This window comes from Cygnus atratus, chromosome 5 (genome assembly GCF_013377495.2).
Source record: "Cygnus atratus isolate AKBS03 ecotype Queensland, Australia chromosome 5, CAtr_DNAZoo_HiC_assembly, whole genome shotgun sequence".
Classification (NCBI taxonomy): Eukaryota; Metazoa; Chordata; class Aves; order Anseriformes; family Anatidae; genus Cygnus; species Cygnus atratus.
In genome coordinates this window covers 49,749,218-49,821,306 of record NC_066366.1, presented here as the reverse complement: position 1 = coordinate 49,821,306, position 72,089 = coordinate 49,749,218, and the positions used below count along the sequence as shown (strand labels likewise).

At 43.5% G+C, this 72,089-nt stretch overlaps 1 protein-coding gene across 1 annotated transcript; it reads left to right on the top strand.

Moving 5' to 3' along the window:
- The first annotated feature begins 19,689 nt into the window (after positions 1 to 19,689).
- On the top strand, positions 19,690 to 68,201 carry PRIMA1 (proline rich membrane anchor 1). Its single transcript, XM_035539717.1, has 4 exons — positions 19,690 to 19,782; positions 25,798 to 25,948; positions 47,595 to 47,724; positions 68,102 to 68,201. The coding sequence occupies exons 1-4, from the start codon at positions 19,690 to 19,692 to the stop codon at positions 68,199 to 68,201; spliced, it is 474 nt and encodes a 157-aa protein (XP_035395610.1).
- The last annotated feature ends 3,888 nt before the right edge of the window (positions 68,202 to 72,089 follow it).

Sequence of the window (72,089 nt, the reverse complement as noted above, 5' to 3'; positions counted from 1 at the left end):
TTGTCCTCAGTATGTCCTAAGGCCCTCAGTTCATTTCACCGTTATTGCTCTGTGCACACATTCTTCAAAATTATAACCAAGTCCTTCCAAATGACCTCTGTGCTTTGCTAGGTGTCTAAACTGCGACCTTCTGTTTCATCTACACTACAAAATCTGTCACAGTGCACTGGAAAATAAGCAGAATACAATAAAAATAGGAATGAAGATGATTGGCTGGATGCTTACTGCTGTGGTAGAATATACATCAAAAGAAGGACTATGTCATGCTGAATATAGGATAGCTCTGATTTAATATTCTTTCAAGTCACACCTTAAATAACCTGTGTTTCAAGGCACACTATTTTTTTTTTTGGAATCTTGCTTTAATGCAGTCCCTTGTATCCATTATTTTTATGAACCCTCTGTCCCCAAAGAAATACCAAACAGCACAAAGTACCTTCCAGGCTTAGTAAAAGCTTTTATGGAACTATAAAGAAAGCACCCAGAAAAAAAAATAAATAGTTTGATATCTGAAATAATGTCTGCACATGCTTGATATGTGACTTTATGAGTGCAATGATGCCACAAGATGGAAACAAATGTTTGTCAAGATTTGCTCATCAAAAAGAAGCAGAGAGAAGCAAGAGCTTCTTTCATTTTGTTCTGTTTTTCTTTTGTTTCTGTAATTCACCTTTCAGTAAAACATACGGGTGAAAGTCATATTTATTTTGATCTTTAAGTCTTAGCTACTTGTTGGGCAACACGGAGGACTTTTGAGGACTGAAAGCCCCTCTCTTTGGTCTTCTAGAGCATATATTCAATAGTGGAGCATAAAACCGCTATCCTTGACACTAAAACATCTCATTCATCTTGTCAAAAACTTTACCCCTATTGAATTCTGGCAGTGCACTGAGCAGGGAGCGAGCTTTTAACTTTGAAACTATGAAGCATGCCTGGTTAGTTTTACTGCCAGCGTGAGGAAGTCCCCTGGAGACCCAGTATTGCGGTAGGAGAATTCAATCACTAAGGTGTTTCCAGGCTGGATTAGGCTGAAATACATTCACAAAATGTGCTGACAGGTTTTCTCCGAGCAGGAACCAATTATAAAAAAAAAAGCCATTTGTTTCTGTAAGTGCAAATCTAATTTCTGGTTATTCTCCTGTATATGCAATATAGAAATAATTCTACTTTAATAGATAGGGATAGCTCCTAAATTGAGCCTGAGCCTCATAGTACTAAGCAATTATTTCTCCCTTTTTCTCACTCAAAAGCCTTAGGCCAGTATATTAAAAATAACAATACTGTTCTAAAAGATTTGACTGTCACTCTCCTGAACAGTGGTTTCTAGTTAATAGGACACACAGTTTGCTTTCAAGCTTAAGAGGCCTGTGGTAGAAACTATTAAGCTCACTGATTAGGAATGAGATGGAGCAGTCCCCAAGGGACCTTTGCTCTCTGATGTTCTCATTGCCACTGGAAGAATAAATAAATAAAAACTGTCATCCTAGCTAATAACTCCCAGAGATAAAGGTTACAATTACGCAATGGGAGTTAGCCCATGTTTCAACAATGTTTTGGTATTAAATTTGCCTCCCTAAAAGGCTTTTTATGACTGTGAGAGAAAAAGAGGTGGCAGACACGAAGCATATGACCCATTAGTCTGGGTTTCATGAGGGCCAGCACTGACCAGGCACAGAAGAATTTGTTATTTAGCCTGTACTGGTACCTTTCCTGTAGAGGGGAATATAAATCAGAATTGTCCAGTCTACGTGGGTACAGATGTCCTGGACCAAGCAATGTCTTGGACTACACAGGACTCTCCAGGGAGTGATCAGGTCCCAGTAACTACAGCAAGGAGAAACCAGGGCCAGGACAAGGATTCAGCAGTACTGTGCCTGTGGTGACAAAACTCACATGGGGCATTTGAACCCCTCCTCCTTCCACCCGGATGTTCTTTGTATCACAGTTGTGTTCTACCACAATTTTGGTCACTGCTTTATGAACACTCAGATAAATGCAAACATAAACCAGCGCTCCAGAGATTTCTTTGAAGTGGAACTAAATTTATCTGGGATTGTAGTGATAGGGCAAGGGGTAATGGCTTTAAACTAAAAAAGGCTAGATTTAGTTTAGATATAAGGAAGAAATTCTTTACTATGGGGGTGGTGAGGCACTGGAACAGGTTTCCTAGAGAAGCTGTGGATGCCCCATCCCTGGAAGTGTTTAAGGCCAGGTTGGATGTGGCTTTGCGCAACCTGGTCTGGTGGGAGGTGTCCCTGCCCATGGCAGAGGGGTTGGAATTAGATGGTCTCTAAGGTCCCTTCCAATCCATTCTATGATTCTATGAAATTTTATACACATTATCAGAAAATAACATGTGGAACAATTTGGCTTCAGAGAGACAGAATGTTTAAGGTGGAAGCTTTGCTGATGGTAGAGGCAGGAAAGGAAATTACAGCTGGAATCTGCAAGGCTGGGAAGGGTGACGTATTAAAAATGTTTAATGCTTTTGAGGGTTGTATATATGTGCATGAATCAAAGTCAACAAAGAAGGCAACCTGAGTTAAAATCCTTAGTGTCAATTACTAGTTCAAGGAGTTAAGAAACAGCAATGGAAATGAATGATTTGGGGCTTTTCATAACACAACCAGAACAAGTGAGCCACAATGCTAGTTAGAGCAACCAGTATGATGGATACGCTGGGAGGCTAGTTTTATAGGAGTGGAGAAACTCTGGTTTTCTTACAAAGATTTTAATTCTTTACCTCCACCATATGTCTTCTATTAACTTTCAAGTGAAAAAGGAGCTGGATATTTCTGTATGGACCTAACTGCAAAAGAAATAAATAGGATGGCAGTTTTACAGGGTGCAGGGGTCCCCACAAGCTGCCCTGCAAGGGCAGATTTACAATCTCTTTACAACACAGAAGCAACCTAAAAAGGCCAAATCTGACCCCTGCTTCAAATAGCAATAATCATAATAATAATTAGAAATGATAGAAGTGAAGAAACACTTCTCTGGCACCTTTTCCATTTGCAAACCTCAAAGCACTTTGCAAATGTTAACTTAGTTCAGTCCCCAGGAGAGCTACATTACTTTTCCCCTTCTCTCTACTTTACAGGTGAACAAACAGCAAGGAGGTGAAATGTCATTCTCAAAGTCACATATGGCTTTCCTTGGAACCAGCAACTTCTACTCTCCTGTTCATACCACAAGACCACAATGCCTAGTTAACGTGATAGTTCCCAGTGTGAAATGGTCTCTTGAGAATTAAATGTGTAACCTGTAAAATATACAGCCTGCTTACGTTTGCTTACTTTTTAAAGTACATCCTTTAATAATATGTTTTCAATGAGCAATTTAAATAATTCATAATTTATAACATTAAATTGTGGCAAGGTGGTTTTTTTTTGAAGTCAGACCTAATGAAATGACTTAACTTCAAACAAGAAGTTGAGCCAGTGATTCATTGAAGGGTTTATCTGTCAGATTTGTGGTTATACATATTAAAAATTGATCCACTTATATATGTATGTGTATATAAGTGTATATATATATTGCTGTAGTTGAAGTTATCAGGGTTATAAATTCTGAGTAGTTCCCAAGCTTGTGGTGAGTATTACCGATTTTAGGAAGATAATATTTAGAATAACCTTTCTTTTTGCACTGAAATGCATTTTCCCCTGAAACCTGCCTCTTTAACCTCTGATATCTTTCCCCCCCCACAAAACACAAAGACTTCTGTTTCACTTGTGTGGTTTAGCGAACACTCAGAAGTAGTATCCTTTCTTTTCTTCATAATGAATAGTTCAACTGTTGATTGCCTTTAAAATCACTTTAAGTGCAAGGCATGTAATACTTCTTTGTTAGTTTACATATCTTTTCCAGAAGCTGTGGAAATGCCAGACCAACACATTCAAAATGGACTGAGTTTAGGGTTGTTTCCTTACTTAGGTGTCTGATTAGGTGTGTCTGAACAGAGCCTGATTCAAAAGACATTTTTCCAGCTTTATACATGCTCCAAAAGATAATGTATTTTTACATATGCAGTATGTGTGCCTATGTATTGAGTGCTCTGAGAGGGTGAAGCTGGTTTCTGCTGAGAATGTCCCCCAGCCCTGCTGAACGGAGTCAGAATCCCAGATTCTAAATCCTGAATTTTGGTGAGACATGAGCTCAGGCGTCCCACGTCTTCTGGCCATCACAGTGTCTGTCTCACACCACTGGGTCACCTCCCAGTCCACAGCTTCTCCCATTCAGAAGAATCAGCATCTACTCGAGCATCCTCTGTGGGAACTGAGATTTTTCTCTCACTGCAAATTCCTCCCAGTCTTCTATCTCCTAACTGCTCATCACAAACCTTCAGATTCTTCTCGCTTTTGAATCTATTTTTAAAGCCTTTTTTTTTTTCCCCTATGATATATAATCAGCACTCACCTGCCAGGAGAGCATACTCAAGACTTATGAAAAAGCTGCTTTAAAACCACATGATAATAAATTCCCCCTAATCCCAAATATATATGAAATACAGAGCAGGGCCCACGACAAGTTTTATAGAAAGCATTAATGTCATCGGTTTAAAGAGAATTAAAAGGAAAAATAACATTCCATCCCTGAGGAAAAATCCAAGTGGTGCATAAGACTAAAACGAGCATTTCCACAGGGAATTGCTCATGAAAGAGATTTTTAGTTCAAAATAAGGAAATCACTAGGCACTGCAGAAGGATTACATTGATCAAAAATAGTCTTCTGAAATATCAGGATCCAAAGAACAGCTCAAGTAAAGCTACAAATGAAATGAAAGTGAGCAAGCTCACATGCAGGAGAAACTCCATATTTCATTTGCAGCAAGGATTGTTTGTGATCAGACTTCCGAATAAGACAGATGCTACATGCGGTTGGGAACATTTGAAAACTGACTTATAGCTGTGATCCATAACAATGCTAGATTTATTGACCACCTGCTGTGGAAACACAGGGTTTTTTTCATATTTTTTTTCCCCAGCAAAACGTCAGCTTGCCATTTGTGAAGTATCTCCCGCGTCCTTTTCACAATTTCCTAGAAGATGTGATTAACCAAGATGCCAGTGCTGCTCCATTCCTGCACGCTCACCAATCAGTGCAGTGTTAATAAGATGCCAGGTGAGACCGCTGAACCTCCTGTTGAGCTATTCAAACGAAACTGAGCATGCTAAAAATATTTAGAGAGATTTATTTGATTTCTCCACATGATGTCCTCTATAATTTATCACTTCAGCTCCCACTTATTCTGTTTTCTGCTCTGTTTTATTTTAGAAGGGGACCTTTCTTTCCTAGCTTTTATGGTAAGCACATCAGGGATTTGGATCTATGATGTTTACCAGTGCACTTCAATCCCTGTGTTTAGGTATTTGTTCTATTTGGTAAACTAGCAGACTTCTCCAGTTATTTTGCTGAGCACTGGGAGGCTGAAATGATATACATCTCAAATGTGTATGTACTGAGCAACAAGGTTACAGCATTCTCGTCTTCACAAGTATGTATGGTGTCCATAAATACCCAGATATAACAATGGGCATGGTGCTGGGGTAAGCAGGGGATTGATTCCTATTCTGAGCTGCAGAAGAAGCCTGCTCTGCTTCACTAAGTCACAGTGAAACAACCCCCTCATCTAATGGTTTTTAATTTAATACAACAGGTCCCCTTGGAGCAGACGGGTTTTCTGTGAGAAGCTGAAAGCAAAATCAAACATGACATTTTGGGGTATTCATCAAAGGCAGTGGAATGAATGGATGTCTGAAAATAAACACCAGTTTTTCTCCAATATTTCAATACCCAGGATTGGAGACATGAAAAATTTTAGAAATAAAAAGACCATTGTGTTTCCATTGTAAGCTGCTGACAAATTAAAGTCATATGTTAGGTTTACTTGAAAACTTGTGTTTCCTTGGCACTGTAATAGAAAGTCTTATAAGCACAGAAACAGCCCCATGGAGTTGATGCATACCTTGCATACAAGAAAAGCAGCTCCTTTTTTGCATGAAGATATGTCACAATCAGTACAGGCTGCAAAGTGCAAAAGCAAAAGGCATGCATGAGCACACAGGTAGGGGATGAAGCTGCCGTTCTGGATGGGTCTCTCAGTGTGTTTACTAAACAAGGTAACACAGCAAAATTGTTTCTGGCATTTCTAAATGGACACCAAAATTGACTACAGCACAAGCACTAGGATAGATTGGTTGACAATACAGAAAAAATATGTATATAATTAAATTTAAAAAAAAAATTATTTGTCCCTACCAAGCCCCAAAAAACAGCTTAAGAGCCTGTGGAAAGAAGTAACAGGTGAGCACCCCTGGAAGAGGGAGGCAGCATGAAATCACTTCTTGTACTGTTGCCTGTCCTGTGTATTGCTTTCTGTGCTTTTTCTGCTCAGTCTTAGTTTCACAGGAATTAACCCCAGGCAGAGATTATATGGGAACTTTTTATGACTTTAGACAAACTTAGTGAGTCCATAGCGAGCAACAGGACATTGTCTTTCAAATGCGTTTTTTCTCCTCTACGTGGCTGGAGCAATAAATACCCTGCAAATGAACTTCTTCTTTGCTAATAAAATAAAATCCACATTAGTCTCTACTATCAGAGACAACTGTAAATCGAATGAAAGTAAAACAGGGTAAAGAGGGTTTGGGAACAACAGCTCTGTCACAGGCAACACAGACATCATGGCAAAGCTGGCTGAGTTCAGCAGTCGAGAGGCCCCAAAGAGCTGACTTTTGGGCCACCTTCAACAGGTTGACATGAAACTTCAGGTCTCCAGGAGCCACATGCAGGTCCTGGAGGCTGCTGCGGGGAATAATGATCTCTGCTCTGCTCCAACAGGGACACCGGTAGGAAAGCTGAACTTTTCGTCACCAGGAGGGCACAAAAGAAAGTCATTGGAGAGAGGGAAGAGGGACATGGTGAATGTACCAGAGGCTTTAAATTTTAAAACGAGGCATTATCGATCCTCACAGGTCAACAGAATGGAGCAAGCTCACCTTGACTAGTGGAGGCGTACGAGTCACAGGTGTCTATGTGGTATGTGTGAGTCGTCCAAGCTCTGTCTTTCTGTAGCCAGCCTTCAAGAAGAATTGCATAATTTAAGCTTTCTATAAAGAACTGATTCTAAACGTCCTCTCTGGGGTTAGAGGTCAGTGCTGCTCTTCTCAAGGTGACTCTCCAGCTGGGTCTGATGAACCACCCACGTAACCAAACACGCAGGGCTCCTTACAACCAGCGCCTCCTGCTGGTGCCAATAGGATGGCCTGGAGGGACCAAGGGTTGTTTCGGAACTGAGGGGCTGAACGTCAAACAAGAAGGAGGGCAGAAGACATTGCTATTTCAGACTTCTGGGGTGAGTTTTTTTTTTTTTTTTTTTTTTTTACTGTATTATAAAATGTGGTGAAATACCCGTAGCTTTCTTAGCCTGCATAAATGTATTCTTTAGGGTTTATTTTCATCAAAGAATACTGTCTGCATTTATCCGTAGGTGCATGACCCCCTAAGCCCTATAGATGATACACACATTCAATGTTATATATATATCCTTAAATGAGCACCATTTGCTATCAGATTTGCAGCACTCAGATATTCTGTGTTCCAAATGAGTCCTGGGTGAATTCCATTCCTACAGCTCACCCATTTTTCTATTACAGCTAATCCAATTACCTCAGTCTCTTATCTTCCTAGCAGTGAGCACATATGTCATCTTCCTCATGCAAGTCATCCTGTAGAAAACTTAATGAGCATATTGATGTGAGAGAAGTTATGGACCAAAGTGTTTCTGGGCACAGGAGTTTATTACTTTTGTGATCAGCAATGCAACATGTTGGTGAACAAAGCAGACGAGTGTAATTTAAACAAATGAAAAGGAAGCATGAATAAGCATCTGAAAAAGGCTAAACCTCACTCTCAGATCAGAAATAAAATAGCACAAATAGAAACGTTCTTGAAAGCAAAAAGTCAACACACTGGCAAAAGCTTTCAGGCAAATGATCAAGCCAAAGCTATAACTTGTCTAAACACTGGTTCTACCTAGAACTGGTTGTGAGGAGAGGAGACACTATCTTTTTTTTGCACTCAAGCTAGCTACAGAAGTGAGTTTGAACTGTGACAGACGGAGGATGTTAGCAGAGGTGAGAGTGCCTGCAAGCGTCCGCACGCTGGTGGCAGACTGCAGGCAGGTCACCCCTAACATGTGAAAATGCACCCAGGGAGTTTGCCAGCTTTCAGCAAGGGAAAATCATTCAGTTACAATTATTCTCTTTCTGCAGCTGTGTGGCGGCTTATTTGCTAGTCTGGCCGTGCGAGTTCAGTTTCCAGATTCAAACAGTGAAATGGGATCCAACAACTGCTTGTACAAGATACTTGGGAAGGAGCCCGATGACTGTTACACATGGAAAGATGAGAAGGGTGAGACCTGTATTAACTGAGAGCTAACCCTGCTCCAGCACCATAAAATAGGAGAGAAAAGGACCAATGTGCACCCTGATCAGTGCTGCCAAAGCACACCAGAAATGGCTCAGGGGGCAGGAGCAAATGCCCAGGGACTCTGGAGTCAAACCTCAGAGTGCCTTGGCATCACCAACACCAGTAATGCAGGGCACAGGGGAAGTCAGCACTGGGTTAACTTATAGGATGAAGAAGGAAGAAAGAAGTGGAAAAGAACCAGCCTGTTTGCTCTGGGACCCAAAACAGCTTTTAGCAGCTCTAAATAGCTCTGTGTGGGTTTGTCGGTGTAGCTGATGCTGGATTATTCCAGCAAAAATGAGCATTATGAGAATATATTAAAGTGCAGGATAGGGATGGGGCAAACCAGCATCTGACAAAACAGCTTTGTTGTGAGGCAGTTCTCTTACTCAGGTAGAAACATTTGTTCCTTCAAGCAAGAAATCATCCAAACTAAAATTCCCCGTGGAAGATGGGGAGGAAGGAGCCATATGATGGAAGGAGCCATAGGATATACCATCTTCAGGATCCTATTTCCTTCCCACTGGGAGGACAAGTTGCAAAGACTTTCAAAGGGGCAGAGGGGCTGTGTTATGAAAGGCAGCACAGAGGGCCTGAGGCTTTGCCTGGCCAGGAAAGTCCAAAATCTGGTAAAGTCCTTTTCTGAAGGCAAAAAAGACAGCAAGCTCCTGCCTGTAGTATCCAGTATACAATGGCAGAACTGCGTTCCTGTACTTCTGGGACAAGTGTGTAGAGCTGTACCCCGGACAGTGCTCTACAGACAGGGGTATACGTGAGCATTTCAGTAAAAAAAAAAACACTAAGGAGCTGGCTAGATAAACAGCATAGTATTCCAAGAAAAAAATAAGCTGTCCTTTGCAAAAGAAGATACTTCAAAGACAGAGAATTGCTTATCACTTTCCATTAATGCTTGCATTTGATACCTTCTTGCTGGATGCCTGTTCTGCTCCTTAAGCCCGTAAGAGCAGTGGGGCAGCACGGCCTGTTCCTCAGCATTTGCACAGGGTCTTATTAAGTGAAACCCCAATCTGAGCTCATCCCTTGGTGCTGCAGTAATACGTACAAGGAAATGATATTCACACTAGACAAATAGCTACTATAGTTTTGGATACAAGGAGAGCAAAACGCATGCACTTGTTCGTAAACAGAGAAATGATTCCTCTGATTATGGGCTTCTTCCCTGCTCATTACAAACACTTGTCAACTGCCCACAGGTATATCAAGATTACTCATCACCAACTTAACAGCAGGGTGATCCACAGTAGATTCTATAATTTAGGTTTAAAGTTATTACAGCAGCATAAGTCAGAAGGATTAAATGAGAAGGAGTGTATGCTGAATCCAGGAAAATATTATATGCAAATTGTGATTATTCATGACTGAGTCACAAAAAGGATGTATTCAAAATCCATCATGATTTAAAGATTTAACAATACAATGCTTTGCATTTATGTAATGACTTTCATTGGAGGATCCTGAAATGCTGAAGAGGCACTGAGTTGAATGCAAAATAATGTTGGTCTTAGAGGGGCTTTGGATGCATTTCTTCCCAAATCAGCAGCTAGTAGGGGGTGATGCACCTGGAATTGCATTGAGGGGTAAGCTAGAGGACATAGGAAGAGTCACCAGAAGCCTAACAGTCAGTAAAACAAATCTGGACCTTCAAGCATGGGGACAGATAAGAGTACGAGGGGAAGTCAGAGGCATAAGTTTTACATGTTAGCATGTTACCTCCCTGGGAGCGAGCATCCCCAGCCAGCACTTCAGAGGCTGTGTGTGTCTGCATGCTTAGAAGGAGCAGTGCCAGGGAAAGCTGTCATGTGTCATCATTAGCACACATCAGCTACTGCTGACTCAATTATCTCTCCACAACACCTTGCACATCAGTTATCTCGCTTCACAGCAATGGACAAATGGATGGGAAGGTTCCCTAAAACAGTGGCTCCTGAGGGTTTCCAAGACATAAGAATAAAAAAAAAATAAAATAAAATAAAAAAAGGAAATTGCAAACAAAATAATCACACAAACATGCAAAATAAATGGAGAAAAAAGTAAGAATATCAACATTCAAAACCTAGTTTATTTTGAAATTGAAAGCTGTTGTGAAAAGATGGCACAAGACGATACTTGATGGTCTGGGGAACAGAGATAGATATGATGCATCCTCTTTTCCCCAAGGAATTTCAGCCTCCATTGATCCTGACAGATGCATTTCTAATATCTTTTAAAACATCCAGTGACAGGGTCCTTAAAATTAGATCCAAACTCTTTCTTCTGTCAATTATCTCACAGTGACATCTGTGATATAAAAGAACTTACAGATTTATATATATATTTAGATTATATATATATTTAGATATTTATTCTATTATTTTAATATAAGTAAATTTATATTTATTTATATCTTTTTCTTAGAATTTTAATTTTCTAAACATATTCTTTTGTGTCTAGCTGAGAAAATTCATTGAAATGTTTACACCACTAGGCCAACCACTGTGGTGAACCTTTCTTCCAGGAAAAAAAAAAAAAAAAAAAAAAAGCATTCTGATCCTAGAAAACAGCCAAAGTGGACAATAGAAACCCACTGGACACTGCTGGATAGGACTGCTTTAGGAACACAAACGTGGCTGATGCTGGGAAAAGTATAATGCTTTGCACTCTCTCAATTCCTAAAATATTTTATAATGTAGACTGTTGAAATTCCACATCAGTATGGTCTTCAAAGGCCAAGCAAGGACTAATATAGTAGCCAGTCCTGAAAGACCTATATGTTTGACTCTCTTCTGCACAAGGAAGGTGACAAGTTCTTTCAGGCAATATGTGCATGTGGCTTTTTGTTAGTCGGTCCAGGTCCCAAGGAGCCATGCTCCCAGATTCTCTGGGCCAGCCTAATCTAAGACATTGTTATAACAATGTCTTACCAGACATGCAGATAACCTATCACCTATGGACAACAGACAGCTCTCAGTATATCCTCTGCCTTCCAGAGTGCATAGGCACCAGTTTAGATGTCTTTTGGCTCTTGCCTCAGATGCAGACCACACAGGATCTAAGAAATGATGGCAGTGGCCAGCCAACTGGATTGGCATGCAGTCCTCATGGTGACTTCAGACACATGATGCAAAAGACTTACAGAGATTTAACACCCTGTAAAAGCCTAGAAACCACTGACAAACTGATGGATCTTCCTCCCTAGCTGCAGAAAGAACCACAGTAAATTTTCAGAGCGAACAGACATACTGGACAGTTTTGAATTAATACCTGATACAAAGGCTTGTATTACATACCAAATAGAGACTGCGAGGGAGAAGTGGGAGCTGCTACCAGTATTGTCACCGGGACGTGTCAGTGCTTGTCCCAGGGCAGAGTTTGATTCTCAGCAATCAGATGTTGGAGAGAAATTCTCCCTGTTAACCCCAGTGCTATGCAAATACAGCACATCCCAATGGTGAGCTCTGATGCCAGTGGTGTCTTTGTGATAGTTCCCTATTAGCTATGACTAATAACCTGATCAATAGCCACTGTTGTGAGACAGATGGGCCCATTACAATCAGAGATGTTCAGCGTCTGGCTCTTAACTCTTAACCTCACCCAATATAAAATATTCACCAAAATTCTGTGTTAGACATTGGCACAACCCTTTTTCTTTCCCTGCCATTAACAAATGTCAGGCTGCAGTGTTGTATACCACATCCATCTCACCACAATGGATGCCACATTTGTTGGATGTATTGTTAAAGAAACAGTATAATGGATCTCTTTACAAAAATCCACTGTGGAGCTTATGGGTAAGTAAAAAAAATAATAACTTGGGATGTGTTTCTACCTTATTTTGCTGCAACAGTTAATATCTTTTTGTGAGTTCCTCTTCAAACCAATGTCAGGCACAACTCGCACTGATGAAGTTTGGCAGAATTCAGCCTTGTATTGCTAAATGACAAAGAGAACCCTAAGACTTGCCTGCCCAAAGAAGTAAAGGTTTGTGGTTTGCTGCGGCCTGGTGTGGAGGAGGCCGCAAGCCTGACCCCCAGGGCCAAAGGTGGCACTGTAGTGATGGGAAGGGGAGGACGTTCACAGGGCAGGGGGCCTTCTCAGGATGCATAGTTTACATGCATCTTCAAACCATGGTTCTACATGTACTGGAGCGAGTCAAACCTGAAAATCCTCTTATTTCAGCAGTCCACATAAGGACACGCTGCTGCTCTTCCCTGGGTACAGGCTACACCTCACTGTGGGATCCAAGCATCTCCAAACCTTCCTGATGGAGCTTTCAGCATGGGTGGGATGGGGAACAGTGAATGCAAACATGGCATACACATCTCAAACAGAACTCATCACTATGAAGTTACTTTCTTCTCTCCTTTCAGATAGGTGCACACACAACCTGGTAACTCCTTCCCGTCTGCACATGGATATTCTTCTCACATCCCCTTGAACTATGGGGTAATTTTTAATGCCAGGGAATGGTCCAGTGCAATTTGCACAGAATTTTCACAACGTCCTCTCCAACAGGACACAGGTCTGGCATACAGTAGCAGAAGAAGAGCTGCAGGAGGAGAACCACCAAGAACAATTTTCCATCCATTCCTTCCTAAGTCTGGGCTCGCACAGCAGTGAATACAGCAGCACCTGGTTGCTCACCTCCTCACTGAATGCAGTCCATCTTACTCCTTCCATCTCCCCATATTAACTGCTTGCTGGCTAAGTTGTCTGCTTGGCCTCCTGTGGTACATTTCCGTTTTTTCCACTCACCTCTCACAGAAATAGCAATTGCCTGGCAATAAGTGAATCCCTCATGCCTACGTCCCCATACACAAATACAGGCAGAGGGCTGCTAAATCCAAATGGAGGTACTGCTGCCATCGGGTTTCAGATGTATCCCACTGACCAGAACAACAAGGAAAAAGAAAATAATGGTAAGAAACTATGCACAAATGTAGTTTTCAGTTATGTTTCTGATTACTTTTATTAATAATTGAATATTTTAATACATAATTCAAGCTTTGCCTGCAGTTTATACTATCATCAAAAACCCTTATGGACTGGAATCAGGCAGCACGTTGTGCTCGTGCCTTCTGTGTAAGCATTGTGCTTGCACACAGCTAGAGAGGGGATTGCTGGGCACCAGGACTTTGCCCTGCTGGCTGCTGTTTCTCCTGATACTTTGTGTCTGGAGCAATCCTGCCTGGGAAGTTCTCCTTGGATTATTTCCAGTCGCTTTCCAGATCTCATTCAGCAGCAGCATGGTCTGTGTTAAAACATAGAAGGTGTAGGTGTGAACCAGCTCTGCTCTGCTGTCTTTCATTGCACCTCCTCCAGGGATTTTGTGCCATGTTCCCCAGCCTCTCACCTGAGTGCTGAGGTCGAGGCATCCCCATGGTTTGGAATCCAGATCTGAGTCCAGATGGTCTGTGCAGCCACAACCACAAGGACAGGCTGGATGACCCACACCTCACAGCTTTTCAAAATCAGGTTCCCAGTTCTTCAGACTGGGAATCATGTTGGTTATAGATAGAGATAAGAGGTGAGAGAGACAGGATAGAAAGAAGAGCAGTGCTCTGTGAAACGGAATGTCTTTCAAGCATTTTATTTTTTTTTGATGAAATGTCCAATATACATATGTACAGACAACGATTTTAATCACCAGAGCAATTCAACTGTACTTATGCTGGGGATAGAAGCTCTTAGACTTGTAGTTTTGGGGAAGATTATTGGTTCACTCAAGAGACTGACAAAATAAGACTTCAGCTTTCTTCTAATTAGATCAGATAAAGAAAACAGTTAGATGAAAACATGTGCAGGCTTCTACTTGCAGGGGGAGTTAAAAAAAAATCTGAGACAATTGATAGGGCTTTTTTTCTTAGAAATTGTGATTCTCTCCTTCTCTTCTTGCCCTTCAGCTGGAGCTACTTACACTCTTGTACATATACACAGCCTCATCCTTGTCATCTATCCATTTCCATAACAGTCTGGGCAATCACAGTTCTGTTCTTATTTCATTCTTTGGCTATAACAACCTCAAGGATAGTAGAGAAACACATTCTTAATACTAGTATGGAGTAAACAAAGATGTACATTTTTAGGGCTTACTAAGGTTTGATGACTTTTTATCATCTGGCCAGACATTTTCCAGTGGAGCAGCTACAGACCACAATGTATTAGTCAATTGTACTGGATTTCTGCAGTAAAGTGGATAAGGAATTCCTCCTAGAAATGTGTAACCAACCCTGCCATCCACAAGGGAGCCAAATGGAGTCCAAGAGTAAATCTGAAGGCAATGTTTTCATGCTATCTTTTACACATTTGAATAATGAGTATTTAATCTTCTGTAAAAACAGATGAAACCTAAGCAGTAATGAATATTGAGTGTAAATCTGATACAGCACTTAAATGATTTCTGCAACCTGCAGTCCACTCAGGATGTAGAGATTTCATTATAATAGCCACAATGGACTTGGAATGTAATATCTGTAATGAGAAGTAATGTGATTGATATAGCTGAAAAACAGATGTGTTTGGAGCATACACACTCTTCCTCACATCTGGGATTTTTCTGGACACTTTCAGTAGCTAATACTACACATTTTACCTTTACATTTGTAAACAAAGAACTGTGATGCAGCTGAGCAAATCCATTTGCTGAGGAGAAAAAAAAAATGTGACCAGCTACCGAAAGTGAGTAAGCAGGAGGCCTTTATCACTTTAATGTATCACTGGATGAAGCATTTCAGAGCTAGAAAACTGAAAAAGCAAGAACAGGCTTCCATGACATATAGTCATAACAGAGAGCATTTCTGGTCATGAATACAGATCTGTGGTATCCTATAATTTAAGGTGCTGGAGCGCAAGCTAAAGATTACATGATGCAGCTTTCCGTGTTGGTGTTATTCACCCCTCACTTAGACTAACATGGATCCATTGATTTTGTTGAAGGTATTCCTGTTCTGTACCAACCTATATTTATTCAGGAGAAAACTTGAGCTGAAGGTCTGACACTTTTAATACTTTTACAGTATTTGATAAACTTTAATATAATGAAAATAAAAGAATCAGCTGGCTTTATATTTATTCTAGACATGCTCAATATTGGGAATCTATTCCAACAAACTGGAATTATCAAATAACTGAATGATCAAGTCTTCTGAAAAACAAATCTGTTATTTGTAAGTGCAAATACAATTAAGGGTCCTAAAGTTTTTTTCTGTATTATTTAAAATAATTGGGATTGTCAGGAACAATCCCCTCCACTCCCTGAGAAATGGTGGTATTTGGAGACCTGTAAATTCTGTTTTCACTGTTGTGAACTTTATTAATTTGTGAACCCCTAAAAATTTCTCAGTAAGGTGTAGGGTCCTGTGTAGAGTCTTCAAATACACGAACAATAAATTTACTTCCTACTGTTGAAAGCACTGCCTTAGATATATGAAGCGATTAAAATATCTTTAAAAGAAGCAACAAAAATGTTTTTATTATGATCCAACATTCAAAGCATATTGATGTTGTGCATTTACCAGCCTCTTGATGGTATTCTAGACTCAAAACTAAGAATTAGTCTGAGAGAGACAGTGCTTTCAGGCAGCAGGAGGCTTTGAGATCTCAGTGCTGAAACATTTTCTGTTTATGTTTTGGCTAGTGTTTCTCTGGGTCTAAAACTTTTCTCAAGTTCATTGACTTGCATCCAGAAATGTCATTAGCAAAAAATGCTTAAAAGGATTCTTCCTAGGCCTGGCTGACCACAAAGCCCTGCCTTGAGAAGTGGTCACCTTGACTTCCTCTGCTTCTGGCTCCAGCTAAAAACCCATCTCAAGGTATCTGAAGATGTGAGAACAAATCCTACCTAAAGTCATATTGGTGAGTATCTGTTGATTTTGATGAGGTTTTCACAAGGCAGCCTGGAAGAGGACCTTCTCTCATGCCCTATGAATACTTGAACACATGTTGTAAAATCAATCTATACAGACAAAATAAATAGCCTCTTAGAATCCATTATCACCATTATGGCTTCTTAGACTAAAGGAGTATGATAATGTGTTTGTACAGCTAATCAGTGTAGCATTCCTTACTAATGTTTCCTGAGTAGTTACTGTATTGGAGTGTTAATCATGATTGTTCTGATTATCAGGAATTGTTCTTAAAAAAAAAAAAAAAAGCAGGATAAATACTTTCTTCTGATAATCAGACAGACCAAACATGAAAGGAAAAAAATTTAATGCTTTTTTTAATGCTTTTTATACTACCAAGTGTTCGTATTTGCTTAAAATTTTTGAAAGACTGCTTTTCTGAAAAAAAAATAATATTTTCAAATAGCTTGACTTTGTATTTTGAGCAGTGACATTTGCTCATATGGCACTTTTCATCTCCAGAGCACCGAGCCAGAACATGGACCTGTGTTGATCCCACCAGTGAAGGATCCGGACTTGCTCCTGATTTTTGTGCTGTGATAGATACACCTAGGAAGATAGGATCCCATTCCTGCCACAGCCACCAAACACACTGCTGCCATTGGGTAGCTGGATTTGGACATGCTGTTTTGGCAGGCGGGGAACCTGGTGCAGGTCCAAGGCAACAGAGAAGTCATAGTTAGCAGTAGGATCACAACTCAAGAAATCTTGATTATGGTTCAGGGGTTGTACCCCAGTTAATATCCATCGCAACCTTTAAGTAGTGTGGCTGCTGCAGACAAATCATCATATTCTTCCTTGCACCAGTCCCGGTGCTACAAAACACTTACTCTGTTATTACGGAAAACATATTTAAAGCCTGTCGTTGATTCAGGGCCTGCAGTCTTACAGGCACTATGTCATTTATCTTCCTTGTAAGTGGGAAAAATTCCTAGACTCTATTTTTTCTCCGTAGAAACTACAGAATAGAAGTCAATGAAATTAATGAAAAGCACTGGTATCATGTGGACAAGAAGAGGGCATATATTCAGCCCTTTCTTCAGCCATTCAGTCTAATGGGAAATAAGCCTGCATGTGAACTGCGTGACTGGGGCCAAAGCTGGAGATCGGATTTAATGCATCCACAGCCCAATCATTTCACTCAGGGAGCTGTCAATCACCAGAACGAAATAGAAAAGGTGCTGATTACCTGGGCCAGACTTTGCTCTTATTTGTGTCCAGCAATCTCACTGGTTGCACCTGCTTCTCTGCAACTGCAGGCAGAGCTTGGCCCTGTGTCCTCAGTTCCCTGGGTTGTCTTTGAACCAAAGGAACAACACTTAGAGATGGGCATTTGGAGAATTGCTAATGGCAGGAAATTCCACAGTTCTCCTGACATTAAGGCATTGTAAACACTGAAAGAAAAGAAATCTGTGTTGTGTGGTTTGTGGTTTTTTTTTTTTTTTTGGCGTGCAATGCCTAAAGCCTTATCTCTCATTCTGTCAGGAACCAAGGACTATGTATACAGATGGTGCAATTTATTATGTTCTGTACTGTGACCAAGTGCTGAAATACCTTCAGGAAATCACCAGAAAGCCTGAAAAGCTTTGCTGTCTCTTGTGACTCCAGTTCAGTAAAACTATAATTGAATGAGCACAATATATTAAGCACTATATGTTACACAGTAGACCTACAGAAAAGGACGCCATCTTTTTCAGCATCATTACAGAAGATATATTTGCTCTACAATTACTGCCTGTACCCAATGTCATGTTGTCTCTCTTTCTCTATACTCGAGCCTTAAAAACCCACAAGGTAGGGATTTACAAATAAATGTCTAGCCACAATGGGACTAGTTCAAGTCAGGTGTAACTCCATTAAATTCCACTATATTGTCCTCATTTGTAAGATGTTGCTGAGCCCGATAGCCCTGACATTTAAACCAGCATCTGTTGGGATTGAAATGAATGGAGATACAGTGGCGTGAAAAGAGAATTTTAGCCCTGTATTGGCTGAGGGGTTAATGCATCTTCATTCTTGTTCCGCTGAGCAGGTTTTTATGAAACAGATTATGAAACTTTGCTCAGTGGGTGCCAGAAATAGGGGGAAAAAAACTAAAATGCATGTCCTGAAACCCAGACATTTCTGGGTATGAAATATAAAACTTGAGCCCAACATCTTATTTGAACCCATTTGTTTACTTCATTCACTGAAGTGAATTCATTTACTCATTCAAACACTGAAAATAGGACCACTGTGCCGCTGACCCAACAACAGACACTTACAGTCATTCTGGTGCACACCAAGCCCAACTTGCAGCAATGGCCACCATTCACAGAGCAGAGGTTTTGCTCATAATCGCTTCACTGCAAGCAAAACCATTTCCATCTTTGATTTTCCAGCCTGTTACCTCCCTGCACGGCCATGATATTGGGGGATTCTTTATCTACATCCCCACAAGTGCTATTATTTCAGCGTGTTGTGCTATTAATTTAATTTATTATTTAATTAATATTTATTGAAACACCAACGCCACGAAGCATCTTCCTTATGACATCCCAGACCCCGGGCTGGGACACGGAGCTGACACCTGGGGCCTGTCACAGGAGAAGCTTTTGCATCACTTTGGGGCAAAAATAAACAAATACGTAAATAATTAAAACTAAAACACGATTATTATTTTTTTTAATAAATAACAAAAAAGCACGCCGGGCTGCAGTTTGGGACTCAGAACCCCGCAGGACAGGCATGCGGGCTCCCCGAGCCGCCCCCGGCCCGGTGCAGCCTCCGGCGGGCGGAGGCCGGGAGGGAGGGAGGAGAGCCGCGGGGAGCCGGGCGCGCAAGGGACTGCCTCGATGGGCTTGAAAAATCACTGCAGCAGCGGCGGCGGGCAGGGGGGCGATGCAATCCCCGGGCTGCGCGCTGCCACGCCGCTCTGCCCGCCTCTCCCGGCCGCCTCCGGCAGCTCCCGGGCCCTCTGCCCTCCAAAACTTTCCCCTCGCCCCTCCCCGGGGTGCGAGCGAGCTCCGGACTGAGCGGTGAGCGCCGGCCCCGGGAACCCCCGGCGCGGTTGGGCGGGCGGCCGGCGAAGCATCCCGGCAGGGGGCGGGCGGGGAGGGGCGGAGGCACGGCTCCCCGCCGGGCGCTGGGTTTTCCCGACCACCCTTTCCCCTCCCCACCCGCCCACCTCCCTCGTTCCCTCCCTCCCTGCCCTCCAGAATTAAAGTTGGGACGGTGGCGCTCCGGGGATGGGTGCGAGCCAACGCCTCTGCCGCCGGCTCGCTCTGCTCCGTCCCCAGGTCGCCCGGAGCCCGCTCCCCCGCCCGTCCGCCCAGGAGGGATGCTGCTCCGGGAGCTGCTGGGGCTGCTCCGCTGCTGCTGGCCCTCCCTGCTGCTGCACTGTGCCCTCCACCCGCTCTGGGGCTCTGTCCAGGTAGGGCCGCGCTGCTGGCACGGCAAGGGGCCGGGGGACGGCAGCAGGCAGAGCCCCCGGGCGGCCCCGAGGCGGGGGCGGGCGGTGGGGGGCGCGGCGGGGGCCCCCGAGGCGGGGGAAGCCGCGGCTGGGCTCGACGCGGTCCCCCCGGTGCCCGCGATGCGGGACCAAGCGCGCCGGGCAGCCGCGCCCGGGCTCCGAGACCCCGCGGGCGACTCCGCGGTGCGACCGGAGCCTGGCGGAGTGGGACTTTTCTCGGGCCACCGGCTCGGACAGCGCCTTGCGCTGGAGATGGAAGAGGCGCCCGAAGGAGGCGCGCACGGAGCCCAGCTCCGGAGGGCTGGTGGTGGTCGTGGTTGGCCCGTGGGGGTTTGGTGACGGTGGAGAATCAGGGGTTCTCCGGGCGAAAGCAGCTTTTTGACAACTCGGACTCGTGTGACCTTGGTCGCGGTGTGGGGTGAACAGGGAGATGGACTGAGAGTGGCCATCCAGTTTGGAGAACCAGACCAGCAGCAAAGCTCAACTCAAATGCGTCACTTTGATATTTTAAACTTTATTTGTAATATATGTCTTCAGAGGAGTGATTGATGAGCCAGCCAAGTGCTGTTCAAGAACAGAAGGGTTGCAGTTTCTTGGAGAAAACACAGTGGAGACTCCACGTCTTTGACTCCCTGTTCTAAACTTAGTGGCTCCCAAGAGATTAAATAGAGATGTTATAATATCTTGTCTCTTGCCATGAATGACAAAGAGGATTTGTGCTCCTTGCAGATTAAAATGAAGAGAAATACAGCAAAAACGACATCTTTTAAATCAATGTCCCCATTGTAAAAACCTGTTCCGCCACTACCACTGCTGTCCTGCTCAAGTATTCAGCTAGCTGGCCATAAATTAAAACTGTAACTACATCTTTAAGGGAAGTGCAGTTGTGTAAAGAGAGATGCCTTCTGAAACCTCTCTCCTGTAATCACTCAGTCAATCAGGCAGATAAAAAAAAAAAAAACTTGCATAAACATCTCTCTGCAAACTACTTAGGCGATCTAACCTAATCTTTCAGAAGTAATGATGTTTAGTTTATAACAATTGAAACAGGCTCTGAGAAATGCAAAAGCCAAGGGGTCCTGCCTTTCCATGCAAAAATTTGGAAGTTTTGTTGTCCCATTCTTCGTCCATACCTGTGTTACTGCCTACTGTTCTGTGTAAGGGCAATCAATAAATCTCCTCAGACTCAAGTTTTTTGCCAGCTTCTCCCAAAACTCGGACGTATCTAAGGATCCCAGTGGCATGTACCGATGGAAAGGACAGGTGTGGAGCACTCACCAGCATGGAGACCTTCCTGTGACCGAAACTCCCTTGTCTTTGAGTCCCTCCCATGACTCTCTTCCCCATGTTGAGTCATAATCCTTGCTCTTACCTTCAAAGTTTTGCAAGTTGTACTCTTCTTGACTAATCCGTGAGTGTCCCATCTTGTCACTCCCTGTCCCTGCTCCATCTACAGCAGCCGTCGTGTTTTGTCACTTCTCTTCTCCCAGCCCCTCTTTACCCGTTCGTCTGTGCTATGACCTACATGGGGCACAGCCTTCCCTACCACGTCTTGGCACTCCCTCTTCAAGCCCTGCCTTGGGACACTTAAGAGAATCAGTCAGATACTAATCAGACGAGAAACATTTATCTTATTTAAAAAAAAAAAAGGAAAACATCTTTTTTGTTAGCCTAGTAGCCAGAATAATGACAGGAAGGAAGGGACGATTCTGTTTGAGGCTTTTGACATAATTTAAAAAAAAAAAAAAAGATCAGTAAGTGTTGTGATAAATAATGGTGTCACATTTTTTTCTGGTTTCATAAACATGGATTTGGATTAACTCTGATGTGAATTATGCAGAGCCATTCTGGGATTTACACGGTGGCATTGAGACCTCTTCCCTGTAGACTGCTTCCAAGAGACAAAGCTCTTGCCATATCAGCAGGCTTTTAGAGGTCTCTGTGCTTTTTCAGTCAATTGCACTTTTCTTTTCAAGCTTTCCTCCTTTTACCTGATTCACAAAGTCACAAGAGGGCCATGCTGTGGGGACCCTATTAATCCTCTTTCCCCATCCCACTCTGTAAATCATGCTTGTGAACTGCTGCAACCCCATGGGACTCTACTGAAATACCAAACACCTCTGAAATACCAAACACCACATGCAGATTTGTTTTTCCACTCCATGCAAAGCAGGAATAGGACTATTGTTTCTGCAGGAAATCTTGGATTAAAAAAATGTGTCACAGATATGAACCTCAGCTGAGAAACTACAAAGGGAAACCAACATTTACCACTTTTTGCTTGCTTTTCCCTGGACATTTGTGGATCAGACTTCCACTTCCATGAATATTTAAAGATGTTTGCCTTTTTGCAAAGTATGTTCATATCAAAGGCACAAGTCCATAAAGTCAACTCTATTTATTTTCAGAGCAGGGAAAAATATGCATCCCCTTGATATCCAGGCAACACATGTCCAAACTGACAGACTGCTGAGTGTGTTTAGAAAGCCTCATGCCAAACAATCAACCATGTTTTAGAGAGGCCAAGGAGACACGTGTTCATGGCACTTACAACAGCTGGGCTGGAAGGTGCAGATGTAACAGCTGGGGAGCAAGACCTGTTTGGTCCAGAGATGACCCCTCGCCAAGACAACATCTGTGCCATGAGCTGACTGGCAGTCTGGTGGGTGTCGTCTTGGTCATCATCTGCAAAGTGCATCCAAAGCCATTCTGGGGACATACTGGTGTCTGGCAAAACAAATGGGCAGTAAAGTCTGAGGACGGACTCTAATTAGCAGACTGGTCCAGAGAGAGATTAGGCTCTTTCAACATGCCTTTTTTTCTCCTGCCATCTCATGTAAAAGCAGCTTACCTTGAATTGCAGACAGTGGGAAAGAAACATGGAGTAATTTATTTCATCATCCTCCGACAGAGCAAGATTGTTCCCTCAAGCGTATTTTCTAGTGATTTGTTCTGCTTACCTTTAGAAGACACAAATAATAGCCTTCATTCCTTTCATAACAAGACTAATAGACATCAACAGTGGGATTTTTTTTTCTTGAAAATTAGCCAAATGTCTTTTCCTTTTTCTTAATTCTGTCTTTCTACTGTTAGTTAATCTTCCTGAAACAGTCCTTGACTATTTCTCTCCCCCTCAAGACCCTCAAACTCAATTTTTGTCTTTCCTTTTCTTGCCAGATTTCAGCCAGTTTACAATATCTTTGCTCTTGCATACTAACCCTCTAAGACAAACCCCTGGCAAGGTAAAATCTGTGTTCCCACAAGTATCTTCTAGCAACCGGACATTCTACTGAGTGAGAAGGGAAGGGAAACAAACAATTTTGGTAAATGATCAGACTAAGGTATGGGGAGAACAAACAACTCTTTTTTTCAGGAAAAGTACACAGAAGCAGAGAGCAGCTGGGCATGTGTAGGGTTAATCTTGTCTGCAAAGTAATTGAGAAAAATATCCTCTGGTTTCTGAGGACACTCTATTACCAGCCTAAGGTAGAAGAGCCTCCAGGGATTTAAAAGCAGTCAATAGTCTAAAAAAAGACCAAGCAAGCCTTTTGGTTCTGGTTGATATTAAGTTAGAGCAATAAGTCAGCATAGCTTTTCCATACCAGCACGGTGTTCAGACTCATATACACAAAGCTGCTTCTGGTCTGCATAGGAGGTCGGCTCCAAGCCTGCTGAATGTTATTCTTCCCCGTCTCTGTTCTCTCCCACTTTACTGGCTCCTGCAAGACTGCAGCGAGCCATAGCATTTAGCAACTGGAGAACCAGGTAGGGAGCAATAATTAGAGCTGAGTGTTAATACTTGCTTCTTTATCAGTTGCTGGGGCCAGTGGAGAGATATTGCCCTACTTGCTCTGTGAGCACTGCAGGTGCTGTCCCATGGGTCCAAGCCAGGAGAAGTCCTGGGTGCTCTTCCAGCGGGGGTCCTCTTGGACAAGCTGCTAACACCACAGCCCGACATGCAAACAGCCTTGGAAGAGCTGAAACAGCATAGAGGATATTTCGCTGCCTGTGATCACTTACTTTAAAGATAAATATACCTACTTAGCAGACAGATTTATTATCAGCTATGAGGGATTACGAAGCTGAGTCAGTTTGATTCATTAGAGCATTTGGAGAGTTTGTGTAAGTTCCTGGAAGCTGTCTGGGATGGTCTTTAGCCATCCTCTTGCTGTTACCTGATGGCGAAGGGGAAAGTTGGAAGGCACTTGTACTGAATTTGTTTTTCCCTATGTTTGGTAATAGATTTTGACATGCTGTTTAAAGAACTGAGCCTTCTGCCTTGTGCAGTGCCAAGCCATCCTTCCAACTCAGTTGCGCGTAGCTCTTTCTATTCTTTTCTTCCCTCTCTATAATATTTAATCAACAAAGCCCTACCGCCATTTCCCCGAGGCCAGAATAATACATCTTTCTGCATTTAGAAACCTCCTACGCATGTGAACATGTCTTTTGTGCTGTGATGCTGTTTTAATTAGCCACATCTCTCTTGTTGGCCAGCAATACATGAAAAGACTGTGTGCAGCCCTCCTGCAGCCAGGAGGTGCCCAGCTGTGGGCCATGGGAGAGGCTTGCTGGCCATGCTGGGGGCTAGGGGACGAAGGGGAGAGGAGATGGGCTCTGCATGCCTGGAGCTGGCAGGGGAAGGGAGGCAACCCTGGGTGGCTGTGGGGATAGATGAGGACGCAGAAGGGGCCTACCTAAAACAGGTCGGAGGGGCAGGCATGAGACATCCTCTTTGTAATGACCAACGTGCCATGGAAAATACATAATTCAAGAATATGATGTTAGCCTAAAACTATTAGGACAATAGCCCTCCCAACACCAAACTGTACAAGGCAACAGTTGAATGCTAGCGTCACTTCCCTTGGCTTCAGTGAGACACGGGTCCATCCCAGGCGGGCTCCTAATCCTACGTTCAAAGTTCTTGTTAGATAACATGCTGCTTCGTCATATAGGCTCTGTTTCCTTGAAAGAGTATCCTGAGACTCTGTTAGAGTCTCAGTCCTTTCAAAAAAGCTGGCTTAGAGACCTCTGAAATTAACACCAGTCAGAGGCTCCTGCAATGTTCCCCAAATTTACTTTTCATTAGGGACGTACTCCACTTCATTTTTTAGCATTAGATTGGGAATTTTACAGTCACTGAATATTCCTTAAGTCTCCAGTCATGTAAATATTATTGCCAGTAAGAAAAATATGCTGTTAGTAAGTGCTCCTTTTCATGACGAGATCAAGATATTGAATATATTGAATACCGGCTAAATTGTTGTCCACGGCCAAGCGATGCCTACACTTGGGTTCAACAGTATTTATACTTGGGCTCTGCAATGCCCCCTCTTCAGCTTTATAACTAACCAATACTGCATGTTACGGAGGATACAGGTCACAGTTTATGGCATTTCCATTTTCACCATGCCATAGATGTGGCCTACAGATGGGTAAAATGTGGGTTCCCTCTTGCCATAGTGGGAAGTGAAGCACTCTTTGAAATGCTCTCCGAACATCAGAGGGAGGCTGGCACAACAGAGATCTCATCTGGCTTTCAGTTCTGCCATAAGGAAAATGAACATAATCCTGACCCTAAATGTCTTGTAATTTTTTATTAGCTCTCTTTGGCACGCAGCAACGACCCTGTGAATAATGCATGCTGCTAGATGGCTTTCCTAAGGAAAGAAGGCTTACGCAATCATATTGTCTGCCACTACTCGCCTTCTCCCTACCTCATAATAACTCAGAAACCAGCTGTCCAATTTCAACCACATTTGACAGAGGGAAAGAGATCTTGAAGATACTACGTTAAGTAAAAAATAAAATAAAATTGAGACCACATGGGGAAGAGACCTTGTAGTGGCCTCAGTGAAAAACAAGCGGTGGCAGGAGCTCAGTTCTCGCCAAGTGATGAGGTGCCACTCAGGAGCTCAAGTCCAAGAAGCACATTCATGGAAAGTAAGTTATCACTCTTTCTGACTTGTTTCTTCACAGATCACTCAGGGCGAGCCCCAGAAGTCATGCTCCAAGCCTGTAGCAGACGAAGTGACAGAGAGCTGCCAGGAAGTTTGTCAGTGCAGACCACCTCCACCATTGCCACCACCTCCTCCACCTCCACCACCCCCGAGGTTGCTGGTGGTGCCGGGTAAGTAGCCACAGGTATGGCTGTGGTGCGCTGAAGGAGTGCAAAGCGACGGTAATGCCTGGACAGATGGAAGGAGAAAGGATGTGGGAGAGGGCACAGCTAGCTCGTTTGTCATTTTCCACTTAGCAAATGGAGGAAAAATTGTTCTCAGTGGAGATGGAGATCTGTTTTCTGATCAATTAATAATACTTGGCTTTTGGAGGAAAGCCAGAGAAATTCCCTCCTTTCATTGTATTATATATGATTCCCTGGCTTTAAGTGGTTTGCTAAAGTCCTAGTCCTGAGAAATGCTCTCCTACACAGACAAAGTGTTGTGCTTCCCCTTGATTTGTATGACCTACTGTTTCACCAGGTACACACCTTGGAGGTCCTCGTGATCCAAGGCAAATTAATTTACAAGCAGGCAAAATTTTCAGCATTCTGTATTGGGAAAGAGGCTGTGTGGGGTCTCCATCTTTGGAGGTCTTCAAAAGGCAGACAGGCAAGGGCTTCTGTGAGCAGAAGACTGAAGTTAGCTCATCTCCAATTTCCTTCCAAATCAGTACTTCTGTGATCTCTGACAAATGAATCCTTTCCAGAGAGTGGAGAGTCGCCTCATGCACAGATAGTTGTGTCAGCGGTCCCCAGAGAGGAGTTCCTTGGCAGTGCAATGGACCTTGCTGGCGCTACGTGTACTAACTGGTTGCAGGGACATGGGCTGAACCCTGTGCAGGCACCTTTAGATCCCAGGTGTTTGATATTACAGCAAATTTCCTCAGCACTACTATATTTTTGCAAATTTGTCTCTCCCTAAAAGGCTACCTATTAATTCTTCTCCCTGCTTAGATAAACTCCCCTGGAACAGTGTTGTAAAGTATGTCTATTATCCTTCTCAGTGCTTCCCCCATGGGAGAAGAATTCATTAGGTAGCATCATGGTAGCATGGATGTTTGTCTTTATCAGCTCCATCCCTAGATGTGTAGAAGACATGAGGAAGGCTCCTGCACAGTTTTTAGCCTGCTAGAGGACAGGCAGAATTTTGCAGTGTTTTCTGCCAGAAGTACGCTTCATATCTGTGCCAGATATTTGCTGCAGAAATTTAAGGCAGAGGCAGAAAAAAAAACAGTAATTTGAAACACTTGAAAAAGGAAGTACAAAGAGAGCTTGAAAAGCAGAGATGAAGGTTTTTAATAGCAGGAGAAATCTCTTTCAATATTCAAGAAAATGTTATGGATGGTAATAGTGGAAATTGCCTTGATCTTTGTCTCACAGTCAGAAAATATAGTGTTTGCCACTCTGTTTTCTTGTACTTGGGCTACCCATTGCCCTGGGGAACCACTCTTACCCATTTGCAAAGCAGCAGAGTAGTGCCAGCACTGGTCCTCGGCATGGTGCTCAGCTGCTCTGGGAGGACTCTGCTCTCCTTTCCCTGGGCTGCCGCCAGGCAGCTGGTCTGTGTGCATGGATTTGTCTACTGCGAAGTGGGAGGAAATCATACCAGAAAAAAATAAGTCTGTCACACATTGCAAAAAGAGGAAACAGAAATCAAACGGGCCTGTGACTGGGATAGCCTGATGCTTACTCAGGCTGGATTGCCAGGTGCTAGCCCAGTTCTAAAAATGAGCTATATAAATCCAGATGACTAATATTTAAACAAGCTATTTCATTTCAAATGCAATAAAAAAATAGATTACACATTCCTTTCACCAGTAAGCTTTAGAGTAGCAATCAAGTGCCTCATCTTGAAAGATGCTTTCATTATTATCATCTGTCTAGGCACTGTGATTTAACCCACGTGTACAGCAATCCCCATCCTTGTGAGAATGAGCAAGCCTTGTGGTTAAATATTGATGTTATGGACACTGCTTTTAAGCAGCGTTTGGAGGAGAGGGCAGTAAAGGGACAAGACAAGCTATAATTAAATGGTTGATGCTAGGCTTGCACTTTGCACTTTTTCAGTGATTAAAGTGTTGGAAAGACCTCAGCAAAAAGAAGGAGCAGCCCAGGAGGAACAAGTTTTTTACTTCTACATCTTTGAGAAGACGCTGTTGTTGCTTTCAGAGCTTTGTCAGCCCCAAAAGGCTGCAGCCTGCTAGGCACAGTCCTTAACGGCTATTTGTGCAATTGCATTGAAAGTTGTTGGAGGTTTAGATGATCTCCACGTGTTGTGGTTTGGACCTAATGGTGAAAACCAGTAAGTACGTAACTCCTGTCCATCCAGCTGCTACAGATATTGACAGCTCAATTGTCTGTTAAATGAAGCCATGTTAAACGAAGCACTCTTTGACATGTGCTTTTTGGTCTCCAGTTGCTGCTATGGAAAAGCAAAGGACCCTCTTTGTGTACTCTCCATCAATCCCACCTCAATGTTTTGCAAGCCCTACTTGGTTGTAGAGAGTGGCATTGGATACCTGCATGTGAGCAGCTGAATCAGTCTCTTACAGGCTTTTATTGTGATTGAGAATCATAGAATCATAGAATGGCTTTGGTGGGAAGGGACTTTAAAGGTTGCCCACTTCCAACCCCCTGCCGTAGGCAGGGACAGCACCCACTAGATCAGGTTGCTCAGGGCCTCATCCAACCTGGTCTTGAACACCTCCAGGGATGGGGCATCCACAACCTGTCTGGGCAACCTGTTCCAGTGCCTCACCACCCTCTGAGTAAAGAATTTCCTCCTAATCTCTAATCTAAACCTCCCTTCTTTTAGAATAATTCAGGACTTTCAGGAACAATTAGATTGCATTTAGTATCTCTTCAGACATTTCAATATAGACTGGTCCATCCAGTGACAAATCCTCAGCTCTGCTTCCTACAGATAATATTTAACAGATTTGTATAAATCTATGAATTCCAGAATTCACATATAATTGCTCATAAATTCTGTGTTCACTCGGATGGATAATAAGCTAATTCGCTCCGCAGAAAATAAAGAGAATCACATACAACTTAGCAGTCAGGCAAAACAAATGGGAGGTGGCAAAAACACCAACTTGTGTGTATGAAATGTATGGGTTGTGCTTCAGTGCACCCTGTGGAGATGTATCATCCATTCAGCAATATAAGTATGGGTAATTAAATTAGATCATTTGGCCAATATATTTCCCAACATGGATAACTAAATTATGGACTGGTGGATTCAGGGAATGTCTCCGCCACCCAGACTGCAGGTCCCAGGAAATAAAACACAGGCTGTTTTTGTCCTCCCTCAGCCGCGATCAGAGGCCTGCTTTTTCCATGTTTCTAACTCCTTCACACAAGCCACTGGCATTTCCAATATCTCTTCCACAACCTATTCTTGCCTTCACAGCACCTGCTCTGCAACTATCGTGGGACTTCACTCCACACCCTGCAGCAGCATATCCATGTTAAGTAGAGGACTCTTGGTCTGCTACAGTGAATCCTTCTGCTTTATGGTATCTAAATGAAGGCTGGGTCAGCCACACTGGTTACTGTGGGTGCTGCTTCTTTCAATACTGCTTGGCCGGAGTTCAGTGTCTCTGTCCATAAATTGGGACACGCAGATCTTCACCGTGAGTGTTTCAGTTTTGAATTTCCTGAGCTTCGTGCCAAGTGCTATTTGTTTGTGTCCCAGATACTCCTGTCTTTTTTGGTATAGACACGTGCCTTCCTGATGGTCTTCAAGCTGAGGAGGCCCAGCCATGTTAGAAGTAGCTAGGATGCCAGGGGCTGTGTGACAAACTGGTGGGGCCTGTCAGGAGACATGGCGGTTGAGCCAATGACAGTTTCTCCAGGCTTTCTGGCATGTTTATATTTCCTCAGTGTCTCTCTGTATTCAAGCAGAAGCCTGCTCTTTAACCCACACCTAGAAAACTGCTGGTTAACAAAGTGAAGGGAAAGCTCGTGAGGCTGTGAGGGGCTTAAGGCCAACTAAGTTTAGATGCTGACAGCAAAGAATGTATGAACTTTCAATGAAATTCACCGTGTTCCCTAGATGTGGCTTTAATGACCTGGAGAAGCTAGGGATTTTCAGAACCTGGCCATTAATTAACTGTGCCTTTCTTCCCCCCCGTCTGCTTTCCTCCCTGTCTCTGGATTTCAGCCAAGACTAAGGCAAGGTGGAGTACTTGTTTAGGCAGCATTTCTAACCCAGCTACACAAACCCATGAGATTAAGCTAGTTCGAATGATGTTGACCCTTCAAAATCTAAAACATTGCAGTTGTCAACCTTTAAATTCTTTGTAAGCACACAGTATTCTCCAGGGCCATGGCAAAGAAGAAAGGAATTCATCTGGAAGTAGAAGCTAGGCTTTCAAAATACGGAAGGATTGAAGGTAGACATCCAAGCAGAGACAAATACAGCAGTCAGTATCAGTTTTAACCTGCCTAAGGTTTGAGGAAAAAACAGTTCAGAGGTGACTTATTCAAAATGAATCAAGGAAGGGAAAGGACGTTCAGCATGAACACCTCCCTCACTGGTTGGCGACATTTGCTGTCTCTTCTCTATCCATCTCCTGCATTGGGTAAAGAGTCCATGGTACCGCCATCCCTTCACTGATGATGGAATTGTCAAATCAAATATTGCTTCAGTTGAAATTTAGAGGAGGAAATGTGAATAAAAGCTTTTATCTGAGATCATTACAAGCAGAACTAGCACAAATGAGTCTGGATATGTGAACCAGCCTTTGACTCACTGGGCAGTTACACGTACATACACAGGTAGGTCTTTATAGCTCCTGAACTCTGTGAAAGTTTGCCGTAAGCTCTCAGTTGAGATAAAGCACAATCAAGTCACAGTGCAAAGCCAAAGTGAATGACATCATTGCAGAGGACTCTAATCTCAAGGCTGTAATTGTACAATTTGTTTTTTCAAGGTGAAATCTTTATCTTTGGAGATAATGCATCTAATTAACTAATGATTTGGTCTGAAAATGCCAAAACAAAAATGACCAACTGTAGTCAGGGAGCAACTTTTTGGCAACTGTATGAGCATAAATGCATAGCTTAATTTCAGAAAGTGTGCAGGGTCCCTTCAGTGCAAATAGGAAAGCTAAGGACATTTGGATCTTTAAGGACAGATGGTCTCTGTGTGTGTAATATGTTGGAGCCTGAAGTACTGGAACAGACTGGAACTTCTTAAACTTTGAGGAGGTTTTAAAGCAACCAAATTTTGCAGATTTGGATTGCTGACCACTAGCAACATGGCCTTTCACAGCAGGAACTTGTTATAGAAATGAAAACCATATGGTTCTGGTACATAAAAGAATAAGAAATGTTTTTTCCTTAGGCTTTTCTGTGACCTAAATGCTAGTAGTAGAATGGGTGGGGTAACCCACTGTGGATTGAGAGAATGAGTTTGAGCCTCACACAAACACGCTCTCCAAAAGGCTGTATAAGAAGGAGAGCTAAGCATGGTCCTGGTGCTCAGCACATCACCTCGTATTACATGGGCACAGACATTGAGGTGCTTGCCTACACAAGGCCAAAAGGACCTTTGGCCTTGGACAATCTATGATTGTCCTCCAGGAGGTGAGGGCAGGTTGTGATTGCAGAACTTCATTGAAATCCTCCTGGAGGCCACCACATGCCTTAAAACATGAAGCGCCAAAGAATTTGCTGCAGGTCATCAGGTACAGCTCTTGCAGTATGGGCTGTGTGTCCAGCTTCTTTTGTGTAGGCCTTTTGTCTTTTGAGTGCTTTGCACCTTTCCAAACATGTGCTGTGACTGTAATTCTTACCCTAAGAACTTGTCTGGCATAACCAGCCCTTGCTCACCCCACTTCTGCCAGAAGGACAGGGTTTGAGTAGTTTTGAGATATGTAGGCACACTTTATGAGTTTATGATCAGCTTCTCCAAAATATTGATGACCAAATAAATTGTTAGCAAACACATGGGGGTGTTTTTCTATCATAACGGGGAAGAAATTTTCCTCCATGCTTCATATGTAATACTTACTGGCAAAACTGAGCAGTAATGGAAGAGAACTACAGTAACACCCAAAGTGGAGGGGTACACAGACTCCTACATCAAGAAATTTATAGCAATGACATCTGCTGTGAGAGAACATTGTTTTAGCATATTGGTCTAGACGGTGATTTTTACATGCAAGCAGAATGCTGAAACAGGGAAGCCCTTTCAGTTTTGATAACACAGCTGTTATACTGTGAATTACACTCCTGTGTGAGACTGTTGTTTATACTTTACAAAGCAAAACCAAAATCCAATTCTTGTCTTCTCCCAGATCACTTTCAGTTTATTGAAGGTTTGTGATTCTAAGAACTTACGGTAGGATTTCGAGGCTTTCAAATCTAAATTGAAATCCAGCCATGCAGCCTGGAGACACAGATGAGAGCACATGCTGAGTTGAGCCCAGGTCCCTGTCATGCTGCCTTCGTGTCACAGATGCTACCTTCCCTGTTAGCACAGTGAACCAAATCATTGAACATCCAAGGTGGGATTTAGGCAGAATTCGCCCACCTAAATCAGAAATGCAATGCTTAGATTTCCTGCCTCACACTGCAGGTGCTGGTGAATTAAACACCAAAGACATAAAGACCTCAAAATCCCGATTTTTTTTTTCATCTAGCACAGTTATTTCTAGTGCAGGAATTAAAGTTAGAGGTCTTCACCTCCCAGTCAAAATGGGAAAAATGTTCAGGGTGAGAAGATTTCTTAAGCAGCAATCAAATACGAAGCTTGAATTAGTTTTGCATCTGGGATGTTGTATTAAATATGAAGAGCTGGATTAGTGATTAGAAAGCAGGTAAGACTGGAAAAGGTTCATGCGAATACTTTACTCATAGGATTCTGCTATCAATTATGTACATAACAGCTCATATTGTGCTGTTGTAAACTGTCTGTCTTTGTAAAATAGTGGTTAGATCAGACTGTCAATTCCAGCTCTGTTGCTAAATTCCCAATTCAGAGTTTTTCACCACAATAAATTCTGAAATGTTTTGTCAAGGCTAATTTTTATTTAGACAAGTGATGAATATTCCCTCTGCTCTGAGACCTTGCAGATTTGTTTTCAATTTTTCATGCAGTAATAAATCCATGTTATGGAAAAATCCACTCTCTTGAAAATGTACTCCTTCATACATTTTCCAGTATTTAAAAGTAAAAGCCTCAGGCTGGCTTTTGCAGTGCAGAAATCATTGGGAGTACTGTTATCTATAGATTAAAAGTATTGTTTAATTTTGAAACAGGAAGCATTAGATATTAAACTCATTCTGCAGTAGAGCCGTCCTTTCTGCTTTGAGATGTGTACTCCAACAGCCTGATTTTTTTTTTTTAAGAAAAAGGACTTGGCAAAACTGAAGACATTAATTCCCTGTGTGGATGGCAGTCCATTTGTACATGACTACCATTTCATTGATTGAGAAGATAACAAATCTTCAGTGAAGTTACTGATGAGTCAGAGGCTGCTGAGTTACAAATAATTGTAAGTTCCCGTGCCCATGGCAGACTGGAGCTGTGTCTCATCTTGACAAGCCAGAAGCAAACTTAATTGGCACAAGCTGTCCTAGCAGCAAAGGTTAAGCAGCTGACCTTGATAAAGCACCCACAGAAGCATATGTTCTCATAAGGTTTTGGGCATTGTCTTAGTTAAAAATGTGGTAAAAGGGTGTTGTGCTGCCTGTATAATTGCAACTTACGGGGAATTTTTAAGTCAGCATAGCAGATCAAGGAAGCAGCAGTCTGAACATTTGGGATGTTATCCTGAAGTGAGTACATAATATCCATTAATTTAATAAAAACGTAGCTTAATAACTGATACCACTGCCAAAAATTATCATTAATAATTATATGAGTTAGTTTAACACTTGTCCTTGTAAATCATATCCCATTATAATCACATATATACTAGCAAATAATGAATACCTAATTGTTATTAAAATTAATCATTTTACAATTTTGAAGAGAGTCTTTTAAATGGAGCTGATATTTCATCACTTCATTAGTTTAAAATATTTTACACAAAGGTCTGTCCCTTGGCAAGTTATGCTGTTAAACTGGACTTTTATGAGGGAGCCAGTGGAGCAAATTCTATTGAATCGTCACTGGACATTTTCCTTTCCCTCTGGAGGGATGGTATACTCTTATTTCATAGCCACTGTTGAAGGAAATGACTGTCAGTTGAGCAAAGGGAGGGTTTGTTTTAACCCTCATTTTGATTTAGCAAGTTGCAGGTGCTGTTTCATCTTTATGGGGCTTTATTCTTTAGCGCAGGCTGCCAAGTACTGTAGGCTTCAGGAGAGAGTGATGGTCAACAGCATCTCTGCAAGTGTTTGCCTACCATGCAGGCCTAGACTTCTGTGTGAAGACAGAGAAATGTGCAGAGAAAAGACCAGTAACCAAGTGGCTTGCTTTTGTGACTGTGAGGTAGGTTGTGCCTTGCCTTTTTGCTTTCAGAGAGTTACAAGTGTACTCCAAGTGGTGATTGAGGACTTTCTGTTGGGCCTTTGGCATGGTGAAATGACTTGATCTGTTAACATGATATAATTGCCATTTTAACTATTCTATATTTTATGGACACTGCACAATAATCTATCAGTTGATAAATGCAATTTTATTCTATTAGGATTAAACATACCTCTGGTTTGGAACACATTTTACATTTTAGTTCCATTTCACTCCAGCCAGGTCATCAATTGTAGCTATATTTCTCTTAGTGAAACTCAAATACAATTTGGAAAAGGAACCTGAGTGCACTAAGTGTGGGAATTATTAACTGGTCCCAGGGACGTTTTCTAAATGATAGTTGAAGCCCTTCCAGCAAAAACTGAGCTATTGAAGTGATATAAGGAATAAATTTTGTAATATCTAACAGGAGCATTATGTTTATGTAGACGCTGTACACTAACAGAAGTATCTGATACATAGTCAACCAGCTGTTCCCTAAAACTCAGACATGTGACTTGCAATGTCTTTCTTTGTAAACTGAACTCTTTAAAGCCATCTGTAGTTATCAATCTAAAGTGTATGTCTAGTACAGCCACTCTCCATATAGCATCTGAATGCCCAACATGCAACCCATTAATTTTTCAGAGATAGGCACAAACCAGTGACTTAGAAACTGCTGCTACTAACAGGTAAAGAAAATATTCCAAGTATTTCCAAGTCTTCTACTATCTGTGCTACGAAAGTCAGCCTGCAGTTGGCTGAAGCTCGTTTTCTGTTTGCTTCCCTGAAGGCTCTGCCATACCCCTGATAAGGCTCTACCATACCTGCCTTCACAGTGCTGCTTGGGCATGCCTTTCATCCAAGGCTGCCTGAGGCTCAGTAAAAGCAACGGCTAGCTTTTGAAGGGTTTTTAAGCACCTAAAAATGCAGATAGTTTCTCAGTGGGCTCTCCAAACCACTTAACACCAAGTAAGTGTGCTAAGCCATGGCCCACTCCATTTGGGAGGATGATGCTTCCTCAGTGCTTTTTGCTCAGTGGATGCTTGCTGCTGAGCTGAGGTGGGTGCTGGCCACGAGGGAGGTCACGAGGGAGGACAAGGGTGATTTTTACTCTTACCTTTGCTCGACACTTGTCTCCCCGTGGCATGCCAGGGGGCCTGCCACTGCAAACACAAAAACAGTTGCCTCTGATTTTTCAACCTCGTTACGAGATGCATGTGTAGATACTTGCAGAGATGCATGTATGTGCACATGTGTATGTGGTTGTTGAGTATTGATGTGGAAATCTGCTAATCAGGTATTAGAGCACCAAAAAGGCAAAGGCAGACTCAGCACGATGGTTCAGTGTTTTCAGGTCTCTTTCCTCCAGGATGCTCTTTTCACTGCTGTAACGTGAGGGGGTCCTGCAGTTTTTCAAGGGCAAGCAGCATTTATGTTCCCTTCTGAAGAACAACCCGTGCTCCCTGCATGCGTCGCTTGCCGCTGGAGAGCCAGGCTGTGTGTTTGTGCAATGAAGTGGATGGCACTGCGCTGGCGCATGTCTGTGCCTCTCAGTGGTGCCACTGTTCAAAAGAACTGAGGATCACTGTCCTCAGGTCAGGGCTGTGCTGTTGTTGTCCTGCCCCAGTCCGCTGCCTTGCTGCTGTGCTTGCTTGAATATGTGGTTTATGAGAAAGCCAAGGAAATACTACAAAAATACAGTTAAAGTACTTGTAAGGCAAAAATTATTTACTTTATTACAGAATTGGGAAATTAATAGCAACAGTGCTAACATGCAGCCTTATGTTGCACTTTTTATCTCTATAGCTTGTAACAGTTTGGAAAGCTGGGACAACTGTTCCTGTCCTGGAGGAAAATCGGAGGACCTATGTCCTTAGATGAATTTCTGTCCTCTACCCACAGTGACACTCTGCCTAAGTAAAGGGAGGTTGACCCTTGTATCGTAAAACTCAGAAGGTTAAACTTAAGCTTGCATATCTGTATTCAAGTTAAATCATCCTGGCTCTCAGTGCTCAGAACTTCCAGAAATCAGGTCACCTTCTAAAATGAATTCCAGAATACTAGTTTAACAGCAAATTTTCAAACATTTGTGACCTGTTTCTTGGAGGCACCAGATACCTACTAATCTGATCGGCTCCTCCTGCATTTTGAAAAGCAGGCCACCAGACACAGCAACATTTGCCTGAGCGATGGCTCTCATGCACTAGGACTATGTGGGGGTGTCAGCCCCCTCCGTGCTGCATAGTCTGGTGCTGGTCCAGGTCACAGACAGCAGGGAAATGCAACAGTGCCCACCAGGCTTTCCAGAAGGACTGTACTGTTGCAAGGAGGAGACTGCCTTGCAAGCCACAGGCTTCAATTCTGATTTGCTTGGGACAGAAATCAATAGTGTGTGATTTAATCAAGGTAAAAACAATTCTGTTTTTAGCTGAGGGAGAGTCAGATGGAGAGGGGGAAGCAGCATCTCTTCGGAGACTGTTGGTTAGAAAAACATGTGACAAAGTAAGATCAGAGGGCAGTGGCTGACGTGAGCGCCCGTTGTAAAGATAAATGCCAGAGCAGAGTGTTAACACAGAAACTAGCTATGATGTAATCTCCTTAAAAGCCTTTTTTCCACAAGGCCTTTAAGTGCCACTGCTTCTCCAGATCATGCTGTAGAGAACAGACTCTCCCTCTGCGCTCGCTAACCCCACTGTCCTCCAAAGGACCCTGGCAGCTGAAACCATGTTTTGCTCCTATTTACAGAGTCGTACCTCAGTTCTGGTGGGTCTGATCAGCTCCACCAACAGCCTAATAGGATTAAAGCTGGCAGATCTGGTCCTCAGCTTGTTGAGTGCTTGGAGCACAGACTTTCCCTCCCTAATTTTTTGATGCTCCTCTGTTTGCTCTGCTGTCTGCATCATCATTCTTCCACAAGCATGTAGGACTTGGAACTGAAATACTGTTCTTGCTCTGCAGTGATGCTGAAGCCAATATAAGTTACCCTACAAACTTAGCACCAGCCCGTCTTAGGAACCTGATGGGATGCCACCTTGGCTCTGTCCGTGGGTCTTGGCCCCACAAAGGTGCTGGGCATGGCATGCATGGGGCAGAGATCTGGCACCTGTATGGGAAGTCAGCCAGGGAGCTTGCTGCTTCCACCCCAGTCATGTAGTTATGACTGAAGCCAGTGTTTCCGTCTGACCCCCAAGGAGGAGGCAAAGTGAGCCAGAATGTAAGACTGCTCAGGAGTCAAAAGCCATTCTGTTTCCTTGCTTTTTCACAAAGCTGTGATGACTTCAGGCAAGCCACTTTGTTTCAATGTGCTTCACTTATGCCTGGGCAACCCGTACTGTCATCTCATATTATTTTTATTTTGGCATTAATGACAAGTTTCATTTTCTAAAGGAGTCTAAAATCTGCCAGGGGAAAGCAGCTCATGAGACCTTCTAAGGTAGCACAGCAGCATTGCTGTCACTCATGACCTCCAGAAAACTGCAAAACTGCCCCTTTCTTCCACTTCTTGCTCCATCCTCCAAAACCATGCACAAAATTTAGCATGTTCCTTGTTTCAGAAGGAAACTATTTTTGAAAAGGGGGAGAGAGGTGAAGAAAGGGGGCAACTGAAAGTATAGAAAAACAGCGTCTACAGTGTAAAAGCTGCGGGGGAGGGAATTTCTCCAGCATCATCCCACACATGTTTTTATTACAGCAGAAGCTCCCACTGCACAGTGATAGCAGTATCCCCCTTAAAACTGTAGTAGGAACATATGCACAGAGCAGCTGCCTGATATAAAGTTGTCTGCAACATAATGTGATAAACAGAAGTATCATCTGCTACAGGAATAGCTGATATCCACCAGTGTTATTTAACCTAGCTACTCAAGGGAGGCAGTAAATCAGGACAGGCTTTCTGCTGAGCACACCACTATTGCTTGGTAGTAGTTGTTTGTAGTTGTTTACCTGAGTAGCTCATGGCTCTCTGGAAATGAGCCTAAGTTTACAAGCAACAGGAAAGGCACAGGACTAAGAAAAAAAAGAAAGAGGAAGAGAAGAGAAGAGAAGAGGCGAGGCCAAAAAAAAGGGAAAGGAAGAACGACAAAAAAAAAAAAGGAAAAGGAAAGAACAACAAAAGAAAGGAAAAGGAAAGAACAAAAAAAAGGAAAAGAAAAGAACGGAAATTGATATTTGGGGTTTTTGTTTGTTCATTTTTCTCTGTATATGTGTACCAAAAATTGCTGCAAATTTAGGCAGTTCTTATTACATTTAAGCCAGTCTATTCACATCTTGTACAGCTGCAGCCATACTCCAGAGGTGAGGATGGTGGGATAGGACATTGCAGGTCTAAAAGAGTTCTTTGGACTTTCCTCGCTGGGCAGCATCTTCCTCTGGTGCCTGTTCTCTGTGGCAGGATCTCAGGGAACAGGTCCAACAGAGTGGCTTTCTAGGTCAGTGCTCTCTGGGGACTGTCATAATCCAAATCCTTTTCATGATGTTTGGATTTACTGGAGATGAACTTGTCCCAAACTGACTTCATCTGTTATTGAAGTTGTCATCCGTTCCTGCTTTACATTCCTGCTGTGTTTGCCCAGTCCCTCAAATTAATGATGGATGCTAACATCTCTGGCTTTCTGTGCTGCCCATCCTGCACCACATTTCTCCCCCCCCACCCCCCCCCATACTCTCTGAACAAGCAACAGCATGGCCTTCAGCTCGAGGAGAAAAGCCCTGGGAAGTCATGGTGTTCTGGGAATCTTATATTTTATTGCATTTGCTGGATTTAATTCACTCAGTAAGTACAGCTTTAGCATTTGGAGCTCTTCTTTGGAGCTTGCTTTGTTTCTGCTTCTCAGGGGGAAGCAAGGGGGAATCAGCAGCAGGGCCGGGGCCACATCCTGAGCATTGTGCCCAACCACCTCCATGCTGGACATTTAAAAAGCCATGCAAGCATACTACTGCGTATTGGGGAACCATCTTGTTCCTCCAAGGTGGTCTGCTTCTCTATGCCATTTCTTTTCTCCCAGGGGACTGTAGGTGCCATTGGGGCACCAGGATAGGGGCAGTCTGTGGCCAAAGCTTTCCAGCCACTGGCTAGATGGGTTTGGTTATGACCACAGCTCACCACAGGGCAAAGGAGCGGCCCTGCGGCCTATGTGGCCAAACCCAGGTTATGTTTCTGCTATGCAGTCTGGAGGCCGAGCAGAGGAGGTGACGGCTGTCTGCAGGCTGTCCCCGAGGCCATACCCAGCCAGGCAGGGAGGGGGCCCAGCCTCTATGGCCTGTGCTGATACCGGCCCTGCCTTTGGCCTGTGGTTTGATGTGCTCCCACAGCTCCCCTCCAGCTGCTCAAGAGTGGCCTGATGCTGTTGTTCATAGGCAACAACTGTGAAGGGAGGTTGATGAGGTGGTTTTGGGACCTGCCAGGGAGACAGCAAAGTGCATCCATTCATATCTTATAGAGCTCCTGTATCTTCAAAATGAATTGTTTTAGACACATGTGGAAGTGCCCCAAATGTGAATGTTTGTGTTTATGTTCAACTCATGCCAGGAATCTCAAGTGCTGAGCAGAGGGAGCAGAAACAGCAGTGGAAGACCCACTGTATGGCACGAATGCACCCACTGCTTTTTGCCCTGGGGAGGGGGCTCCAAGACCCCCATCTCCTGGTCAGCCTCATCTCCCCCATCCTCCCAGGAAATCTTCCCCCTCAAATCCACTAATTTTGTTGGATAAGGCCCAAAGAGTACACATACTACTCCTGTTCCTGAAATGCTTTTTAAAACCAACAGCTGAAGATCTATATTTGTATCAAAGTCTAACAGTACCCCACATTTCATTCGATGGCTCTTTGTGAGAGATTTGTTTTTCCATGCTGGCCGCCTCTCCCTCTTAGCAGCCCAGGCTGCACAGTGTGTTGATAACACATGGGCCATCCAAACACATCTGTAACTGTTCCTACGTGACAAAATGCAGCAAACAAGCAGGGGACACTTGAGCTGATGCTGACTCATGGATCTCTCCACATTGCCTGGGGTTAGGTAACAAAATCTGCACCCGAAGAGCCCAGAGCCGTCAGGGGACCGAGCTCCTCACCTTCAGCAAAGTCTGGAGCAGTGCTTTCAGGCAGCATCACATGCTGGGAGATGAGGAGATGGTGGGAGAAGGTCCTCAGCTGGCACCAGTCCCATGCCTCAGTGGACTTCCACCAGTTTACATCACCTGAACTTTTTCTCCCCTTTTCTTAGCTGTCCAAGGGTTCATTTTCATGTACGATTAAGTCAATTGTACATTAATACACTCACTTTGGGATTCGTTTACATTCCTGGAGGGAGCAAGGGGGGCTACAAGAAAGTAGGTAGGAGACCCCAGACCCAGCACTGAAATCAGCTTTATCAAAAAAGAAGTGCACATGTGATGGAGGCTCTCCTGGTTTTTCATCTGTTACACAACACAGTGCTTTTGGAGTCGGTGCCCAAGTCCTGGTGTCTGTGTGTGTGTAACTGTTGCTCTGTAGGGCTCTGTAGGGATTCCTGCCAGAACCAACCAGTGTTTCACATTAATTAGGAGACAGATGCATTGCATCCCTCCATTCCATCAGGGTTTGGATAAGACACCTCAATGTGAAGAGACCCATACTGCTGTAAATTCAGCATCTCTCTCCATGTTTAACTAGACATGGAGCATCCTGAGAGTCTTTTCATGTACCTGAACATCTGAAATGACATCTAAACCTCTCCGTGTTTTCTGGGCTTGTTCCTACATCACAGTGTGATAAGGGCTGTAGGAACTAGTGGCTTCCCCCTGTTCTACAAATGGAGATGCCAATGTGCAGACAAGTTTTGTGAATGTATCAAAATAACAAGGCAAATAAAAGTAAAAATGAGGTTAGAACCCCAAGCCCCTCCTAAGCCAGCAGATTGGCAGATCTATAAAATATGTGACGTACGTATGGGTCAGCGGTAATGCATTGCCTGTATCACCAGTTCCTTTCAGGTTCCAGCCAAGACTGACAAAACACTTGAGACCCTTGGAATATGAGCCTGCCTTCAAAACACAATCCAACCTTGCTTCCAAGCAAGCAAAATGAAACTGTGTGGCTGATTCAGGCAGTCCTACAATAGCAAGAGGAGTGCTGCAGGCGTAGAGATGGATGGGTTTAGCCTGTTGTGAATATACAATATTAAAAATGGGCAGATGTCTCATAAAGATGATTACACCAGCACTCTTGACCTTTCTGCAAGAACAGAAATAAAAGCGGGAGGAAAAACAATAACCGGTTTTGATTTCTCTTGAAAGCGCTCTTCCTTTTTTAGGCATGAAGTTAGTGTTTTTGTAGGGGGGTGAGGGGGTCACCGTCACCCCTCCACATCATGTCAGCACGTACTCACCAGCTGCTTGGGACCGAGCCTGTGGCAGACTGACATGCTCAGACCCTGGCCAGAGGATGCTTTCCCGGGACTCTACGTGGGAGCACGGGTCACTGCCTCCCCTATCTATTTGCTGGCTCACAGCTGTGTTTTGTTTTGTTTTCTTTGTTTTGTTTTGCTGGGCTGGCTGGTGAGTGATGGCCAGGACAGAAGGGCTAAGTAGTGCCCTAGTGCTGCCTCTCTGCCTTTGCTTCACTGGTGCTGTGGAGAGCTGATGTTCAACCCAGCATGGTCCTCGTGGTGGAAAGTAGCCCCTACTCCCTCCTGGCAGGCTTGAGGCTGTTAATTTCTAGTGTAGTGTCATTCCCATGCAAAGAGCAATTAGTCTACAAGCAGTATCGCAATGGAAATAGTAATCCTCATCAAAATAAATAATGGGAGTGCTAAATCTCCAAAATCTAAGCTTTATAAAGTACAGCTGTGATCACTGAAGAAAACCTGAGGATGTATTCAAGGATTCCAAGTCCAATTCTATATTCTGTTGCAGGCAGTACAAGTATGTGTTGTTTTTATAACATACACACAACCACTTAATGGTGATCCAAAAAGACATGACTAAAAACAGCCTCATCACTGACTGGTTGTTTTGTTTTGTTTTGTTTTGAGCAACTCAGGACAATTCTGAGAGTGATCCACTCAGAGATTTGCTAAAGAGAAAGTAGATATTTCTTTATAATCTCATGGAAACTTTCTTTCCAGTGACGTGACTATTATTTTTGTGCCTGGACATTCAGGGAAACCCTCTGTTGCTGAGCTAATCTTTCCTGGCATGCACACTTCTGGCTAGACCCATTTGTATACAAATGCTTGCTAACATTAGAATTGGAGCTGTGTCTTTATGCTGAGACTCCAAAACAAATTTAGTCAAAGAAAGCGTGTGAGTTTTATGTCACCACAAGCACCCTTGAATGTACTCTAAACTTACTTTACTCTAAATGTACTTTTTCATGAGTTAGTTTTCAAGAAGTTGGATCCAGCCACCCACAGGTCTGAAATGGGTCTCGATCCATTGTATTGATATGCTGTTTATTTAGGCATGGTGCTGTTGGGAATGAGGGAAGGCACTGCTCTCAAAGAGTAAACCTAACCAAAATTTGTACTTCATGAATTTTAAGACCAAGGGAAAAAAAGGCATTGTGCTCATGTGTACTTCCCAGAAGCAGAGCATTTTCTTGACTTAATTCTTCTCTTGAGTCAGTGTCTGCAGCTGAATTTAGACTTCTTTTAGGAAAAGTAAACAGTCTACCTTAAACTATTTTTTTCAGTGGAATACTCCACCAGACTTGATAGAGTATTGAAATGGATAATTACCCTTAATGATAATAATTATCCTATTTCTAAACTGAGTATACTCAGTCTCCACTTGTAGTTGAGTACATTCCTGAGTCATTTACAAGCTCTACCAGTATCTAGCCCTGTATTCTGGGGGGAAGGAGGGAGTCACTGCTGAAAAACAAATTCTCTCAGTAGTGACTTTCCATGTATAGTTAGACTTTGAGACATAACAGGCCCCTGGCTTTTAACTCAGTTCATCTGTGCCAAACTTACTGTGTAGCGTTACAGTTTCATAGCCTCTACATCATGCAGAATTGCATCAAATGTCATACCAGAGTCTTAAGTTTATCACACCAGCACTAATACAGGTATTTACCAACCCAGTAATCTCCTCAGAAAATATCTGGTCACTTTGACAAGATATGTTTTCTTAAACCTATGCTGTTTAGTATCAGTTACTTCTTTTAATACTTTATTAATTGAGTGAGATCTTCAATATTTTGGCAGAATTTTTGTCAGGATGGCAGACTGCAATTGCTTAGCTCACCCTGCTTATCTTCTTTAAAATGTCATCACTTTCCTACTACTTTCCACCCAATGGTTTGTCCAACGTACAGACCAGTGCTTCAGGGCTTAGGAGAAAAAGCACATTTTCCTTGAGTTGCTTTGCACTGTGAAAGTCACTTTCTCTGTCCAGCTGGCTGATCTTGAGACCAATGAAGAGCAAATGGGAATGAGTCGAATCAGGAACTGGTCGTGCTCTGAGCAGTTGAAGCCTCTTGTGTGAGGCCAGTGCTGGGGGCTGAGGGTACAGATGTTGTGGCCACGCTGGCCAGCCCTCAGCTCTTGGTAGCCCCAAGGTGATTTTTCTATATTGCAGGCAATGACTTCGGAGCTGGGACGCTGGCATAGGATGGAGAGCCACCCCAGCACGTGGGCATCACAGGGAGAGGGTCAGGACTTCAAGCTCCAGCCCAGAGGAGTGGAGACATCGATGTCTCCCTAGCATTGACAGCCAAATGGGGGCCTTTCTGAGGACGTGGCACTTTCCTGGGCACCTTGCTAATGCTTTGGGAAACTTTGCTCCAAGCTGACTTTCCCAGCTGCAGCTCATAGGCATGCAGCACTCCTGTGCCTTGCGCCTGGCATATGGGGCATCCAAATGGGCCAGGCTTTGGCTTCCCATCAGTACGAGTGGATTAAAGCAGCTCTGTTCTTCCTCAGAGGGTAATTGTGACAAGAAATGCATTAAAGATGTAGAAATGTCACAGTAATGAGGGCTATATGAATGCATACTGAGGAAGGCAGAAACTAGCACACAATCAGAAACTTATTGGGAAAAGAGTGGACATTTCTAAGGAAAACAAGATTACCTAGCATTGCAAGGATAAGCATTAGAAATAGAAAATATTTTTTTAAAGCTGTGTAAACCCACCAGCTACTAATAAACAGGCTTTGACTGCTTCCACTGTGATTTCTTGTGCTTCTTTCTGATTGCCTGGTGTGGACCTGGATATGCTGGACCGATGGGCTGAGGCCAACTGTATGAAGTTCAGCAAGGCCAAGTGCCGGGTCTTGCACCTGGGGCACAACAACCCCAAGCAGAGCTACAGGCTGGGAGATGAGTGGCTGGAAAGCTGCCTGGCAGAGAAGGACCTGGGAATACTGGTTGATAGGCAGCTGAATATGAGCCAGCAGTGTGCTCAGGTGGCCAAGAAGGCCAACAGCATCCTGGCTTGTATAAGAAGCAGTGTGGCCAGCAGGTCTAGGGAAGTGATTGTGCCCCTGTACTCGGCTCTGGTGAGGCCGCACCTCGAGTACTGTGTTCAGTTTTGGGCCCCTCACTACAAGAAGGACATGGAGGTGCTCGAGAGAGTCCAGAGAAGGGCAACGAAGCTGGTGAGGGGTCTGGAGAACAAGTCTTACGAGGAGCGGCTGAGGGAGCTGGGGTTGTTTAGCCTGGAGAAGAGGAGGCTCGGGACGACCTTATCGCTCTCTATAGGTACATTAAAGGAGGCTGTAGCGAGGTGGGGGTTGGTCTATTCTCCCACGTGCCTGGTGACAGGACGAGGGGGAATGGGCTAAAGTTGCGCCAGGGGAGGTTTAGGTTGGATATTAGGAAGAACTTCTTTACCGAAAGGGTTGTTAGGCATTGGAATGGGCTGCCCAGGGAGGTGGTGGAGTCACCATCCCTGGAGGTCTTTAAGAGACATTTAGATGTTGAGCTTAGTGATATGGTTTAGTGAAGGACTTGTTAGTGTTAGGTAGAGGTTGGACTAGGTGAGCTTGGAGGTCTCTTCCAATCTAGACGATTCTGTGATTCTGTGACCAGTGAGGAAGGGAACTGAGTTGCGTGAATTAGGGGTCACCTCCACATCAGCCACTCTATTTCCTGTCTTCAATAACTACATGTAGGCTGTCAGGAGTCATATACACTATTCTGTTCTGAATGTATCTATTTATTCTCCATGTAAAAATACCGTGATAAACCATGAAGGAGCACATGGTACACAGGCATATGATAGGTGTTGCTTTAGACCCTTTCTCTGCCATTTGTCAGTCTCATTTGTTGTGCTGAAGAGCATCCCAGTCTCACCACCTTGGTTTGCTCTATGACTAGTTTGGTTGATCTTGCCTTGAAGGAATACTAGATAGGAACGAGCCTACCAGCCCCATTTTGTATGATTGTATCTAATTGTATGTGGCATCTGCTGATGCGTGTGTTTCGTTTGATTTCAGTGGAACTATTTTTGTTTCTCAGGGCAACATCAAGAGGGTAGAGTTGGCCCTAAGACTGCATGCTCCTTCATGCAAACATTTTTTCATCTTTGAAATCCCCTCTGTTATGTTAGAAAATAACAATATTGAAATAACTCAGAAAATATCAGCTTATATCACAACACAATAAATAGTTCCATCTATAGTGAAAACTGACTCTTCAGCTAACATCATGGTAAGAAAGTAGAAATTCTGTTGCTGAAGTGAACTCATTGTCAGAAGAGGAGCCAGTAACCATTAGTTCTACAAATCACTTGAAATCTCAGCTTTGTTTCTTCTCTCCTATTGAGGAAAACAAAACAAAACAAAACAACGCACACACAAAAGAAGAGCAAACAAAGAGAAACAAACAAAGAAAAACACCCTCACAGTCAATGTATGTATAGTAATTTGATGTCAATATTTGCTAGGCAAGTATGATCATAGTGACAGCATGTGCTGAAGGCTGATTCACCTGAGAAATGTGAGCACTTCGTGGCACCAAATGATGAACTGCCTATAAATTATCAAGCTGATGGCTTGATTATTTTGATTGCTTTTTTACTGCACCAGGAGCTCTTTACCTAGTCTTTTTCTAAGATGCTCCTGCAGATTTCTCAGGATTAATGTTATCAATTCTTCTATAATCATATCACTGGAAAGAAGAAGTACACAGTAATTGTGTACTTCAGTATTTACCTAGCAGAGTATGTGAATGTTTATTCCTAAACAACAGACATAGGATGCATAGGGGATGTCAGCTCACAATAAATGATATAAGTGTGATGACATATTTTAATTTGTACAGCTGTTTGTGATGTGTACAAAAGGAAGTACAGAATATAGGATATATCAGATCATATAATTAGACTTTAAAAGTGCCTTTTGTTATATTTGATTCTCTCCTCTGCTTTATGAACATGCAGATTTAGTCATTCCCATTAACTGATTCATTATTAAACTTCCTTTAGCAAGACACAAATTCTCATGGAGGTTTTGTGGTTGTGTACACTGGGGGAAGGGGCTCTTCCACCTCTGCAATAACCAGTACTGCTCTTGGCGTTGGCTGTTGCTCACCATCCTTCAAGAAAGGTGTCCCTTAAAGTATGGGAAAAAAAGAATATTGCTCTGGAAGAAAAGATTTGAGCTAAATGCCACCAGTATTACTTCCGATGCAAAATACTGCCTGTTTTGAGTAATATTAAATGCACAGTTCTAGCCCTAAGTTGAATAAGAAAAATTCAATAACAATTGCTTATGCTTTCATGAGTTAACATTTCGTAAGGTTAACATTTCTTAAACATCGGACAATTTAATTGGAAGGAAGCTTGATAGCCACAGTCCTCTAAAAGCAATTAATAAATGTAATAAAATTCCTGTTCTTTTAAAACAAATTCCCCCTCCTTGCTCCAAGGTTACAACGATAGCGGCTGTGATACTGATTGGTAAGCGCTGCTGCTGCTCCCCGATAAACCTCCCCTAATGAGGTTTGAAAGCCTACCCTTATCAGCATGACGTCTCTCTAAGACTAAGGCTGATGTAGCAGGAGACGGTGATTGTGGAGGGGGGAGAGGTTTCCTGCGGGTAGCAGAGCTGAGCCTTTCTCCTCTGTGCTGGGTACCAGGCTGCAGACAACGCTGACACAGAGAGCTTGGTCATCTGGAGACCATGACAAGAAATATCTAGTACCAAACAGGGAGGTTGACTGCTTGAGGTGAAAAAAAAAAATAAATGTCCTAAACATGAAATAAACTCTTTGCATGTATCAGTGGCTCTGGCATAGTTCTATTATATGGATGACTAAAGTGTACCTGATTATACAGTACGTATGTGGGAGAATTCATGCATTTTTCCACACTCTCTTTACAGCTCCCAAGTCTACCTTCTGCCCCACTGAAGAGACCTGGTGGCCAGGCCTGGTTATTATCATTGCAGTATGCTGTGCCACACTAGTGTTCCTCTTTGTAGTTGTCATCATTTGCTACAAAGCCATAAAAAGGTAAGACTACAGATGCTTTTAATATGCTTTGTGTAACGCAAACCCACAAAGACTGACCCAAGTCTTTGCTAACACCTTGTTTTCTTCAAAGGCATCCTAAAGGCAAAATGCAGACAGAGGCATCCTGTGCTCAAAGTGTTGGTTTTGTTTGGTGGTGGTTGTTGCTGTTTGTTTTTTTGAAAGTCTCTGCTTGTACCTTTTCTGCCTGTGTAAAGGACAAAGTTCAATGCACAGCCATGGGCATGAGGAGGAGAAAAAAAACAATGGGACAGAGCCTCAATGTTCAGTTTAATGTGAATTTTACCAAAGTTAAAATGCTGTAGGGTGCTGAGTAATGTCGATAGGTTTTTGATTTAAAATGTACACGTGGGATGTGAGATTTTTGGCCCAGACCCATCACTAATTTCAGCACTTCAAATTGATGCAAGCTATTCTAACCCAAACTCTAGGGTCGTTTGTGTAATTTTTCATTTGGAGACTCTACCTCTGATTTATTCTTGCTTCAAAATGATCATCTACAGAATCAAATTCAAAACCTGCTTCCTTTAATTTAAAAGCCCATGTGAAGTCTATGTACAACACTGTGTGTAGCAACAATTTCAGCTCCCCTACTTCTGCCTCTGTGATAGATGTGCTTGCATAGATCCTAGGCAGTTAGAAAGTATTAACTTCAGTTACACAGAAAAATGTCACAGAGAATCGTTTCTTTAACTAAAGATTTCAACTTTCTGGTAGAAAAAGTCAAAACTTGAAAATCTGTACGAAGACTCCAACTCTAAGTCCAATACATTGATTTAGAAAAGGAAGTACCTTGTGGGAATTGTATTCTCACAACTGGACAGAGTTTCTTTTCTCCTCTGTTGGTCTGAATACTGCTCTGAGGACACTCCACAGCTGTGTTTTCATGGTGTCACTGTTTCATACAATGGGGGTCTCAGGCAGGGATTGTAGCACAGGTGGGTGACCAGGCTCACAGATAAGAGTGCAATATTCAACCCATAACTCTCATTAGATACTGCGGTGACATCTGAGTCACAGGGTTTTCAGAGGGAAAAAGAAAAAAAAAAAAAAACAGAAAATAGTTTTCATGAAAAAGTTATTTGCATTCAAAGCAAATGCAAGACTTTTGATGAGCCCCATCAGGGATATCATAATGGTGAAGCATTGCTCATACTTTCTGGTTGTCTGAAAAAATTATTCAGAATTTGAAGGATAGCATGTCCAAGAGCATCAAAAGGGAAGAATTCAAACAAGAAAGTCTGCATATACTATCTTACTAAATTTACATAAGTATTCTTGCTATTCTAGCTTAGTTTAAATGAATGCTTATTACTTTTGAGGAGTTGGTAAGCTTTCACTCTGTCTACTATACTTTTAGAAAATCATCTACAGAGGACTGAAACTGGAGTCCTACTGGATTGGTAACAGTGCAAAATTTCTTACTTGTAGTTCCTAATCTACCTTGGACTGTTCACAGTGGATTGGTTCAGTTCCATGTGGGAAGTTGTATTTGTTTCAACAACAGCTATTGTATTTGTCTGCCTAGTGCCAAATTGTGAATGATTTCTGCCAAGGCTGTAAAATATGCCTACGGGAGCAGTAACTCTCCAGGGCAACTTGTGCCTAGCAAGAAATTGCTCTTCAGATCTGCTCTCTGCTGCTGGTAGATAGGAGGTATGGAAAAGAAATTTAATCAGACAAATTTAGAGCTGCCTTGAAAAGGCTGTGGGAGGTCACATAACCAAGTCTCTTGTGTTTCATGTCAGTGAAGAATAATACATGTACTTGATGAAGACACCAGTTATTTGTCAGCAGTGTGAATATCAACATACAAGTCTGCAGCTTGAACTGGCATTAGGCTCAGAGAAAAATGAAAGTTCCTCTTAGATCTTATTGTTGACATTCACACTGCTGACAAATGCTAAGCTGAAAACTGCTGAGATGTGGGATGGACAGCTATAAAAGAAAATCTTATTAATTATATTTTTACAGACTAAGTAGAGCATTGCTTTTCATCAATGAGTCCTTTCTTAAACAACTCTGTCAAATGGATGCCCTGAAGTGCCTGGCAGCATCCCACAGTAGTTCAGGTTCCTTGAACCATTGTAAAGTGTATCTATTGATAAGCCCTAGGAAATACGATAAGACACTTCACAATAGAAGCATATCTGTCTTCAACACAAAGTATTATCACATATTGTTGAGCTGAATTTGTTTTAGCTAGTGTGAGAAATCCTCCACTCTGTCTTTTGCTGGCTAGGGAAGGAGGGAGGGGGTTAATCTGGGTGATGCTGAAGCTGAGTCCCTCCAGCATGTTCCTGTCCCTGGGCTCTGTAGCTGTGCTCTGCCCCATCCTTTCTCACACCTCCATCCCACCAGCTCTTCTTTCCGGTCCTCGCAGGCTCCCATCCCTGTGCAGCTCCTGGAAATGGGGCTTCTGTCATTGCAGCATCTCTGACAGGTCTGGCTCCCACCTCCAGGGCAGTGTGTTGTCTGCTTACCATCTAGATTGGATTAGAACTTTTATACAGCACAACCCTTGCTGTCCAAGGAAAAGCACACTCAGTTTGTCTCTTTGTAGAAACCAAAAAGCAGCCTGAAGACCCCACCTTTACCCACCCTGACTCTTTCTTACCCGTGGGTGAGGATAATGTTGTGTCTCATCACTGAACAGCATCCCTTCCTTCTAGTGCCATGTCAGGCATGTCTGTGGGTTCCAGAGGTGGCACAGCTTCAGTTCCTGGTCGCTGAGAGGGCAGTGAGGGAGACCAGGAGAGTGGCAAGGTTTGATGAGAAGGGACCGTTTACAATGTCCATCACAAAATGACCCTCAAGCCCCTCTCCTGCTCAGTTTCCCCTCTCTGAGACAGATACCAAGCTGTTTGCCCACATCTCAAGGGTGTCACCTAGGTTCACCACCCGCTCTCTGGTGAGCAGTGGAAATGTGGAAGTGGCAAGAATTATCATTCAATCACATGCTCTGTAAAACCTTTCAAGTCACACACCAGAATTTTTATACAGGACTTTTTTACCTCTTCCTGGAGGAACCAGGGAAGAAGATCCACATCTTCACTCTCATGAGAGCCTGCGGTGCAACAGAGACTGGAAGTGCCAGTACACATGGAAACTGGCTTGCCAGCAGCAGATAGTTCAATATCTTTTTTGGAGCATCAGGAAAAACATTTAAAAATTCTTGCCAGCCAGCCCATCAGCTAAAAAAGAGTTAAACCAAACTAAAAATACAAAGAACACACTGAACATGACCTCCTTGTAAGGTACACCTATCCATGGGTAAAACTTGTACTATCATCCAATCTGAATTGAACTTTAGTAAACATACGTGGTATATATCTCCCAGTGACAAATCTGTATTATGGATTATGTATTGCAAAGAACCTAACTAGAATAACTTGATAATGTGATTCCAGATTTCTCTGCTTGTTAGTCTTCCAAATAAAGTGGGGTTTACAGCCTGGCCTTCAATGATTTCAATATCCTATTTAGCCTAAAGCATGAGTCTCAGCTTAATTAGCAGTATAAGCACTATAGAGATGCTGAAGAGTGAAATAATGGCAATTACCTGGTTTTGGAGGGTGTAGCAAGAGTTAAATATCTTAGCTGGAGAGTGCAGGCAGAGTTTTATTTGCACAGAGCTTGGATCTGTTGTATTAATCCCTCACTTTCATAAGAATCAAATTTGAAGTAGAAAGAAAAAGAAGAAAAATCCTATTGTGCTTAAGTTAAAATCTCATTTACTGGTTTCAAAGAGCCAGACCCAATCCAACTCTCTTGTGTCTGCTTTTCTGTAGCATCAAGAGAGGGAGCGCCTGTCCTCGAGGTATCATAACTCAGCTCTGTTTTTATTTGATCTGTTTAAAAAATGTTTATCCTGAGGTTGTTTGTTTTTCCTTGTGAAAGCTCAAACTTCAGCTTATCACCAATTTTGGTGCTAAGCATTTTTGTCATAAAATACAACTTAGTGAATTGGTGCTTCTTTGTATGAAATATCTACCAAAACCAAGCCAGCATGCTGTTATTTCCATCCCCACATCTCCCCTGGAAATATTCAAATTCTCCAGTATGAAATGCTCATAAGAAATGCTGAAATCCATTCCTGTGCTTTCCGGTCCATGAGAGAAATAATACCAAAATATCTCAATGAGCTTTAATACTCAGAGCACTGCCAGACTTTTGGGAAGATACCTATGGGACAGCTCTTCAAAGGCTCTAAATTTCCTGTGTGTGATGCTGGGGTCTGCAGAGTAGGGTGCTGCATGGCTAGCACACTGGTTAAAATGTATGCAGCTGCATGGATCGAGCGCTTGGAGAGATTGCACGTGATGTTGTGTTGTGCTGCAGTATGGTTATACATGTGGTGACAGCACCCCCAGTTTTGCAGTAGAGGAACAGATATTTTCTTTGGTTTTGGTGGCAGAGGGATATTTCCTCTTTTAAAAAATGTGAATTTTCTCTTAAGAAACTTTTCACAGGCATGTTAGAAAAAAAAAATTGAAGGATTGGCTGAATGTTTGGCACTTTGTGCAGGCAGTAATCAGAGTCTGTGACACCTTTTGTTTGCAGATTTCTATGAGAGACGTAACCACTGGCCAGGGCTCAGATCCATTATAGGCAGTGGGACTTCTCATTTCAGGGGTAAGGAAAATGCCCTCGCAGCCAGCAATTTCTGTAGCACATACCATGACTGAATGAGCAGGTGAATTACTGGTTCCAAGTCTGGGCTACCTCAGGTATTTCTCCAGCATTTCTCCATCTAAAAATCTACCGCCCTTTCTCTTCCCCTGGAATACAGTCACCAAGAAGTAAAAGAAGGGGGTCCAAGGATAATTCATACTTTAGCATAGGCTGGAGGAAGCAAGGTCATTTCAGTATTACATGGTTTGTGGACTGGACTTGGGTGAGAGCTCTATGAATGCAAGCAGCTCTAACAAATCTTCATCTGGCAAAAATCAGTGCAGCTTCCAAAACAATCTGTGGAGCTCTGTGCCTCTTAATCAGCTCTGGAGGTGGCTGCCTCCTGAGCTTTTTTCAACATCTACTTACCATGTAAGCACCTGAACCATGGTAAGACAGTAAGACTGGAGGGAAGTGGGAAGGAAACGCAGTAAAGAGGATTAACAAGAGTAGTTTGGTAAATAAACAGCTGAAACGGGGGAGAGCGGGACTCGCATTTTGTAATCCTATTTTTGCAGCTCACTGGTGTGTCAGTGTCTTGCTATGAGGGGAGTAAGATATTTACATAAAAGGGAAAAATAAATCCCTGGCTCTGTATAACATTAAGATACTGGAGCCATCTCTCAAGTCTCAAAAGCAAGGGCAAAGCTGAGCATCCAGGTCTCTATGCCAGCTGATGTGCAGGCTGCGCAACCTGACAGGAGGTGTTTAGGATGCTTTCCAATATGTGAAAAGCCTGCAGTTAGTATCTCCAGAATATCCATACAGTCTGAGATGACCTGTGAGCAGCTCATAGTGCCTAGGGATGCGACTCATTGGCTCTGCTGGGTTTTAGGTAGGACAGATAGCTCTGCTCCCAGCTGTACCACAGGGTTTGCTGACAAAGAGCTGTCTTGCTAAGTCAGCAGAGAAAGCAGGTTGATGATAGCAAAGTTTCACATAATATGTCTTTTATTCACAATTCTAACTTTTTCAAGCCACAACAGTTTTGTATGTGTCTCATAGCCTGAGAGAGAGGTGCCATAAATGCCTACATATGCACTTCCTTAAATAGGTGGTGAGTTCACCTTCAAATAACAATTAAATGGAAGAAAGCATTGTACTGAAATAAAATGACAGGCCATATTTACACTGTCTTAAAATTCATTGCTCAGGTATTTTCTAGGGTACTCAGCATTGCCCTACGATTTATGGACCCCATGTACTGCAAGATCTAATTTCAGTAGTTGGAGCAGGCTTCAGGAGGTTGGCTTTGTTTAACAAAACGAAGCAGGTGCTTACAAGGGGAAAAGGCTTTCTTTCTTTAAGAGGACAAAAAGTGGGAGTGAGAGCTGTGATGAGCCACTGTGTGTGACAAACGTGTCCCATGGTGCAGAGGTGTATGTCCTGCCTGGCAGGCCATGGCCCCCAACTTCTCCCCCAGCACATTTTGTACCACTCGTACCCCCAAGAGCAAGGACAGTGTAGTCCTCCATGTGGCCATCTGTTATGAGAAGCACTGAGGCTAAGCACAGTCTAGTCCAGAATCGTTATTTATTGCAACAAAACAATGGTTTTTAGTATGGGGAGAGAAGACAGAAGAGTGGCCTAGTCTACTTAGTTGCTGTAAAGTGGATATGTGCAGCGTGACAGACAACAGACAGGTCAAGATGAATCAAGACTGTTAATCTCTTCTGTTCTCCCCGAAACATTAGATGGGTTTGCACTGAAATGGTGCCTTGATTTTCAGCAGATGGCTGGCAAGATGGTAATTACTCATTAGATGAAGTAGTATAGTTGGTGGAAGAGCTGGGTTAAAAAGTTTGGATTGAGTGGGGGACGCTCAAAGGGAAGAAGAGGGTCTGTGGGAGCAGATCTGTGTGGCTTTGATGCACTTTCCTAATGTCAAACCAGTCTGGCACTGCAAAAGGGGTCAACCCCTAGGAAGTGCCTTTCAAAGGGGCATATGGTCTTCATTGGAAAGGCCTGAGAATGTCACTAAGGGCAGTCAAAAGAAAAACAAACTCCAAAATTCTGGAAGAGCAAAAAGACAGTCACATTGTAGCCTGAGTACCTTTTCTGCTGGCTGAATGTCGACGCTTACCAGCAACAGGTTTGGTATCTACCACTGAGCACCTCTAACCACAGTCAAACTCCCTGTGTGTTGCCTACCCCCCTTCCAGTGGTGAATTTATTCCCATCCTGGGATGAGGCTGCAGATGATCTACAAACAACAAATTAAATATTATGAGCAACCAGTCCTGCTGCAGGAGATCCCGTTTTTTAACTATCAAGCAATGAGTTCATAGAACCGCAGGGTGGTTGTGGTTGGCAGGGATCACTTGAGATCATCTAGTCCAACCTATTGCTCTGGTAGGGTCAGCTAGAGCAGGTTGCCCAGGACTGCGTCCAGCCAAATTTTGAGTATCTCCACAGAGATATCAATAGCTAACACTACTTATTAAGTGTAGTCCTATTTGATGAAATTTGTGTAAAAAGAAAAGCAGTTATTCTTCCAAAGAGCCCCAAGCCTGCATGTTGGTTGCTCAGCGATTTCCAGGCTAGCATATTTGAGACAAGCTGTTGAACAGCTTTAAAACTTGACCCACATCCAGTGTTGTTGCCAGAGCTCAGCTGTATTGATCCTGGTGACTCAATGGCACCACTGGGGAGTTTGAAAAGGGGCACTTAAGTTAGTACAGTCCAATGATTTTTGGGTACATCAAGACAAAAAAAGGTTGGCCTTGTTTTTGAAGCAGAACACCAGAAGTATTTCTACTGCTTGTTAGCAGGTTCATTTGACAGATCAAGGGCTGATGAGTGGAGTGGATAAAGTAGCCTTTCATCTGGAGAGAAGGCTGGGCCAAGCTGCACGGGCAGCGCTTTGCAGGAAAGTTTGCTTTGCTGTTGCCTGTGCGGTGTGTGTGTTCATCAGGTAAGCAGCAGGCTCTGCTCTGGCGCTGTCAGTCTGGGGTTTTTATAAGCAATGCATGTTTGCATAATTATTACAGAGGGACATTTCTCTGTCCATCTTTCTTTCACAAGTTATACCCAAGTGCATATTAGTAGGGAGAAAGTTTGCTGTCATAAATGATTAAAACATACCCCTATTTCCTCAAAACAGGGATCGCTAGAAGCCTGCAGGAGGCTGCAGCCACCAATGTAAAACAAATTCCCCAAGCATTGCACAGAATACTCTCCAATGGATATTTTTTTCATTTATTCACTCCTAATTTGTGATGTACTGAAAAAGATGCCAACAGCAATCTGTAGACCATTATGGTCAATCCTGTGGTCATTTAACTTGTCACTGTTAACAGAAATGAGCCTGCCATTTTTCTGTTTTCTGCTGTGGATGAGGGTAGCACATCAAGTGGGCAGAAATCCTGCACTAGATGCAAGTATTTTACAGTAACTGCCTCAGCCCAACTGATTTCACCTGTGTGATGCTCATGCTAGTCTAGTAGTACTGGCTGAAATATTCCTGAAATTTATCCCAGCAATATTCGAAGATACAGGCAGATATTGGAGCTTTGAAACCAACAGGAGATTTGTCAGTTTGGATGATTTTACAATGACTTCTCTATTACGTGGTGTTCCTCTTGAAGCCATGACCTCTGAAGTAATATGAATAAATATGAGATAGGGGTTTAAAATGGTGCTTTCACCTCCTCGTATGTTCTCTTCACCTACCAGTCTAAAAACTGACTTTAAATTTAGGACTCTTACATATTCAAAACCTCTCAAGGCAAAGAAATAAAGTTCAATTTCTTAGAAATTCATTTACCTTTTAAATTTCCCCCTTTTCATGTTGACATGAGGGCACTTGCGGCTGACCCTGCTGCTGAAAACTGACAGCTGAGTCTGAGAGGTACCTGGGACAGTGTGCTGAGACATCTAGGGAAAGTTTCTGGCAGGGTTATTGGGGGCACCTGAGCTTAGGTCTGCATTTGTTACAGCCTGCGAAAACCCAGCAGCCTGGGTTGCCCAGTACAATCTGCTGTATGGTGCAGAGGAAATTGTACCCATGGCACTGCGGCGGGGTGGGAATCAGTTGCTCTAGCTCCGTATCACCCAGAAATTCTCTCTACACAAAAAGAATCCCCTAGGAACCTGCTGGGTGCCTTTATCGCTTTATCCTTTTCCTTCCCACAGAGGATTTGCAGTGCATCTGGAGTCAAAGGAGCGGAGCCTGTTTTCTCCAGTGTCTGAACAGCCGCAGCTCCCCGTGTCTTCAGCAGACACGGCGGGTTTGCAGGAGCTGTAAAACCCCAAAAGTCAGAATGAGAAAGCCAGGGAAGCATGGGCCTGATTCATCACTGTCACCCTGCTTTTCTTTCTGAATAAGCCTACAGAATTTCAAGTCCCGTCTATCTCCCTCTAACCAGTTACCAGGGCGGGGGTGCCAAGCCAGCCCAGCAGAGGGGAGGCCGCGGCTCCAGCATTTCTGCCCTTCCTGGTACCCACCCTCTTGCTGCAGCACAAAAAGAGCCAGAAGAGCCAGGATTGTGCCCACCCACACACATGGGCACCATCGAGCCCTCCCTGGGAGGACCCCGGCAGTTCCTTCATGGGCCTTGTGCCGTCCAAAGCGGGCCACACCACGTGGCCCCCCGCCTTGCTGTGGGGCTGCTGCCACAGAGCTGCACCACCGGGGTGCAGTGGGTGCAGACAGGGTCCCCCGTGCCCAGCTGCAGTCCTTCTTGGGCACACATCAATTGCTCGCAGCTGCCCTTCAGCCCCTTGCTGCTTGTGCGGCTGTGCGGCCTGGTTTCTGCTCCCTCTGCCCTTCCCTCTCCGGACCCCAGTACTTACTGCTAAATATTTATAACACTTCCGAGTTGCTAAGCAGCACGCAGCTCCCTGCTCGGGAGAGACTCGCCGTGAGGGCGAGACGTGCACTAGGTCAGCGTGGGCAGAGCTGGGGGTGGGAGAAGATGGTGTCTGCCCGGGTGGCCCTGCTCTGCCACATGCCTGCTTCGTTGCTGCGGTGCTCCTGTGGTCAGCAGGCATGTGGTCATGCCTTCAGTACCACCAGGCTGGAGGACAATGCTGCCAGTTTGTCCAGCTTGGAGCATTGTTGGCTAAACATCTATGTCAGATGGTGTTTTTGGAGTGGCCTGTTGTCGGAGCGTCACAGCATTCATTGCCCAAGCTAATGACAGGTGATGGAGTGAAGCACAGAGAGAAGCGAAGGGTCTGATCCCAACTGTGTGTAAGTTAAGAGTGGAAAGATAGGGTCATTCCTCTTTGTAGCCTTTGCCTTAAACCATCCTTGCAAAAAGGCCCCAGACAGAGAAATAGTGGAGTGCCTTCTTTGGTGTCTGTGTTTTGAGGCAGTGATGAGAAACATTGCAAAAGACATTAATTCCCCCAAGCAGCAGTAACTGCACGCTAACCTGGCTCTTCCCTTCGGTTGCTCTGAACCCTGAGAGCCCTGTGCTCTTCTGAGTACGGAGACTGGCTGAACTCAAATCCTTCCTCAGAAATTGTCTCCACTTAAAATTAGCTAAACCTACTTAGCTCCCAAACTACACAAACCCAAATCTTTGTGCAGACATTAAGGTGCATAGGACTTGCTGCTTGCAGTGCCTCTGCGTGGGCTTGCCCAGTTGCACACCTGGGGAACAGGAAGGCTGGGACCACTGTGTGCAGTCAGCTTGGTGGGTTTGTATATTTCCTGCAAAAAAGCCAAGTCTGGCTCTGCAGACTTTTCTTCTTGATGGGAAAAATTTAGGAGCAGCTGCTTGGAAATCAGTGGTGTTACTCTAGTTGGTGGCAGGGACAGATTGCTTCAAATGCAAAGTGATCCAGAGTCGCAGAGGTCAGTTTATTTTACAAATTTTGTTTTTCTTCTCAGCTCTTTGCATTTAGTTGCCTTGCAGATACTCTTCTATTAAAGACATTTCTACAACAGAATTTTGGTTCAGCTGCACAGAATGCAAGTATTTAAATAATTCTGTGAAACTCTGCTCAAATGACTCTGTGAAATAGCAGTAGCCTATTTCTTCTGTATGGATCAAGTCCATCACACAAGTTGTTGCCCATGTTTGCAAGGGAACAAATAGCAAGATAGTTATCTACATTCAGCAAAAAATCTGGGCACAAAGTAGCACAGCAGATCAACTTTGTTTTGGGGGTGGAAAAGTCCAGTGCCTAGAATGGCAGTATCTGTAGTTTCTTGGATGGTGAGAGACATAACATCCTTCAGAGATGGGAGGAGAGCAGTGGAGAGCAGCCCTTGCTCATCTCTCTCTGCCACCTTATTATTCCATCCCCACATTTTTCCAGTACTGATGGTCCCCCTGGCATAGAACATGGCACACCAACAGCCAGAGGTGGTGTGGGATTCCTGCACCGCCTCCTCCACTTCCCAGATAGACGTCTTTTTGTAAGGACAAATTCCACATGGGAGCCCGGCTAAGTAATAGTTTATAAATAGCTTTTTTCTGGCCTCACTGTAGCTGAGCAGAGCAATTAGGTAGTTCTCATGTGTTGTTCAGTGTGTATGTTTAGATGTCTATAAAACAAGAAAGGTATTAATCAGGATTGATACAGCTAGGCACTTGAAAAGCATGTTTCTCCAGATTTCCTTAATGTTTGTTAAGCACTTTGAGGACAGAAAGAGCTAAACAGTGATAAACATTGTTCTTACTGTACCAGAAAGACTGGAGAATGTTACAGGACTAAGAGAAAGAAGATCTCAAATTTTGGCTTCCACTCATGGTTCTGTATTACCAGCAAATTGTGGATGAGCAGAACAGAGCTTGCTGCTTCCTTCCAGGGAATGTGCATGGCTGAGTTCTGTGCGAGTCATGGAGGGCTCTCACAGACATGCAGAAATCAAGGACCAAACCTGCATATGTTCAGCTTCTGGGCACAAGAGCCCACAGAGTGTGCACAGTCCATTTTGGGGGCAGTCTTCAGTTTTTGTCCAACACTGCACAAGCCCCGTGACTTTGATTTTAGTGAGACGCCAATATAACGCCAGCAATGCATCCAGTTTGCAGGATGTTCACAGAAGGGCTCTAGGAAATACTGCTCTGCATGAAATGGGAAACAAACAAACAACAACAAAAAAAGCAAAATGGGAGAGAGTCTGCTGCTTTTCTTATCCAGCTGAACCTATTCCTAGCCATCACCCAGCCCTGGGTGATGATGTGGAGCAACCCAACCCATGTCCAGCTCTGGCCATAGGTATTGCTGTGGTCACTGGGAGTCAGCCCCTGAGTAACTGAAGTCACACATGAAGCAGTCAGTATTTCTGCTTTGCTTCTTCAGCGTGGCAGCCTGAACATCATAGTAACATCGCACTGGAACAAGACGCTCGAGTCTCCCCGTGTGCCCCCAGTATTGTGAGCAATGTGGCATTTGATCTCTTCCATAAACATATTGGTCTCTTTCTTGAAGCCGTGTTGTTTTCCCTCACTCCCTGCTCCTTCCTCCAGCAATCCCAATTCAAACCATTATTCTTCTGAGGGCAAGAAACTTGTTTGCATCTCCAGCTTAAATTTACCCATGTCTACTTCCCATTTCTTCTTTTAAATAACCTTTTTCCAGTATTCCTTGAAACCAATCCCATCTCCTCTTTCTTTTCATTAGACTAAATAGTTCAAACTTTGTTGTTGTCTTCCATGAGAAATTTGAGCTGGCTGCTCTCTTAAAGCTATATACTAGCTTAGGCAGACCCTGCCTAACACAACAGAGTTACCTACAGTCCCAGTTATCAGGGCGCTATATGTATATTGACAGTATCAGGCAGTTTCTGCATTGCTTGATTGTGGTTTTGGCCATCTTCCAGATGTGTTTTGGCTTTGTTAGAAGCAGGGTGCCTTCATTCCATGCATTAAACCTCTCTTTTTTCTTTTTTCCATTTAGTGGCTTTTTGCCAGGCTGAAAGGCCAGCAACATGAGCTCATTGTTTCACATTAGGCCCATTCATTTTATTTCCTTTTGTCATCAAAACATATCGATGATGTATTCTGCACTGAAAACACCCAATGGATAACATCAGCTGTCATACCCTCCAGTCAATAAAACCTTTTAAAGATCATTATAGGGAGCGCAAAGAATGAGGGGTCACTGAAAGTACTTTTATCAATTACCTCAGTTAATAGTCCAATAATAAAGCTGCTTCTCTTCCTTAAGATAGGTTTTGTGTAGGTGATAAGTAAGGAGCATAATTTTGAAGCTAGTTTAAATGAAGGCTGAGTAGGCAATGGGATTACATCACTTCAGTCTCCCAGGGACAGATCTTTCTTTGTTACCTCATAAAAAATCTTGCTCAAGTCCACCAGAGCCTGTGGAATTACTTTGACTGTGCACTACCAAAAATAAACGAGGACTAAACTCCACTTCATAAATTTCATGTGTGGCTCAGCAATCTACTCCAATTACTTCCAATCTGAACAGGCCAAATTCTCCCTTCAGATAGACTCAGAGTGACTTCAGCAGGCTGGGGTAGGTACACCTCTGCTGCAAAAGATCTGCCCACTGCATTTTGCAGTCCAACAGCCTCTAAGTGCTGATGAACAGCTGCAGAGTGGCTCCATATGGAAATGGTTTTCCCTGAGAGGAGCACTCAGCAAAGGCTAGACATTCAATCTGAGCACAGCGAGACGGATTTGACTATCACAGGGGAGTGTGAAACACCCCAAAATGGAAATCGCCCACATGCCTGCAGAGCTCACTTAAATATACTACAGAAATTGGTCAGCTAAAACTGGCTGTGAGGGAGAGCTGAGAAAGCTGTAAATTGTGGGCTTGAAAATGCTCCTGTGAATATCCAGAAAACAAAAAACTCTGCTTAGGAGATGGTATCTTGGGGCTAGATCAAAGCCTATTGATGCAACATGACTGGCAGTGCTGTGAAAGAGACTTTTCTGGTTTGCATACTGGTTCTAGCGCATGCACTTGTACAGATCTTCTCCCCTTCTGCACGTAGGAGACTAATTGAGTAACATGTCCAGATGGAGGTGCTTTTTAATATAACTGTAAAACATTTGCTCTGTACGTGGGAAGTAGCTGAACTAGTAACCTCTTCCTACGAGTAATGAGTAGTATGCTGCTTGTTTTCTGGACAGACTGATGGTCCACATATGGCTGTTAACTAATTTAATAGAGAAAAACTGACGAAGAATGTTCTTCATTAGGGCCTCCTCTTTTGATTTCTATCTTTATATTGTCAAATAAAAAATATCCAGATTGAACTTTTCTGATCCCTCTCAGACAGACAAATGGAAGTCAGAATGTGACTCCCTTTCCATGAGTCTGAAAACAATCTCCAGAGAAGTAGCCTTCCCTTTTTGGGAAACACAAGTGCTGTATGGCCGGGCCACAGCGCCAGGCTGCCCAGCCCGGGTTAGTCACAAGGCAAGGCACATGGTGGGTGGCTGCACACAAGCTTTCTAGATTCGACAGCTGTGTCCCAGAAAGCAACTTTCTTCAGTGCATTGAGTCTCTCTAGCAGGGGTCCTGTTCACAAAACAGTCTTAGAAAGCAAGTTTGCTTCTCCCACCAGTTGCTATTATGGGAACTGATTCATCTCTGGTAGCTGATGCCCAGCATGAATCAAGCTGCTGTTTGATGAACGCCCACGGTGCTGAGATGTAAACACCCTCCATTCACTTACTTTGCATTCTTATAAGCATTCAGGTTACTGAGAGAGACGGTCTACTAACTGTGTACAAAATTTATTCTTCCATTCCTACCTGCATCTGCTAAATAAGGATTTTTTGAAGTGTGACAGTAGTCCACATATTATCTTGTCTGGGCTTCCAGCATTGAAGTCTTGCCAAGAGCTCTAAGCATAGCTGCCACAGGTATTGCTAACATTCAAGCCTGGGAGGAATGAAGCTGAGTGAAAATATAGTTACCAGGTATCTACCCCATTTCAACTCAAGACGATGCTGCTACTGTTGGATCACTAGTGGTACCTAGACAGCTTGGATGTATCTGTTGTACACTGAAGACCCATGAGGATAGACCGATCCTATAAAAGCAAATGGATGTGTTGTATGAGAGCCAGTTTCACTGAAAATCATTAATTTTTATGTGTTGATAGCTAATGAAATATTTATCCTTATAGAGAGCAGCTTTGAAGTCATTGCACGTACAAGTGATACGTCTCGACTCCCTGGTATGCCTCTTCCCTTCTGTCGCTTTGCCCTGGGGAGCGACAGGCACCCACACAACCAGTCACCAACAACACAGGAGGGGCTCATGAGTCATGGTGTCACTTGTGGTAGAACAGGTCTCCAGCTGTTTATCTTGTCCTATAGAACCTCTTAAGTGCAATTTACAATTTTGTACCACTATTCAGGAAAGACTTGGACTTGTACTGTGGTCTTCTGAGCACTGGGCATCTCCTCAAACACACAGCAGGGAGGATAAAGTGGCTTTTCCTCTGACTGCTTTTTAAAAGGAAAATTATACTCTATTCCCAATTTGTAAGAAGCAGAGTAGACATTTCCCTCAGCAAATCCCAAGCGGTGGCAGGCATTCTGGCAGTGCTAAGTAGAGCATCAGAGCCCCAGCAGGAGATGAACTTAAGATTCCTACAGTGTTCTGCTGCCAGCCCAAGGTCAACCCCTCTTAGCTGGGCTGGGTTTCCCCGGGGTCCATCTTTCCTGAATGCTGGCCATGGGGCACCAGCACTCAACAGAGACATTGCAATGGAGGCAGGCAGTAGAAAACTATTAGGTTTGCAGGGTTCAGTCGTCTTATGAAGCCACTTTTTTATTCTAAAATCTCATATCTTCAAAGCACAAAATACCTTGAGAAGTAAGAGCATGTGGGCTTGGATGTGTCTTTTAAACTCCATTGCAGTTCACTCTTCTGGACAAAGCTTCTATTCCGATTGCTAGGTGATCTGATTCTCCTCAATGCTTCAATATGGCTATGAGCAAAATGGCATAATAAAGTCCTGATTAAATGAACAGTTTGCTCAGTCTTTGATTGATTTTCTCTAAAAAGTCATATTTTTTTAAATGTGTGCAAATGAGACAAACGAGAACAAACCCTCCCGTAGTACTCTACCAGCAGAACTGCATTACAGACATAGACCTACATCTGTGCTGAATTTATACCAGCAGCAAAAGCTGGCAGGGAGGGTTTGGTCAAGTATACCAGCTGAGTTTTGTGACTAGTAAGGATCATGTGCCCCAAACTGTGTTTCCTTGTCCTGGTTTCAGCTGGAATAAAGTTAATTTTCTTCATAGTGGCTGGTATGATGCTGTGTTTTGGATTTAGGATGGGAATAATGCTGGTAGCACAGAATCACAGAATGGTTGAGGTTGGAAGGAACCTCTGGAGATCATCTAGTCCAACTCCCCTGCCAAGCAGGGTCACCTAGACCACATTGCACAGGATTGAATCCAGTCATATCTCCAGAGCAGGAGGCTCCACAGCCTCCCTGGGCAACCTGTTCCAGTGCTCTGTCACCCTCACAGTAAAGAAGTTTTTCCTTATATTCAGCCGGAACTTCCCGTGTTTCCATTTGTTCCCGATGCCTTTTGTCCTGTTGCTGGGCACCACTGGAAAGAGTCTGGTCCCATGCTCTTGACACCCTCCCTTCAGATATTTATACACATTGATAAGATTCCCTCTTAGCCTTCTCCAAGCTAAACAGGCCCAGCTCTCTCAGCCTCTCCTCATATGACAAATACTCAAGTCCCCTGATCATCTTAGTAGCCCTCCTCTGGACTCGCTCCAGTAGCTCCATGTCCCTCTTGTACTGGGGAGCCCAGAACTGCCCCAGTACTCCAGGTGAGGCCTCACCAGGGCTGAGTAGAGGGGCAGGATCACCTCCCTTGGCCTGCTGGCAACACTCTTCCTAATACGGCCCCAGGATACTGTTGGCCTTCTTGGCTACAAGGGCATGTGGCTGGCTCATGGTTAACTTCTTGTCCACCAGGACTCCTGGGGGGGACACCACTAGCTGCAGGCCTCCAACTAGATTCTGCACTGCTGATCACAACCCTCTGAGCTCTGCTGTCCAGCCAGTTCTCAGTCCACCTCACCGTCCACTCATCCATCCCACACTTCCTGAGCTTGCCTGTGAGGATGTTGTGGAAGACAGTGTCAAAAGCCTTGCTGAAGTCAAGGTAGACAATATCCACTGATCTTCCCTCATCTACCCAGCCTGCCATCCCATCATAGAAGGCTATCAGATTGGTTAAGCATGATTTCCCCTTGGTGAATCCATGCCGACTACTCCTGATCACCTTCCTTTCCCCCATGTGCTAACACCAGTCTTTCAGTACTTGCAGAGCAGTGCTTACAGAGAGCCAAGGACTTTTCTGCTTCTCATGCTGCCCAGCCTGCTGGCTGGGGGTGCAGGAAGGGGACTCATCCAGGACAGCTGACCCAGACTGACCACAGGGATATCCCATGCCATATGGTGTCATGCTGAACAATAAAACTGGGGGGTAGGGGGTAGCCAGAAGGGGTCAGCCACTGCTTGGGGACAGGCTGGGCATCAATCAGCAGTTGGTAAGCAATTGCATTGTTCATATTTTGTTTTGTATTTTCATTATTATTATTATATTATTATTATTATTTTCCCTTCCTTTTCTGTTCTACTAAACTGTCTTTATCTCAACCCACAATTTTACCTTCTTCCGATTTCTCTCCCCCATCCCACTGAGGGGGAGTGAGTGAATGTCTCTGTGGTGCTTAGCTGCCTGCCAGGTTAAAACACAGACTTTCTCTAAGAGCTTTCCTGAAGACAAAAACCTACAAATTCTGTTTGACTGTGCATTGTACATTGACCTTTACACACGACTCTGCAGAGAGCTGGTACAAGCCAATATGAATTTCCTGGACAAACAAGATTTATCATTAAATGTGATCAGAACCTCATCAGAAATGGAAGTTTAACTTGGGAAATGCACTATTAAATGGCTGTTTGATGCTTTCTTGATTTTAGGACTCATGCAAATTAATGCATACATGGTGGAGAGCTCATTATGGACTCAGATGCATCATTTCAGGCGTGTACTAAGCAGTGCAGAGTTGCATTTACTTTTCATTCACAGATGTTATGCATGAAGAGTGCACCAATTTGCTTGCTAAACATCAAAGCATGATGTGTAGCAAATCATACCGTAAAGCAGTGCAAACCGCTTAGCAAACAGCCTGTTTCGCCTGCCACCAAGTGAGTATGTCAGATACGAATAGTTCCCTGCTTGTTCCCTCACTAATTTGACCCATCCCTCCCTGCCAGTGAAGAGCAACCCTGAAATGAAAATGCATAAATACAAGGCTACAGCATTTCATCTGAAAGGGGCTTGGGATACTACATATAGGAAGATCATGCATAACCTACTTATCAGGCTCAGAATAGGGTAATAGGGTTCTCCTTGGTGTATAAGAGGAAAAGGGTATACTGTGATCTCAACAGCCAACAAAATTTGAGGGGAAAAAGAGGTAGTGACACACAGAGCTGGCAACATTGGAAGAGCTAGTGCCTTAATGCCAAAGTGTGGCTTAAAAATTGCAAAACACCAGAAAGATTCTATGATTCTATATAAATAAACACCTCAAATTGCCATTTCATTGAGACCCAAGACAGTTGCTCTGTTTCACTCACACTTACCCTGAGCAGTTGATAAGGCAGATGAGGATGTTGGGGCTGCAGAGAGACAGCAGAACCCCAGTAAAATCTCCATTCTGCTATTTTCAGGCTCTGAAAAAAATAAGTTCTGGTGCATTCTAGTATAGGTCATACAATATCACAGGCAGCTTCTCCAGAGAGGTGTCACTGTCGGAGAGGAGACTCCAAACAAACAAGGCTCCAGGCAGGGGAGGTAAAAGAGCTCCTGGAGACCAGAAGCACAAGTCAAAAAAGGGGCAGAAGGGAAACAGAGCAGAGTTTCAGGAGGACTGAAACTTTCTTTTCTCTTGGCCATTCTTGAAATCACTTCTAGAAAAAAAAAAAAGAAAAATGTAGATAAACATGAGAGGAAGATAATTCTTGAAGAAAGAAAGAGGCCAGACAGGGAATGAAAAGGGGGGGGGGAGGGGTGGAGGGCAGAAACACATAGGACAGCAAAATAGAGAAAGAAGGGGTAAACAGGAGAAAATGAGTGGAATGTTGCCTCTGCATTTCTCCTGAGGGATGTGGTGGAGTGGATGGGTGCTTTACAATGGTATGAAAGACAGAGCCTCAGGATCTCATGTCAGATACAGGCAGACACAGCATGTTAACAGCTGAAAAGGGGTTCAATCGAGTTCTTAGGCTCACCTTCCCTTCCATTTTCATTCTCTTAACAGCTGAAACCACAGCTAATATTAACAAGCCTTAACCCTTACCAGGGAGTAAGATACCATAGTCAGAGTTATTTTCTTCAACATTACAAGAGAAACAAATTTATCTTCCTGTAGTCATTCTTCATAAACCTTTCACTAATGCCTTTATCTGCTGAAATTAAATGTGCTTAGCTATTTTTATTAATTGATGTTTGCGTTGTTAAATAATGCCAAGAACAACAGCAGAAAATGTTACATTATACATGTTTATGTAGTGTTCTTTTTGCCCTTACAAGCCTCTTGAACTCAAGGCACTAATGTATGCGGTATCTACGTGGAAAGCACAGAGCTTTTGCCTCTTACTGTGTGTAAAACTTTGTCTTTAAATAAAGGCTATGCCACTTTTGAGGAGAGAAATTGTGGAGGAAATAATCCATGATGTAACATGGTCTGTTATAGGACTTATGCTCAGGACTTCCCTTTCAGAGTCACTTTAAAATCCCAGAGAAGATGCTTTTGCTCAGTGATTTGCAGATTTTTGTTGGTTTTCTGCACTTGCTGAGCATTTGCTGAATTGCCTCATGATTAGCATTGTTGGATCTAGACAGTGTTACCAAATGGTGCCAATGACCACTAAATACAAAGGGAGATGCTTCAGTGGTTGGTGTTGGGGGACTGGCAGATCACAGCAGGAACTGTGTTTTCAGTCAGTAGCTTCAACACTTAGACGGACTTCTCCGGTTGAACTAGTAAACTAGGCCTCCTTCACAGGCCATACGGAGAAACAGGAATGCCTCTGACATATTTTGGGTATCCACTTAAGGTGATGTGAATCATGTTTTAAAAGTACCTCTTTCTGTCCACTGACTGTGAAGAGAGTCTAGCCTGGTTACCACAGATGTACATATTGACACCTGCTCAGACAAGTCCTCTCCTAGTGACTGAACACAGTGGTTTTATAATGACTGCTGAGTGAGCTGGGTCCTCAGTGGACATGACTGGCCATCATTGCAGTTTGAATGATGTGGCACTTTGAGGCGAAAGGCCCAGGACTGGCCCAAGGTAGATCCTCAACCAGTGCCTGAGTTCCAGGGATGAAGGTGGTGGTGGAGAGCTGGGAACATACATGGCCCCATGCAGGAGGGCTCTCCTTCCAGCAGCTTTCATTTCATGCAACACACACACCAGTGTCTATACGTAAGCTGACATGAGGAGAACAACAGTCCAGAATGTGGCTTAGGACCAGACCCCACACCTTACAGCTGAATCATCAGGCTTGACAAAATTTAACTGCTGATTTGACCTGTGCTCAGAAAGGGAAAACAGAGGAAATATTCGCTGTTATAATACACCTTAAATGTCCTTGATTTTCTGTATTGACAAAGAAGATGTTTATCTGTGTCCTTTCTTCTCCCCCCACCCTACCTATTCATCACCGAACCTGGGATTACCAAAGGAAACCCATGAGAAAAGAAGAGAATGGAACCAGTCGGGCTGAATATGCAATGACCTCCTCCCAAAACAACAAAACAGTTGACAACAGTGCGGTCGTATAATCCCTGAAACCCCACTGAGGTGCAGGAGGTGGTAAACTTTTAAAGCACACGCATGGAGTATGCAAGGTGGGTGAAATAAGGCACCAAAGGGTGCTCTGTGGCCACAGACTTCATTTCAGAAATAGCGCACGCATCAGTGACTCAGAAGAGAAAAGCAGGCAGCTCTTCAGGCTTGCTGCTTCTCCAAAGGAGGATAAACTCGCCTGTCCAGGCTGCCCAGAGAAAAAGCATCACAAAGGCATAGGCATTGCATGCTGCATCTCGTGAAAGCAACGTCACGATGCCTCCTGCTTCCTCTTCACCCACTTTTTATTTTGAATTGGGTGCCCACAAAAAGCTCCTTAAATAGGGTCTTTCAAGGAAAAGGTGATCTGCTGGAGTGGCAGCAGCTTATTATAAATGTGTCTGAGGGTCAAGGGTGGAAGCTATCACCTATATGCTTCTCCAGCCCATGCAGTGTTTTCACCTAGAACCTAGCAGCTTTGTATAATTATACTTCACTCATTCTTATCATTTTTATTATTTCATTATTAAAAAGGAGAAAAAAAATCTGTTAAGCCATCAAGGAACCAAAAGTTGGATGAACTTGTGACTGAACTTGTGACCAGGAAATTCATCTGTGGTCTGGTGACTATGCAATTTCCATGGCTGAAGACTTTTCAGGCAAAAGAAATCAAAATATATTACTTTAGCAATTAGCATTGCTAATGAAAGAGAGATATTATTAAGAGGTGCTTTGAACATTATTACTTTATAGTAAGCCTCCTTTTCCACACCACATACTTTTTATCTTTTAAAAGTCCTTCCTTTGTGAAAGTTTCCCCATGTTTCCCACATTTCCTCATGGTTGCATCGCACTGATTTGCCAGGGAAACCCCTACATGAAACATTTTGTTTACATCTTGGAGTGAGCATTTGGGCGGGACTTTGTAGAGGGGATGAGCAGCCCTTTGAAGTCCTTTTCCTTCACTGATGAGTGTTGTTTCCTGAAAGTGCCAAGTCTGGTGAAATGACCCACCAAGGACGTTGTAGAGCTGGCCTGGAGGACCATTTTTGAGGGCCTTGTAAGCTGGTTGTGCCCATGTTAACTCAGTCTCTGCCTCTCCTGGGCAGAGACTGCCAGTTGTGCCAAATTCAGCGTAATAGCTTAGTGATGTACTTTCCATGACATGGATTGCAGACTACTTTAAGCAAAGCTGAATCCACCCAAATCCATTTCATTTAGGATCTCAGGTTAGACTCAGTAAGCAACCCCTAGGATAAAGACGATAGGACTGGCCGAGCCGCTGGTCTTTACCCACCCCCTGAAAACTTTCATTTGTGTCACACCTCCACATGTATGTCTCCATTTACCTCTGTGCTGAAAGTAGCGACGCAGTGAAAGAGAAACGTCCACCCTGGCTTCCTGTCTGGACATCAAGCACCAATGCCACTGGGTCTCTGTGTCTGTGAGTAACTCCCAGGGGCCAACCTGGCCCTGGTCCGGGATGTGGCTGTTCCCCAACCGTCGCGTCCATCGGAAATGCAACACACCGATGCTTTCAGTTTTGTGTAAGGATGTGCCTGAACTGCAGAAAGCAGATCTTGATTTTGAACGTGGTCCTGTCTGCATTTGGTCTATCTCTGGGATGTAGAGCTTGGCCTGATGGTAGAGGAAGACGATGTTCTGCAGACCTTCTCTGAAAAAACTCCGGGATGCTTGAATCAGCATTTTCAGCTCAGGCCCATCTCTAGTTTTCTATTACCTATTGAACAATAGGATATATGTAAATATAAGTATCTTTTCAATGATAAAATGAAATGCTGCTATATACCGCTGTTGAGAATTTTATGGAGTTATTCATTTAGCTTTTTAGCCTGTCATCATTATGTAGAAGTTTAGCTACATAAAATTATTTTTAAAGGCTAGACTTTCTTGAGAAGTAAGTTATAAAAGTGAAAGGGAATAAGTAACCTTTTGCCCAAGACTACGATCATTTCCTGCCATATTTATATTGTGTGCTTGCACAAGATACAGTGATATGCTCTTAGATCCAAAGTGGGATTAAAATGACAGAATTTACATTTTGAGTCTAGTATCCCAAATGTTGATTGCCTAAAGCACTTAGCCCCTAAATACTATAATAAAAATATTGCAAGTATATTTCTAGAATATTTTTAAAGCTATAATATTTATTTTGGTGTAGTTACCTATGTTTGCCTTTCTTTTTTTACTCCAGTTGTTTCTGCCTAAATGTGTCATAGTTTGAGACTGGTTGCATGTTTAGCTGAGAGTATAAGTATGAATGCAGATGAGTTTAGCATGATACGGACTCAGGATTAGCACTTTCTCCTAAAGGTTGTTGATTTTACTTATTTCCTAATAAAGCTTTAAAGGTATGTTCTGAAAGGCCAAAATCACAAAAGGGATTTGTAGCTCATTACGTTCATCAGAATGTGTCTGTTTTTGCAAGAAAAAGTCTAAAGAGATGGTCACTGGATGCTGTCTTATTTTCAGTGATGTCAATGGTAAAATGTCCTCACTGAGAGAAAACTGTGGTGTATGACATAACCCACAAGCAAACCTCCCCTAAAGCCCTGGAGGTCTCTTCAGTGGAACACAAATGTTCAGGCTTCGTGCAGAGCAGGGAGGCAACACGTTTCAAGGAGCCACACGTGGGGACCGGCATCTATTTCCAACTCTGCCACTGATCTGCTGTTTACTAGCAAGTAATTTTGCCTCTCTGTGCCTCAGTTTACCCATCTGTGTAGTCAAGATAAAAATACTTAACAGCTCTGCGGCAGTATTTTGAGAGATGTATATGTATCTTATTTGCATAGGCGGGGTTACACTGTCATCATATCCAACACGCTGATATTAAATAAATATATTTGGGCACATCATCACCATAATACTCACACTTCCCAAGGTATTTCATAAGCAAACAATCCCCAGTGTGTTTCATTAATCCACTGCCCACAGAAGAGCAGCAGCAGCAGACAGGCTGGGAGTTGCTCCTCTCTGCTTCTCCAGAGTCCTTGTTCTCAGCACTTACATAGCTGCATGGCTGGGAGAGACAAGAAATTCTTTACAGGGCAGTTTTGCTGCAGAATGTAGAATCCTGGGCATCCAAATACAGTTGAATACAGTGCACCAAAAATTTAAGGTGATCTTCAGAAAGTCACTCGGAGAAGTATGCTGGAAGCAGATTAAGTCTTCAGAAAACTGAGGCCAGAAAGGCAGTGTCTCTGGGGAATGATTTTTGAAGTTTTCTCATATGGCGTAAGGGTTTGTTTAACACTCCACAGACTACTCGGGATGCTTTTCTAAAACAGCCTTCTGTGCTTCCTTATTGTACTATAATTAAATACAAATGGAAAGGAAAGGTCTTGATGGATAAGGGCCTCACTGAGCAGTGACCCTGGATCTGGGGAACTGGCAACTCAAAATACAGCTCTACAAGCATTGCAAGTTTATTTTTAGCCACCAAAATATCAGGCACAGAAAGGTCCTGTAAAGCTCCATTCACAAAATAGCCATATCCTTGGCAGATGTGAAGGTGGCCTGTTTCTAGACAGAAGTAAATTGCTGTGCTCTGACCCCTCTGATCACCACCAGGCAGCCTCGCAAAACAGAAAACCGCTTTGTTCAGTCTGAGGGAGAGTATTAACTCAAAATTTCTTCTTTTCTACGAGCATCACCACTAGCAGACACAAGCAGAGACTGCACTTTAAGGGCCTGAGCTGCAAAGCGTTGTTTCCTCAGTCCTCCACAACGTGAGGAAGGCTGAGCTCAGGTGTCTGTGTGTTGCAGGAAGCCTTGGCCCTGCGGCCCTTCCTGGCGCAGGCCCACCACAGAGGTGTGACCAGGAAAGCATCTCCACCTCGCGTAGGTGCTGCAAAAACAAA

Coding starts and splice junctions, on each gene's coding strand:
- PRIMA1 (XM_035539717.1), top strand. CDS start 19,690: ATGCTGCTCCGGGAGCTGCTGGGGCTGCTCCGCTGCTGCTGGCCCTCC. Junction 19,783..25,797: donor CGCTCTGGGGCTCTGTCCAG/GTAGGGCCGCGC, acceptor GTTTCTTCACAG/ATCACTCAGGGCGAGCCCCA. Junction 47,725..68,101: donor TGCTACAAAGCCATAAAAAG/GTAAGACTACAG, acceptor GGATTACCAAAG/GAAACCCATGAGAAAAGAAG.